The sequence below is a fragment of the Papaver somniferum genome, chromosome 1 (genome assembly GCF_003573695.1).
Source record: "Papaver somniferum cultivar HN1 chromosome 1, ASM357369v1, whole genome shotgun sequence".
In the NCBI taxonomy this organism is placed as follows: Eukaryota; Viridiplantae; Streptophyta; class Magnoliopsida; order Ranunculales; family Papaveraceae; genus Papaver; species Papaver somniferum.
Window position 1 is genome coordinate 42,519,954 of NC_039358.1, and position 71,460 is coordinate 42,591,413.

General features: G+C 36.2%; 6 protein-coding genes, 1 long non-coding RNA gene and 1 other non-coding gene across 10 annotated transcripts in view; 3 read left to right on the forward strand and 5 right to left on the reverse strand.

Annotated features, from left to right (window-relative positions):
* The first annotated feature begins 1,033 nt into the window (after positions 1 to 1,033).
* LOC113284269 (phosphatidylserine decarboxylase proenzyme 3-like) lies at positions 1,034 to 11,467 on the forward strand. Its single transcript, XM_026533693.1, has 21 exons — positions 1,034 to 1,506; positions 1,607 to 1,686; positions 3,042 to 3,066; positions 3,595 to 3,654; positions 3,878 to 3,946; positions 4,125 to 4,217; positions 4,340 to 4,390; positions 5,267 to 5,350; positions 5,500 to 5,591; positions 6,239 to 6,394; positions 6,497 to 6,581; positions 6,684 to 6,795; positions 7,573 to 7,673; positions 7,781 to 7,828; positions 8,272 to 8,418; positions 8,840 to 8,932; positions 9,036 to 9,110; positions 9,213 to 9,305; positions 9,940 to 10,026; positions 10,118 to 10,168; positions 11,120 to 11,467. Exons 1-21 carry the CDS (start codon positions 1,294 to 1,296, stop codon positions 11,234 to 11,236), a joined length of 1,932 nt encoding a protein of 643 aa, XP_026389478.1. The 5' UTR covers positions 1,034 to 1,293; the 3' UTR covers positions 11,237 to 11,467.
* Positions 11,422 to 13,822, reverse strand: LOC113284257 (SNARE-interacting protein KEULE-like). Of its 2 annotated transcripts, XM_026533680.1 has the most exons (2): positions 13,245 to 13,822; positions 11,422 to 13,097 (listed from the first exon to the last, which is right to left on the reverse strand). In XM_026533680.1, the coding sequence occupies exons 1-2, from the start codon at positions 13,585 to 13,587 to the stop codon at positions 11,629 to 11,631; spliced, it is 1,812 nt and encodes a 603-aa protein (XP_026389465.1). In that variant the 5' UTR covers positions 13,588 to 13,822; the 3' UTR covers positions 11,422 to 11,628. The 2 variants fall into 2 exon arrangements, with proteins under 2 accessions (XP_026389465.1, XP_026389458.1); XM_026533673.1 differs by having other exon boundaries at positions 11,422 to 13,822.
* A 4,252-nt stretch (positions 13,823 to 18,074) lies between these two features.
* On the reverse strand, positions 18,075 to 18,782 carry LOC113294791. Its single transcript, XM_026543190.1, has one exon. The coding sequence runs from the start codon at positions 18,780 to 18,782 to the stop codon at positions 18,075 to 18,077; it is 708 nt and encodes a 235-aa protein (XP_026398975.1).
* Positions 18,783 to 31,226: 12,444 nt separating this feature from the next.
* On the forward strand, positions 31,227 to 41,543 carry LOC113294913. The gene is made up of 10 exons (XM_026543309.1): positions 31,227 to 31,605; positions 35,002 to 36,955; positions 37,137 to 37,218; positions 37,339 to 37,436; positions 37,529 to 37,672; positions 37,864 to 37,958; positions 38,013 to 38,275; positions 38,380 to 38,510; positions 38,581 to 38,719; positions 39,028 to 41,543. The coding sequence occupies exons 1-10, from the start codon at positions 31,227 to 31,229 to the stop codon at positions 40,990 to 40,992; spliced, it is 5,250 nt and encodes a 1,749-aa protein (XP_026399094.1). The 3' UTR covers positions 40,993 to 41,543.
* Positions 41,544 to 45,837: 4,294 nt separating this feature from the next.
* On the reverse strand, positions 45,838 to 47,108 carry LOC113284287 (SNARE-interacting protein KEULE-like). Its single transcript, XM_026533721.1, has one exon. The coding sequence runs from the start codon at positions 46,905 to 46,907 to the stop codon at positions 46,470 to 46,472; it is 438 nt and encodes a 145-aa protein (XP_026389506.1). The 5' UTR covers positions 46,908 to 47,108; the 3' UTR covers positions 45,838 to 46,469.
* An 11-nt stretch (positions 47,109 to 47,119) lies between these two features.
* Positions 47,120 to 53,639, reverse strand: LOC113284276 (transcriptional corepressor SEUSS-like). Of its 2 annotated transcripts, none has more exons than XM_026533701.1 (10): positions 53,232 to 53,639; positions 51,412 to 52,803; positions 51,203 to 51,322; positions 50,798 to 50,846; positions 50,421 to 50,635; positions 50,266 to 50,334; positions 50,001 to 50,098; positions 49,619 to 49,712; positions 49,019 to 49,088; positions 47,120 to 48,410 (listed from the first exon to the last, which is right to left on the reverse strand). In XM_026533701.1, exons 2-10 carry the CDS (start codon positions 52,588 to 52,590, stop codon positions 47,401 to 47,403), a joined length of 2,904 nt encoding a protein of 967 aa, XP_026389486.1. In that variant the 5' UTR covers positions 52,591 to 52,803; positions 53,232 to 53,639; the 3' UTR covers positions 47,120 to 47,400. The 2 variants fall into 2 exon arrangements, with proteins under 2 accessions (XP_026389486.1, XP_026389496.1); XM_026533711.1 differs by having other exon boundaries at positions 51,412 to 52,808.
* Positions 53,640 to 58,992: 5,353 nt separating this feature from the next.
* Positions 58,993 to 59,065, reverse strand: TRNAR-UCU. Its single transcript has one exon. It is a non-coding gene; the product is annotated as a tRNA-Arg (tRNA).
* An 11,747-nt stretch (positions 59,066 to 70,812) lies between these two features.
* Positions 70,813 to 71,460, forward strand: part of LOC113284295 — a 2,942-nt gene continuing 2,294 nt past the window's right edge. Inside the window, exon 1 of the long non-coding RNA XR_003328071.1 lies at positions 70,813 to 71,460. This exon is cut by the window's right edge and continues 966 nt beyond it. This is a non-coding gene — a long non-coding RNA (uncharacterized LOC113284295).

Here is a 71,460-nt window from a genome sequence, read left to right on the forward strand (position 1 = left end):
ACCATCAAAGCACCATGGACCTTCTTCTAGCACATAATTGTAATTATCCCATTCATAAAATTTGAATATAAACATATTCCTAGCATGTCTTCTAATTTGGAAGTGACTATGTCCCCAAGCCATTGCAGCTTCTTGTTCCACTTTTTCAGTACCCATAGGAAGCTCTAAAATTTTTTGCCATTAAACTCATAGCCCATTTTTTGATTGTAGGACTAAGTTTAATGTGAGGATAGCTAATTACTCTCTGAGAATGATCATCTCCATCTAGATTGGTCTTTTTAATTCTATCAATTAAATCAGAAACCTCACCAACAGATTTCCTAGTTGACATAACTAAGAAATTGATAACAAGAAAAAAGATGAATTGTAAAGGATGAGATTGATCAAACCTTGAGAATAAAGTATTTAAAGAGGGGATGCATGAGTTTAGCTCGCAACATGTATCTCTACTCAGTAAAAAGAAGCCACCTTTCACATAGTAATTGAGAAATTTTATTGTCTGATCTATATGCAAACAAATTATGATACACTTCTCAAAATTTAGAGTACCAAAACTCCTTTGAATACAGTTCAGACAGAAACTTTCATCAATATCCGTGAGAGCTTATCCTTATCTTGAAAACAACCTTTGGGAAGAAGACAACCTTTAAAAAGCAACCTTTAAGCAGGAACCTTTAACAGAGCGAAGGATCAACATCCACCTAGCAATACCTGCTAGACATGACACCAAACATTGAAAGATTGATATGAAATTGTAAACATCGAAACAGTAATTAAGGCAGCGACAACTATCCCATGAAACTGATAGCCTTGAATAGTGAATCAGAACATGATAAAAGTAAATTAGAAGACTGAAATTAAATTATAGAAGAAACTGCAAAGATTTGGAGTTTGATTTTGAAAAAATTTGATGACTCGGAGGCGGATTCCTATTCCGAGTCTGTCGCGGATTTATTCGCCTCTCTAGAACTTTCTCTTGCACCCCATGAATGTAATCTAATTGCATTAACATTGATCAAGGACTTGAACAGTCTTGGTCAAACAGTAGCTGCAATTTCAGCTTCTATAAGAAAACAAACAAACAAGCCCTTAAGTCCTCCTTAGTGGGAAAATTTGGATTATTTCCAAGACGATCAAGTCAAAGACAGACAACCCAAACGAAAAGGGTTTGTGCTAAAACCATCTCATTCGTTCGTTCTTCTTTCTTTTCGTCTACCAACCGCTACTAATTACTACTTGATCAGAGATAATAGATTCCGTCCATTCATCAAACCAGAGAGATTCAGAGAGAAAATGGGTCATGGAAGCTCGAAATCAACAACATCCCTAGCTAAATCTTTATCAGAAACTAACATCGATGAAGATTCAAAACCTTCTCGGAGAGCAAGAATTCGGCAAAAATTTCATAATCTACGACATTACAGAAGTAGTAATTCCCGTTCTTCTAGTTCAAAACTCATCACTGCTGATGATTTCGCTGGTATTGCTCTCGTTGAACTCATCAATGTAAGTAAATCGCTTCTCAGCTTCTATTTTATCACTAAATTTATAAAGATTTCTTCTAATTTTCTGTCTCTAACTTTTTATTTATTTTATTTTGTTTTAGGCGGAAATGAAATTTAAGGATAAATGGTTTGCTTGCGTTTCTTTAGGTGAAAGGACATTTAGAACTGGTACTTCTGATCAGTTAAGTTCATACTTCTCTTTCTTTTAGGGTTTATTTTTTCTTCTGCTTGAGTTCTAAAGATCATTTTCAATTATTCAATATTGTTAGTTATATCAATTGTTCAATATTGTTAGTTATAACATGGATAGTCCTTATGATTTTGTGGTGATAACACTATTTAGGTCATTTTCCGGTGGTCATAACACTATTTAGGTCATTTCTCCTATGGTGCTTCTTGTCGCTTGTTAATTACGTTTATTGGGTGTAGAATAATTAGTACTGGATTAGCACAAGTACATGTTTATATTTGTTTTATCAAATCAAACTTTTATTATTTAAATTGGTCCTTTCTTGGTTCCCACATTATTGAATCACTACCCCACTAGTTGATTACAAAAGTTTTAAAGTTATAATCGTGATTTTTTTTTTTTAAAGTTATAATCATGATCTTGTAACTTTTGGTTTTGATTTGATGAATTACAGTGTGTAATTATTTTATTTTTTTGTTATTTACCATGAATTTCTCTTTGGTGAAAAAATGTCTGGTGTTCAAGTGGGATTGTGATTCAATATTGAAAAAGGCTTAGTAGCCGTTATTGCTTGAAAGCTGTTTTCATTCTATGTAATTGTGTATACTGTATACAACAAATTCGGATGCCAACTGAAACCAGGAAACAATTAGGCATGGTGACAAAGCTGATAGGGGAATTTACAGATTGGTTGATTCTACACAGATGCCATTTACTAATTTTGGGAATACTAGGGCTTGTCTCTTTATTCCAACACATTGTTTCTTCCTCTGCCTTGGTGCACCAGATGGAGGATGACTTGTAATTTCTTTTCAGTCACTTGCTTGTGAGTCCTCCGATTTTGCAGAAAGTTGAGTGCATGTCCGTATCGTCCATAGAGACTAGAGTTAAACTATACGGAGTTTGAATTTGACCCCTTTTTTGGGAGCTTCAGGAGTAGGTGCATTGTATTTTTCTGAGAGTATAGCGAAGTTGGTCTATTCAGATATAGAATTGAACCAAGTGTTTTTTGGTATCTAATGGCAGGGTTAATTACTATCTTTGATTGGGATTTGACCCTAGGTTACTGTTTTTTTCTTACCTCTAGTTATAGGCTTATAACTCAGTACTTTTAGTTCTCGTAGTTTTCATTCTCAGGCTCACATATTTGACCATTTGGTTTGATAAAAATATCTGTTATTAATGAATGTTACTAAATGTTTTAGAATTGGTGGAGCATCTACAGGATTACTACTTTCACATGTTTTCTGCTTGGACTTTTTGTACATCAGTATCTGTTTCCCTTTTCAACTTCCCTTTTAGGGACTTCACTGACACAATCCTTTCTGTGTGCTGACTGTTTGCAGCACTGACAAGCCTGTCTGGAAATCTGTAAGTACACCTGTAAATTGTATTATTGGCACATAAGATATGACTGCTTCTTGACCAAAGTTATCTTTGTGAAACTGGTAGTTTCATTAGCCATGCACTGAGGATATATTTTTTAAAATTTTGGTATGATAAAGTAAAGTAAAACAATGAGAATGGTCAACAGAGTGATGGCAGCAGATACTTTGTTTACAGAATGAGGATTTAAATTGGATTAGCACTTTGTCACAGATCTGAACTCAAAATTGTTCTAATGTTTTCTTTCGTCCCTGTCCTCATTGTATCCTTCTCTTCATATTTTTGAATAAAAACTTGCACTCCCAAGTCCCAACCAAAATTCTCAAGGAAAGAAATAAAGAAAAAGATAATGACAATTATTACTTCATCACCAATATGATTACTGCAATTATGCAAACACAAACACACATGTACTTCTAACTTCACGCGCATTCTTGCAATTTGACTCAGATAGTTGGAGTCTAGGAGATACTAGAAAATAAGTCCTAACTTTGAAATTATGTTACTCTGCAGGAGAAGAAACTTTTATTGGAAACAAGTGGGCCTCGTATTGCCCGCATATCTGTCTTTGAGGTGTGTAATGTATTCTTAAGATCTGTTTTCATTATTTCACGAGATGGCTCTGTTGGCATTGCATATGTGGTTTAACACGGGAACCATGACTAATGGACATGTAGACTTGCTTGAACTTTTGGTTTTCATTCTTTCTTACCAGCTGTTTGGTAAATCAGTTACGGTATCATGCTATTGTTCAATGGACGCTAAGCATATCACTTATCGTTACTTGTATTTGCAGACCAATAAATTATCAAAGAGCAATCTGATTGGATATTGTGAGCTCGATCTGTTCGAATGTCTCGCTCGGGTATGTTCTTTTTTGTCATTTGGAACAAATTTTCCATCTCATCTTATTCTTGCTGTTGATTTAATTTAGGGAGTGTCGTTTAATGTCTCGTACCCAATTATGCAAAAGGCACTCTATGCCGGGATTATTGGTTGTCATTGTTTTTTTAATTAATCTTTTGGTTTTTCTTTTTTTGCAGGATTCAACTTCTGAATCTGAGACACTAGACTTGTTAGACCCCTCATCGTCGAGCATAATTGTGGGTAGTGTTACTGTTTCGTGTACTGTTGAGGTCAGCTGTCAAATTTTCCCTTCAAGTTCGTATTTGTATAGATTAATTGATGGATTTGAGATACCGTAATTCCGACTTTTCTGACTCTGCCTATGCTACACATGGTGGTTTAATCTTGGCAGGACCCAATTGATACTGAAAAAAGTTTCGCGAAACGCATCTTGTCTATAGTGGTAAGGTTTTCTTCTCCTCCACCATTTTCTTTCCTCATTAATTTATCGAGATTCTGGAGTTAAGGTTTTGGAGTCTAGGATTATGTTTGTTAGTCCTCTTTATACCATATGCAAAGCTTAAATGGGACGGATACAAGAATAGTATAAAAGAGCGAATGCAAATAATGTAATTACAAGGTGTGATGCAGAGATGAAGTTATTTGGTAGTCCCCTTTATACCACATGCAAAGCTTAAATGAAACAAATGCAAGAACAGTATAAAGAGCGAACGGAAATAATGTAATTACAAGGTGTGATGCAGAGATGAAGTTATTTAGTTTGATAAACTTCATGCTAATGAATCTGTGGCTATTGAGTGGCGAAAAACCCAATGATTCATTAAGCATTTGTTTTTAAGACTATTCATACTCGAGAAAAGGGAAAGTTAGTTGTCAAATTTATCCTATACAATCTTAAGAGTTAAAGCCTGCAGTTGGATCCTGAAAGTAGATTGTCCCTGGTTTGTTATTCTGAATTTTAATTGAGCTGGTTGTAACACCAGGTCTTGCATCTTGCTGTATTTATTTATGTTGATGAAGAAGAAGTCAAGAATATGTGTTCTCAATTTTATTCATTACTTTGAAATTCTTGCTTGATCTGTTATCTTTTTGCTAGAGGAAAACTTATATACCTTTGAATCCTTTTTAGTATACATTCAACTTGCACGTCCGAAACTCTAGTAATTTGACTATCCAGAATCATCCTCTTCATTTTTCTTTGTTTTTGTCCTCCTTGTAAACCGCTGAGGATAGGATTATCCTTTAAATAGTTTGCCACTTCTGAATCCAATATCTGATCTGTATATATCTGGTATTTACTGTCGTCGCTTGACCGTAGGACTATAATCAAGACGGTATTCTTTCATTCTCTGAGTTTGTTGACTTGATCGACGCGTTTGGGAATAAAACGGCAGCTAGAAAGGTAGGAGTCTTGTCTCTCTTCCCCTTGATTGCATCTGTTCCATCACAAGGTCCATTTTGATTGAGTATGGTTTATTTTCAATTTTGTACCGCTTACAATTCTAGTGAAACTCTACTACCTCTTAGATATCAGTTTGCATTGATTATTAGAAAGAGGATCTCTTCAAAGCTGCTGACAAAAATGAGGATGGTGCAGTCAGTATAGATGAGTTGGCAGACCTTCTTGCTACTCAACAAGAGAAGTAATGATCTTACTTTGTAGAAAAGTTAATTAACTTCTACTTATAATCTGTTTATCTATCATCTTCAGCAGATTCTTAACATTTTAGGGTGTTCAATGGTGATAACTTTGGTATTTAGCAAGCATATTTTAGCAATACAGATGGTAGATTAGATGGATGCTTTTTTTCTATGTTGGTATTTTAAAGGAAGATTCAGTTAGCAGTTGACTTATTCTAGTTGCATATACTAGAAAGTGGTATTAAACTCGTACATGCTCAGTTCAAGAGTTCCATTCTTAAGATCACTGTTGTTATTTTGGTATGAAAAACTATTATTTTTTCTTTTATTGTCGCCTTACCAGTACGCAGTTAGTTTTGCTCAGAACAATCACCAGATAAAGTATTTTCAGGGCAAGCTCTGTACAACATGTCAAATATCGTCAATATCGAGCTTTTAAATGCACTTACCAAACATCTAGCAAGAGTGGGATTTTAAACTTGTACTTAGTATCGTCCAATATTGTAAAACAGAAAATGGTGTAATTTATTTATTCAGTATAGAAGAATCTAGCTTTAGGAACTTCATGCTTGCAGTAAATGTGTCTTTCCTGGATGTTATTAAGTGTTGACATTGGGCAGTTACTAATTGTTCATTTAACATGCTGCAGGGAGCCGTTGATCAGTAGTTGCCCTGTATGTGGTGACACTCTTGGCAAATCTGATAAACTAAATGATATGATTCATTTGACATTATGTTTTGACGAGGGGACTGGAAACCAGATTATGACTGGAGGGTTCCTCACTGAAAAACAAGCTACGTATGGGTGAGTTAATAAATAATATCCAACTCCGTAAATGTTGTTTCCAATTTTCGTTTTTGTCATCTCAAAGTGCGGTGAGTCTAAATACTTTCATTGTTATCCTAGCTGGCTTTTTAAAATGACTGAGTGGGCCCATGTTTCATCATATGATGTTGGTTTGAACTCAGGATCGAGTGCTTCAAGTATCCTGGTATGCACCCGTACAGCGTTTCACTTCTTCTCTGCTTTGCTTACCTTTGTATTCACTTTTAACTAAGATTTTTTTAAAACTTTAGTGGTTCCTTGCTTTCAGGTGTTTGATCGGATATCAAAGAGGTTGGTGGAAGAAGCAATTGATGGAAAAATTATTCTGTCTATGAGAGCCATTTACCAGTCGAAGATAGGACTCGGCCTTATAGATAAGGGTACGCATTATACTTCTTGGAATTAAAAACTGTGTTATTTATGTGGTGAATTATCATGTTTTCTCTTTCTTAAGTGTATATTTGATTTGATGAATTGTAAAGTTGAACTTGCTGCACATCCATACCCCAACCCATAACAGATAGTCTTTATGATCAGTGTTTGTGACGATTTTGCACCATGACCGTGCAAGGGAGCTGTGGTCACAGATCCGTTTCATTTAGGGTAACTACAAACATCCCTGGAAGCACGTAAGGTCACGACCTCAGGTAGGCCCCATGAAGCTCTTTGCACAGGCCCTTCAGCATGTAAGGATATCTTTGAAAATCAGGTTGAGCTGCGTGTGGAAAGAATAGGGTTTTCCATGACTTTGCAAGGAACTGTGGTCACAGATCAGGTTCATCAGGGTAACTACAAACACCCTTGTAAGCACCTAAGGTCACAGTAATTTTTCTATGTCAATCGTAACTCTCGACCTCTGGTAGGTCCCATGAAGCTCTTTGCTTAGGCATTATAGCATGTAGAATATTTTTGAATATCAGGTTGAGCTGGATGTGGAAAAAATAAGGTTTTGGATGTTGTCATAGGATTTCTAGAAAACAAGATAACAGATATAGGTAATATAGAAAGGACTCTTGGTCCAGTAAGATAACAGTATCCAAGAAATCTCTGAGCTTTACACCTCAGAATCTTGTGTTATTGTCATCATATAGCAAGAAATGACTGTAAACTCTAAATTATAAGTTGTAGTATTTAGCTTTTGGTTTTACTTGTTACAGGAGCAAAAGACCTGCTTAAAAATCTCTCTGAGAAGCAAGGCAGACGAATGAATACTGCTGATTCTGTTAAAGACATTCCACAATTCATCAAATTTTTCCAGGCATGATCATCATTCTCAGTTAGCAAGGGTTGTTTCTGTAGAATAATTTTTTTTGTAGCCAACTCTAATAATGTTATCATCTAAATAGTCGAGCAATGTGTTTACAGGATCAACTCAAGATGGATGATGTCAAGTATCCGTTAGAACATTTTAAGGTAATCTCTTAAATGACTTGGTCTGGAATGAAATAAATGAAACTGCGTATTAAGTCAAAATAGAGGTTCAAGCAAAAAATTTAGGACGGTAAGCATAAAATGCAGGAGATTAAAGGACACTTATTGAGATAGCAAGGAAACATATACACTTACAAAAGAAATCTTATAAAATGAAGGTGATTTAGGTTAATAATTCAAACAAATAATTTTATCGTGGATCAGGAGAATTTAGGGTATCACAAATATAAGTTTTTGATAAAACTACGTGATGATCTCCTGCCATTTATTCTTAATTTAACTGATCTAGTAATTTAGATGTTTCTTTTCATGACAGAGCGGACTCTCTTGGTATCAAAATAGAGAGTTTCTATCAACCGCAAGGATGCATGTACCTATTGCTAAAATTGATGTTCTTTCTCATAATTTATATGATTTTTTTACAGACATTTAATGAATTCTTCATAAGAGAATTGAAGCCTGATGCAAGACCAGTTGCATTCCCTGAACGAGACGATGTCGCCGTATGTGCTGCTGATTGCCGTCTAATGGCATTTGAATCAGTGGAAGATAGTACAAGATTTTGGATCAAGGTAAGTTTCTATGTTGTCCTTGTAGATGCTACAAAAATCTTACTATCTGCTTTGAAGATTCTTGACTTTTAGTTAGATAAGTTGTTTGGTTTTGAATAATATTTTGTGGTAAACCGACTTCTGCTGAAAAAACCACTTCCTTTCCCTGTTTTTCACGTGTTTCTGGTCTGCTGGACCTACAACTTATTTATGTATATATGTATGAGGGTTAGCATCATTCTTTGTTAATCATTTGCTTTTAGCAAATGTCAACTTCAACATGTATGTAAAGAAGCATGGATATAGATGTCAATTTTATTCTTGTTCTCCCAGGTTAAACACAGATGGTTGTTAAGATCTTTATTAGACACATTCTGATATTCATGTAAACTGTCAGTATTTAAAGCTTATGTTGTAATTTTTTTTCACTTGGTATATTCAGGGCCGTAAGTTTTCTATCGAGGGTCTTTTGGGAACAGAGGCAACCACCTCTTTTATCAATGGATCATTGGTGATATTTCGACTAGCGCCCCAGGTATTATTGTTATTGGAACTGTTTATGATTTGGGTAAATACCAGATGCATTTTTCTACCAGATGAGATTGTGTCTGAGCAACTGCCTCTCCAAATATTTGCAGGATTACCATCGCTTTCATTTTCCAGTCACTGGGAGAGTTGAAAGTTCTGTTCACATTCCTGGATGCTTGTATACGGTATGTCCCAATAGATTTGTTTTCCACTTGAGTTCATTGTTTTTCAAGTTTTGCTTACATTGAAGCTTGATTCTTATGATGTCTCTGTTTCACTGCTTTTAGGTAAACCCAATAGCTGTAAATAGCAACTACTGTAACGTTTTCACAGAGAACAAGAGGGTTGTGAGCATTATTTCAACTGAAGAATTTGGAAAGGTAAATGAGTTCTTCCACGGTATTGATTCTATATCTCTCATTTTTAGGTAAGAAATAAATAAATCAAATATGTGACTTGATGGGTCTAAACAGTCAAATATGTAGTTTATTTGTTTCATCCACATTAGTTACTGTTAACATAGGGTTACAAGAGAAGTGCTGCCCAAGGCTTGTATATTTTAATAATCTTAAGTGGCCAACAGCTGTGATTGCTTTTCGCAGTATATCAGTTAGTGAAGTCGGCCTAAACGGTATATGTTAACAAGAGAGAGCATCTTAGTGCTGAAAATATATTAATTCGATTACTGGCACTCAAAGGGTGTATGTAATTAGTGTATTGGCAGGATGGATACCTACTCCTAGTGGAATTTAACTTTGAACCAAACCAATAGATTTTGTATTTTTGATGCAAAACGACACAGTTTTTAGGGAATGAATGCCGTCCAACACAGCCTAAAACCGGAAAAGATGTAGGTGATATCTAGTCAAGTCGAAGTAATAAAAACACGAATCTTAAGACGGATAGGGCTACTCTTGCATTCTTAGTAAGAACTGCTTGTTAGCATCTGCTATGTGTTGGATTTCAATCTTTAGCCCGCCTCTAATGGAATAAACTAATTAAGTATTCTTTCAGGTTGCATTTGTTGCTATTGGGGCAACAATGGTGGGCAGCATCACCTTGTCCAAGGAGGAGGGTGACTTTGTAAAGAAAGGAGATGAGGTGACATGCTTGAACATACTGATTCCTTATTTGCTTGAAGTTACTGGATCCTGACTAGATATCTAACAGCTCCTTTGCTCTTTTGTTACAGTTCGGATATTTCTCATTTGGAGGAAGTACTGTTATCTGTGTCTTCGAAAAGGTTGGTATATTGATTTCTATGGTTTTTCTAAGATGGGAAAACTCCTTTAATAGGTGGCATTGTTTCATTTCATTCCCAAGTAACAAGAAGTAGTTCATTCTATTGGCAAATTTCCATGTCCATCATCCATCTTGAATTTGCATGTTCTTGACACTCCCTCGATGTAGTTCTTTAGAAGTAAAAGATACTGTTTTGATCTTTAGTATTTTACTCGTATTCTACATACTTTTCCATCACGCATATACGTCGCTCCTAGGTAAACACAGAGGTGTTTGTTTCAAGATTACTGTTTCACGGGTCATGACATGACAGACACCGAGTATATAAGATATCATAGTTCTAGTTGCCATTTTATATAATACCAGTCCGATGAGGTTACAAGCTCAAGGTATAAATCTTCAGTTGTATTTATGATCGAAACGTATCTCCTATGCTTGCTTTCCCAGCTGCATGTATGATCCGAGTGGATATAGGATTGGCCAAGAACAATGATGTAGTGAAATGAACAATTGAAATCTCTAAATGTGCAGTTTGTAAGGTTGCCTGTATCCTTGAACTGAATGTGTTATTAGCTAGTTCTCTGTTCAGGTGGATATGCATGGATTTTGCTGAAAGATATCTTTATTTCACTACATCATTGGCCAAGAACAATGATGTAGTGAAATGAACAATTGAAATCTCTAAATGTGCAGTTTGTAAGGTTGCCTGTATCCTTGAACTGAATGTGTTATTAGCTAGTTCTCTGTTCAGGTGGATATGCATGGATTTTGCTGAAAGATATCTTTATATGAAATTCTGTGCTTGAATTCAAATATGTTATGATAGTTCTTTGGAAGTCCATATTACTGTTATCTTTTTCCTGTTCTAGCAGCAGAATTGTCTTCCTCTTGTTTAAATTTTTTACTTAGAGTAAGATCCCATATTTGACATCAATACCTGACAATTCTGCAGGATGCAATAAAGATTGATGACGACCTCATTAAAAACAGTGCAAGATCACTTGAAACTTTAGTAACTGTTGGAATGACATTGGGTGTGGCAAGAAACAAGATGGAATCAGCTTGCTAGACAACATAATTCTCCTAACTTGGTATATAGAAAAATTATGAAGTGACCGACTGCATCTAATTACTGGGACTTTCCAGTCATGAAAAGATTGCACATACCCTTTTTAACCCAGAAGTTTGTAATTTTTTTTGTCTATATGCTGCACCGATTCCTGTCTGGAAGACGATGAGATGTAAAACAGGTGATTTTACAAATCTGGCGTGTTGAATGCAAAGTAGTTGTTTACAAATAGTGAGTGAGATGTTATTTTTTTGTTCTTGCAAATTGGGTTCAAAGTTGCCCAACACTCATTGCTACAGCATGGCAGTATCTCAAATAACTTACCAGGGCAACTACTAATACAATACAGAAAAGAGCAACTCAACAAACAGCATCAGTGGATGTCAAGATCGTCATAATTCTGTCATTAGCATCTTCAGTTTTGTTATAAATTGAGGAGGATCATCAAGACTAGATGAACCAAGAATAATCTCCCTCCTAAGCTTTTCAGTGAGCTTGTGGCAAACCCGTAGCTCCGCTCGAGTAGCTCCGCCAATGATAAATATGAAGATACGTTTGCCCATGCTTTTAAAATCACTTGATCCATAGCTTGATACTGAGTCACTTGTATAACCATTGCAATAAGTACGAGGACGTGCCCAAGAGGGTGCCCGCCTTGTTCTCACTGAATGAGCAGCTGAAAGACTTGATCTCACTGATGCGCATTCCTGGGTTCCATGGACTGATTGAGTTGGGTCATTCATGCAGGCATATTCATTCTTTGATAGTTCTCCTTTGTTAAGCTTTTCGATCAGCTCCTCAATCATGGGGTTGAATCGTGACAGTGCCCATGTTTCTTCCTCGCCTTTTCTTTCTTTTCGGATAGCATGCTTCTTCTTCTGACTGCCAAAATTGAGAGAGAAACCCCCTTTGGATTTCTTTCCAGTAGCCAAGGTATCGTCAAGCAACGGCATATTATGTACAGCAGCCATGTCATCTTCAGATAATCCTGCCAGCTGCATCAACTTCAGACCTTTCTCACCCTCAAATTTCTCAGGATAAGCGACTGAATATATCATCATTAAACGCAATTTGTTTTCACGGGTGGCATCCTGTTTCGTCCTCAGAAATTTTTTCACCTCGCTTGGCCCAGCATCTCCAAATACAAGATCCTGCTCCAGTTGCCCGAAATCTCTAAGTCCCATCTCTTTGATAATTCTGTTGATTTTCCCAGCAATCTCTACATGAAGGGAAAGCTTATCAATTTGCTGACTATATTGTGGAAAGACTTGAACCATCTTTTGTAATTCTCGTGTAGACAGTTGATCGCCAATTCCTGAACCATATTGTACTCGGGCAACTTTATTTTTTGCTATGAAAGCTGTCGTCTTCTCATGCAAACGTTCGCTAGCTTCTGCAATATGGGCATGGCGTAGCTCGAGCCAAACAGGATCATGATCCTCCAAAAGCACATCTTTCTTCTCAGGTTTATCACCTGTTTTGCTTGGCACCTCATAAACATACTTATTCCCATCCATATTCAGCAAGTCATGGCACATTGCATCATATGTCCACTCATGAATTACAGGCGAAATCAAGTCTACAGATCTATCCAGAATAAGCAACTCACATGTTTCAGTCTGGGGAAAATGTTTTAACCTCTCTTTATAATTTGTGAGCTGGTTCCACACTGCAGCAGCAAGCTTAGTCGGAACTAAATCACGCATTGCCGTCAACGTGAATGCATCAATCTTTGCAGCACGGTAGCGAACAAATGGAAACTCTCTCAACGAAGCAAACACCGTAGCAATGCGATTCGCCATCGCATTCACGCAAGCATTCACGTCTTCCCCGAAAAGTTCATCCAGTGCTCTCTCATTATCTGTAACAAAACCCTGACTGTCAATCGACAAGTACTCCAAATTCATCTCTTTCAACGCGCCAATGCGCTCAAGTACTCTCGTATGGCTCTTGATATGAGCACGCAATTCTTTTGGTAAAGATGAACTGAAGAACACAAATGCCTTACTGTACGAAGGGTGTTTTCCTGACATGTCTGACAAAAACTTGGCGACATTCTCTTCTGACGGCTGGATGAAGTAGATAGCATCACTGGTAGGGAATGGCTGTCTTCCCTTGTCAATGTCTTCTGCCAGTGTGACTCCTTGTTCGATGAGATCTGCCATTTTGCAAGAGGATGACATGATTTTTACTGTAAATTTATCCATAATAAGAATCGTGGAAGTTGATTTTGACTCATTAGCTTTAGTGGATTGAAGCATCTCAAACAACAACCGATCCCTAGTAATTTGCCTGAAATTTTTGTAGTTTCCGCCGTGAGAAGATGAGGAGTCTGAATCAGACATAGACATGATGATGATTTAAGGATCTTTGAGGAACCAGATGAGAAATTTTTGGCAAAATCTAGAGATTATTGAAAATATTGAAGTTCTAGAAATTGTGGAAGTGGACTCTTAGCGTTATTGAGAAAGAAGAGGAGAAATTGTCTAATTGTTTTGGCAGGAAAAGATATAACTTAGGAATTAAGTTTACAGTAGATTTAGGACTCATTCTTCTACTTGGGATGGATAAACTTAGTGTAGAAGTATTACCTAGAAATAACCTAATTCTAGATTGAGAATATGTTGGGCTTATAGAAGTCGTTTAGAAACTTACTTTTTGACTTAATTAACTCGAAAAGCCAAAAGTTTGTTTGGAAACATGAATCCATAATGACTTCAAAAAACAGAAAAGTTTAGTATGACACAAAGAAAGAGACAGAGAAAATAGAGAAAAGGAGAATTCTTATTAATGTGTGTTCGTTGAAAGGAGAATACAGTCTCTATTTATATAGGCAAGACACAAGGGCATCTAAGTAAAATAAACGTAAAACCCTACATATTCCCTATATTACAACCCGTGCAATACACGTTTATAACACTCCCCCTGATGACCATTGTGTCTAAGTCACAAAATATATCAGGAAAATCAAGAGAGAAAAAACCTGAAATGTGTGAGACTCAGAACAGTGTTGGACACGCATATGCTGCCTCATTAAAACCTTGACAAGTAAACCCAGTGGGACAAACCTTGACGAAGGAAAGAGTACAGCGCGTTTAAGTCCTAATAATTCTCCTGCTAATGGATACTTCAGCGAAATCTTGGCCTACAAATCTTTAAGTCGACGCATTCCAATCTTGTGAACTAATTTCTTGAATGTAGAAGTTTGTAATGCCTTAGTGAAGAGGTCTGCTAGATTGTGATTTGAACGTACTTGTTGGATATCAATCACACCATCATTCTGTAGATCATGTGAGAAAAAGAACTTCGGACTGATGTGCTTTATTCGATCACCTTTGATAAATCCTTCCTTTAATTGTGCAATGCAAGCAGTATTGTCTTCGTATAATATTGTTGGTGAATCTTTAGTTGAAGGAAGTCCACATGATTCTTGAATATGATGTATTACTGACCTTAACCAGACGCTCTCACGGCTTGCTTCATGGATTGCTATTAGTTCAAAATGATTTATAGATGTAGCTGAAATTGTTTGCTTCACTGACCGCCAAGATATAACTGTGTCTCCATAAGTAAACAAATACCCAGTTTGTGATCGTCCTTTGTGTGGATCTGAAAGATAACCTGCATCTGCGTACCCAATTAGTTTTGACTTAGATTCATAAGGGTAAAATAAACCTAAATCAATAGTGCCACTAAGATACCGTAATAAGTGCTTGATTCCATTCCAAAGTCTTCGAGTTGGAGCAGAAGTGTATCTAGCTAACAGATTAACTGAAAAAGCAATATCTGACCTTGTGCAATTTGCAAGATACATAAGAGCACCAATTGCACTTAGATATGGCACTTCAGGACCAAGAAGTTCTTCACCATCTTTTAGGTCGAAATGGGTCTTTATTCACGTCAAGTGATCTCACAACCATAGGGGAACTCAGTGGATGTGCTTTGTCCATATAAAACGTTTTAAGACTTTTTCTGTATAAGTAGACTGATGGACAAATATCCCATTTGAGACATTCTCAATTTGTAAACCACGACAATACTTAGTTTTACCAAGATCTTTCATTTCAAATTCTTTCTGCAAGTAAGCAGCGGTTTCAGTGAGTTCTTTTAAAGTTCCAACAAGATTTAGATCATCAATGTATACTGCAATAATAACAAAACCAGAATTGGGTTTCTTAATGAAAACACATGGACAGATAGCATTATTGGTATATCCCTCTTTCAATAAATATTCACTGAGGCGATTATACCACATTCTTCCAGATTGCTTTAGTCCATATAGAGCTTTTTGAAGTTTTATTGAGTATACACTACGATCTTTGGACTTGTCTACTTCCGGCATACGAAATCCCTCGGGAAGTTTCATATAAATGTCACTATCAAGTAACCCATAAAGATAAGCTGTAACTACATCCATAAGACGCATTTCAAGCTTTTCTGAAGCTGCCAAATTAATAAGAAACCGGAATGCGATGGCATCCATCACTGGAGAATAAGTTTCTTGATAATCAATACCTAGTCTTTGTGAAAAACCTTGCGCAACGAGTCGATCTTTATATCTCACAATTTCATTTTTCTCGTTACGTTTTCGTACGAATACCCATTTATATCCGACAACTTTTACATTTTCAGGAGTAACAACAACATGACCAAGGACTCCACGTTTTACTAATGAGTTGTACTCTGCTTGGATTGCAACCTCCCACTTAGGCCAATGTTTTCTACGAAGACATTCTTCGATAGATTGTGGTTCATGATCATCAATATTTTCAATGACATCCAAAGCAACTGTAAAAGAAAATTTACTATCAGGAATAATTGTATTCCTATCCCAGTTTTGTCTTGTAACAACATAGTTTATAGAGATCTCATTATTTTGAGGTACATGTGCCTCTTCAGGTGCAACTTGTGTATCAGTATTTGATTGATCAATCAATGTTTCAGAGAGAATGGCTTTTTCCGGAGTGCCAACTACTGATCTCTTTTTCCGCGGAACTAAATCTTTTGCACCAAGAGGTCTTCCACGCTTTAAGCGTATCTTGGACTGATTATTGTGATGTCCTTCTGGGATACTTACTCTCGCAGGAGTATTTGCAGCAGGTATATGTGATTTTGTTACCTTACCTGTATCAGTAAATGCATCAGGCATTTGGTTTGCAATATTTTGCAAATGTATGATTCTTTGAACCTCAAGTTCACATTGTTTTGTATGAGGATCAAAGTGGGTAAATGATGGTGTATTCCATGAAATTTCACGGCGTTCCTCAATTTTTGGCTTATCTCCCCCTAACGACGGGAAATTTGATTCATCAAATTAGAAATCAGCAAATCTTGCTTTAAAAAGATCTCATGTGTGAGGTTCTAAATACCGAATGATATATGGAGAGTTATAGCCAACATATATCCCGAGTCTACGTTGAGGACCCATTTTCGCTCTCCGTGGTGGAGCAATAGGAACATACACAGCACAACCAAAAGTTCGAAGATGAGATATATTTGGTTGATGCCCATATACGAGTTGTACATGTGAGTATTTTTGATAGATGGTTGGTCTTATACGTACCAGTGCTGCAGCATGTAATATTGCATGACCCCATGCTGAAAATGGCAAGTTGAATCTTAAGATTAATGGTCGGGCAATCAATTGTAAGCGCTTAATAAATGATTCCGCTAAGCCATTTTGAGTGTGCACATGAGCGATGGAGTGTTCAACATCAATGCCAATTGACATGCAATAATCATTAAATGTTTTAGAGGTAAATTCACCAGCATTATCAAGACGAATAGTTTTAATAGGAAAATCTGGAAACTGAGCTCGTAACTTAATAATTTGTGCAAGAAGTATTGCAAATGCAATAGTACGAGTCGAAAGTAAGCAAACATGTGACCATCGTGTTGAAGCATCAATAAGAACCATAAAATAACGAAATGGTCCACACGAAGGGTGAAGTCCACATATATCACCTTGAATTCGTTGTAGAAAATTAGGTGATTCGATGCCAACTTTCATCAATGATGGCCTAATAATCAATTTTCCTTGATAACAAGCGATGCATGGACAATCATTAAATGATAAGACTTTAAGTCTATTTAGAGGATGTCCATATGAGTTTTCAATAACTCGACGCATCATAGTTGATCCTCGATGACCCAAACGGTTATGCCAAAGTTTAAAAATACCGGGATCAGAAGTCTTAGAATGACTCACAAGATGCGATTCAATTAGGATAGTGTGATATAATCCAGAAGATAGAGATGGAAGCTTTTATAGGATTTGTTTCTTACCTGAGATAATGGTAGTAATGCATAGATACTCTTTGTTATCTTCGTTTGTTGTCTCAATATGATACCCATTAAGACGAATGTCTTTAAAACTCAACAAGTTGCGTTTGGATCTTGTTGAAAATAAGGCATTTTGGACATGGATTTTTGTACCATTATGGAGTATTATCGATGCTTTTCCATGTCCCTCAACAAGATTAGAAGTCCCTGAAATTGTAGTAACATTGGTCGTAGCTAACGTTAAATGAGAGAAAAACCTTTTGTTACGAAAAATTGTGTGCGTTGTTGCACTGTCAACAAGACATATATCTTCGTCACTTGTTTTCGGCTTTCCATTAGCAATATCCATATCCCTTTAGAAAAATAAAGACAATAATATAAGTGATGGAGAATAAATACTAAGAAAATAATTTCATTACTAACGAGAATTTCAATAACTAATACATTAAAATCAACTGCCTAAAAGAAAAATAATCTCTAAAAAATATGACAAAACATTGTCACTTATTCAAACTACTACTCAATCTAAAAAGAATTGATCATAAAACAAATAAACTCAGATATCATTGAAAATGGAATCCATGTCTTCAATCTCATTTCCATCATTCTTGAAGTCAGAAATATCAAGATGGGCAATATCCATTGGTATGTCATATTGGGAAAAATTGGTTTCAACCTTCTTTTCCTTTCCCTTAATAGACGCCTGATAAAGATCAACAAGGTGCTTTGGAGTACGACAAACATTTGCCCAGTGCCCTGGTGAACCACAACGGTGACAAACACTTTCATGGTGCTTTGAATGACTTTGCGAGCGTTTGCCTTTGTGTTTTGGAAACACGTTCTTCTTCCCCTTATGATAATGAGAATTATTACCAGCCTTCTTCTTAAAATTGGTCTTTTTAGGATCTAATGAACGTCCTTGTTCTTTACAACGGCTTTCAGGGGCATTTCCACGGCTTTCTGTAGCGTTCATCTCAGGAGCAATTGTTGAACCTGCTGGGTGACTTTGATGGTTCTTGAGTAGCAACTCATTATTCTGCTCAGCTACTAGAAGGCAAGAGATAAGCTCAGAATAGTTCTTAAACTGCCTTTCACGATATTGTTGTTGAAGCAAAATGTTTGAAGCATGAAAGGTGAAGTAAGTCTTCTCCAAAAGATCAACATCAGTAACTGTTTCACCGCATAGTTTCAAACGAGAGACAATTTGAAAAAGTGCTGAATTGTATGCACTTACACTCTTGAAATCTTGGAGGCGCAGATGCATCCACTCTAGAGATGGCAAACGGGCGGGTCGGGGTTGGCTTGTGACCAACCCGCGGGTTACGGGTTAAAACAAGCCTAAGCTTGCGGGTTGATATTCTTCACGGGTTGTCATTTCTTCAACCCGTGCCCGTAACGCGTAAAACCTGCGGGCTCACGGGTTAGCCCGTAAAATTAATATTAAAAATTAAAACTTAATTATAAGTATTAAGTTATGACATAATTTCCAAATTAATCAAAGGGACTTGAGCCCAAAATCAATTACATCCATCTGATTAAGCTATTTGTGCAATTAATGAATTCAAGTTCAGGAAAACAACCCATAGTTTATCATACAAATCGCAACAACTTGCTCCACACAGAACATCAAGGTTAGTAAAGATTATATGAAAAGGATGAAGTACTTTAAATTCCATTAGATATTATACCGTCAGAAACAACATATGGATCAAAATTCATACGAATCTCATTTAATGATTTAAAAAATCTTCATTGTCTTCTTTACCAAAAACCCATCCGCTGCTTTAATTTCTTCTTCTGAGAGACGATGTTGCCCCATCAATCAAAAATCAAAAAGTAATAGATTTAAGAATTGAACTGGAAAAGTAGCATAAAATTTACTAGATAAAACAACCACAGTTGAACAACATGGAATCAAAGAAAAGATTCATAATGATTCTTATAATAAAACTCTAACTCTAAATTCATCCTGAGTTTACAATAATTATCTTTTTTTTTTCTGTAAACCAATCTTCAAATAAGAATAATTATTTTCTTCTTCATCTCACGATCTTAAAACCCATCTTGAATTTGATAATCAATCCTCAACTCACAAAACTCTAATTTATCTTCTCTAAATTCGCCCTTTTGAGTCGGAATCAATTTCTCGACTCAACAACACTACCAACAACCATACTTCGATCTATATTTCCTCAATTTCATACTCAATCTTAACCACAGAGAAAACCCTAACTTTTTTCATTTTCAATTCACAGCTTCGTCATCATCTTCTTTTTATTTAATTAACTTCAGTAACACCATTATTAACACCAACAGAACCTTTCCCCTCAACTCTCGGTCTCAATCTCTCACTATCATCTCTAATTCTCCACCAGCCGAAGAACACAGAAGAAGAGAACGAGCAGAAGAAGAAAAGAGAATGATGTTTTAGGTTTAGCCTTTCCTTTTTATACCTTAAACATAAGGATATGATTAACCCTAGATAATCTGACAGTAAGGATTAAATATAACTTATTAATTAAGCACTGTGGACGGGTTTACGGGTTGTACCCGCGGATTTACGGTCCGGGACGGGTTAGCCCGTTTTCCTACAAGCCGACATTTCTCCAACCCTAACCCGGCTTTTTTAGACACCAGCCGAGCCGGGTGCGGGTTTTTTACGGGCCGGGCCGGGCAAACCCGCGGGTTTTGGCTTGTTTGCCCGCTCTAATCCACTCATACCTTGCACGAGGTAAAATCACTGTCTTCTGATGATCAAAACGATCTTTCAGTTCTGTCCAAAAAGTGTACGGGTCTTTCACCGTAAGATATTGGGACTTCAAAGCCTCGTCAAGGTGATGACGCAGAAAAATTAAGGCTTTGCTACGATCCTCAGGGGATTCTTTGTTGCTCTGAACAATAGTGTTTCCCAAAGACTTAGCACTAAGGTGCACTTCGACATCCAAAATCCATGACAAGTAGCTCTTTCCAGTAATGTCAAGGACCATAAAATCCAGCTTAGAGAGATTGGACATTGTCTGAGTAGGAAAAAAGATAATAATAAATAAAAAATATTAAACATGGCACAATAAATAATAAAATAAAATTATTAGTTAGACGGCATAGCCAGACATGACCAATAAATTTGTAAAGCACGTATATAAGAAAAAAATAATAATAAAAAAATAAATAAATTATTGGTTAGACGGCATAACCAGACATGACCAATAAATTATAGTACACGCCAATACAAGAAAACAATAGCTCTTTAGGTACTAAAAGCTGGGTGGCATACGTCCACATGTCCTTAATACTGGTATATTAGCCGAGCTGGGTTGTGAAAATATAAATTAGTTGTAGTATTTGCATGAAACCCGAGGAGTTATAAAAATGCTCTGCTAGTTAGTAGTTCCAAGACAAAACAATGGCTATAGCATAAAAAAAAATACAAAGTGATTTAAGGTCTGCTAAAAAAAATAAATTAACAATAATCTAATAATATGAAGGTTATTATTGGAGCGTCACACTCCAATAAAGGGGCTTCACTTGGATTCTTAATGTCCAAAAAAGTAGTTATGAGATATCCTAACACATATACAAAATGTCTAGCTTATCCTTTAACTAAAACAAAACTTAAAAACCGTAGAAGTGATTTTACGTCCAGGTTATGATTAATTCCAACCGTAAAATTTTATTTGCATGTAGTTTAACGTCCAGGTTTGGATTAGTTTCCAACCGTAAAAGCTCATTTTACGTCCAGGTTTCTTTTAATTCCAACCGAAAAATCCGATTTTACGTCCAGTTTTCTTTTAATTCCAACCATAGAAGTGATTTTACGTCCAGGTTTAGTTGAATTCCAACCGTAATTTTCAATTTTACGTCTAGGTTTAGTTGAATTCCAACCGTAATTTTCAATTTTATGTCTAGGTTTAGTTTACTAAATTTTCCTTTCGTCAACCTAGCCGTAAATTTCAAACCAAGCCAAAACCCGCGGGTTAGCCCGTCCCGTCCCGTGAAAACCCGCACCCGTCCCGGATCGTAACTAAACAAGACGGGCGCGGGTTGTATAATTAGTGGCTTGTGAAGAAACGGGTTAACCCGGCCCGTACCGTGAAACCCGCGGGTTAACCCGGCTCATTCCCCACCGCTACGTGTCACAGTAATGTAAGCCTGTTACGTACGTGTCACAATATCTTGTTTCCCTCATATAAAAAGTTAAAAACGAAGAAGGAAACCGTAACTCCCTAAGCCTAAGCCGCTGCCGCCTTCATTCTTCCTCTTCTTTTCTTCTTCCCTGCTGAGTCTTCTGAATTTGATGGCAGGTACGAATCACAGTCACAGAACAACAAATTGAAATCTAAAGATCAAAGTTTAAAGGCTAGCAGGTAACAACAACATACTTCAAAGTTTTACCCAAGATTTTTCTCTTCACTATTTCCAGATATCATTTTTTGTCTCTGAAATTTTCGTGTAACAGCAGAAGAAGATCGATCTCATGTATTTAAAGGTTCACTATAAAGGTTAACTTCAGATCTCGTGTTTGAATTTCGGATTTCATCTTCTTACAGTTACAATCAAAAGTAAGTTTTCTTTTCTTTTCTCGTAAATATCATCAAAATAAAACATGGGTTTTGGTAATCAATTGTTAATTTCTTAAATCTAACCCCTTTACTTTTTTTATTCTTCCAGTCTACCGAGAATACTCATACCAGCAGATGAAATACTAGCCTTTTTCCCCAATTTTAATTTTATTGTTGGTAATCTCTGCTGTAGTTTGCACATAGGATATTTAGATTCTTTAATTGGTAATTTTGGTTGTGTTTATCGATTTGTCCCCCACAATTTATCTGAATACTCTTGTCTCTCTGTCCTGCAACTTAATTACTGTTTAGTGATGAACAAAATCTCATCTGTAACCTTTCCATGGAACTCAGGGGGGACATCAAGCACCATCTTTGATTAAATCTACTGGGGAGAGAGTGAGTCCTTTTGCCTCCATGTGTTGTTATTGCTATCAGTTACTGCATCTTTTTCAGTTCAAGTTATTCTTCAATGTTGTGTTTAGCTGTATGATTTGGTTGGAATATTCGACTATATCAGTAGTGGAATTTGAGGTCTGAATTTCATTGACATTAGGTTTATATATGATGAACTATTAGGTACGAGACTGGTAGGTCAATTTGTTCTGTGATGTCTCTTTCTCTTAGAAATCAATGATACACCTGATGAAGATAGCTTTTACACAAACAACTCATACAAGTGACAAATTCTCAATAGATTGGTAGTCTATACTTTTTAGTCACCAACACAGCCAGCAACATAAATAGCACCACCACCATCAGAGCATTATGCTTAGAAGAAGAATTGTATAAATACTTACAACAGATTTAGAATTTCTGAAATATGGTTAGGTTTCAATAGACAGTTGATTTTTTCTTTTCTTTTCTTTACATTGCCAGTTTTTCACGTTTCTGATTCTCTGAATGACTCTTTGACTTGTTCTTTGTGGCTCCATCCATTTCAGGATGTCAAGTGTACAAGAACAAGAGTTACCAGAACCAGACCATTACAACGATGTTATGAGTGGTGACGGTCAAGATGATGATGATGATGTTGAGATGCTAGATTCTGTGAATGAGGATCCAACTGTTGGTTGTGCACCTGCACAAGTTGCACGTGGAAAGAAAAATAGACTTAGATCCGAAGTTTGGGAATTTTTTAAACTCGTTAAGTATAAGGATGGTACAACGAAGGGGGTGTGCAAGGCTTGTAATGTAGGATATAAATATGAAAGCCAAAGAGGTGGAACCTCAGCCATGAAAAGGCATAAGTGCATTAAACGTCAGTCTATGGACGTAGGGCAGATGATATTAGCTTCACAAAATAGCCAGCTGTCTACCCGTGTACGCAAGGTTGATCAAATGAAATTACGGGATTTGTTCTCAGCTTTACTCATTGCAAGAAATGTTCCATTTGCTTTGGTGGAGTGGAAAGAGTTTAGGGATATATGTGCTTATTTAAATGATGACTTTAAACCAATATCAAGGAATACTGGGAAAGCCAATGTGGTAAAGAAACATAAAGCACAAAAAGAAGTTATTCGCAACAGATTGAAACTTGCTCCAGGTATGATTCAAAATTTAAAATGATTTGTTTATACTTTTATGTATGAGTAATTGATTAATATGATGTGCTAGCTAATGTGTATGACTTACCCTTACAGGTAGGATATGTCTAACATCAGACATGTGGACTTCTGTAACAACTACTGGATATATAAGCTTAACTGCGCACTATCTTGATAAAGATTGGGTATTGCAAAAGAAGCTTCTGAATTTCTCTCCCTTTCCACCACCTCATACAGGTAAAGCACTTAATTTTATTTCTTTATTATCTTAAATATAATTTCATGTTAACTTATTCCCCTTTCTACTACCTCAAACAGGTGAACACCTTTCTTCTAAGTTATTTGCAATGATAGAAGATTGGGGAATTGAAGAAAAGGTATCCAACATCACCTTGGATAATGCTGCAAATAACGGAGCTTGTGCTGGAATTATGAAGAGTAGACTTGTTGCAAAGAAGATCTTGTTGAACGATGGAAAATACTTTCATGTGCGTTGTTGTGCTCATATCTTAGCTCTTATTGTAAAAGAAGGACTTACGAAGATTGATCCAGCCGTGCTTAAGATTCGAGCGTCAGTGAAGTCCCTTAAAAAGTCCCAAGTAAGAAAACAAAAGTTCTTGGACATTGTTGAAACTTTAGGAATGTCTGGTCTGAAAAAGGGTATTCGGCAAGACGTAAAGACAAGGTGGGATTCCACTTCTATTCTGTTATAAATTACAAAGTTGGAGAATTGTATAATTTGTATTAATATTTTTTTAGATACTCACTGAATGTTTGTTTTATGCAGGTGGAATTCAACTTATCTTATGTTAGACAGTTGTATCTTGTATAAGCCAGTTTTCTCTCATTTGAAGTTGGTGGATTCAGACTATGAAGACTGTTCAACTAATGAAGAATGGGAACAAATTGAAGTAGTCACAAAGTTTCTCAAGGTGTTTCATGAACTCACAAAGGTTTTTTCTGGTAGTAAGTATCCTACTTCCAATCTGTATTTTGAAAGAATTTGTCAAGTTCAGGTGTTACTAAAGAAAGAGAGCAGAAGTAATATTGAATTCATTAGGAACATGGTAAAACAGATGCAAGCAAAATTTGATAGTTACTGGAAGGAGTTGAGTCCTATATTGGCTATGGCAGTTGTGTTAGATCCTAGATCGAAAATGAATTTTGTGAAATTTACTTACTCCAAGTTGTATCCTGATGAGAGAGAATTAGAATGTCAAGTTAATAAAGTGCATAGTAATATAAAAGCACTTTTTAATGAGTATTACACCTTGTCAAGTTCAAGAGATTCCAACAGTTGTGCAGCTCAAAATTTGAGTGTTCAAAATGGTGGGAATTTTGCTGCCCAAGAAGGGAGTGATTTTTTTCAGGTAATTTCGACTTTTATGTTCAGTTTGATTCATTTGAGTTCTTCATGATTGGTATAAGTCTGCAAAACATGTTCTTTTTTTTTAATACAAGATGATAACTTTGAACCCAGATTTAATATGTCAATGTAAACTCTGAGCATGCCATATATCGTTTATTTGTCATTGTAATTACTTATGATAGAATGAGGAATGTACCCAAGAATTGGTTGTTAGATTGTTTAGGATTCTGTCATTCTGTGTCTTGATATCTAGTGTCTTGTCAACAGGAATATGTTGCAACACAGGAACGTGGTGGTAATGTATTAACTGACTTGTCAGAGTTAGATGAATATCTTGGCGAGACATACAGAGGTTGTCTAAATTCACTAGACATCCTGAACTATTGGAAGAACCATGAACAACAATATCCAGTACTTTCAAGAATGGCAGGGGATATTTTGTCAATTCCTATTTCAATCGTCGTATCGGAGTCTGCATTTAGCATTGGAGGAAGGGTGATTGATCGATTTCGCAGTTCCTTATTACCTGAAAATGCTGAGGCGTTAATAACAACTCGTGATTGGGAATATGTAATTGGTAAGTAAATCAATAATATTTTATTTAGTTGAGTGTCTAAATCTTATCTATAACATTGGTTGTTTTATTATGATCCATATAGGAAAAGAAGATATGGATGAGGACAATGTGATTGTTGAAGAAGATATATTAGGATTTGAACCTGACGCAGTGGAGGATGGGGCAGTGGAGGATGTGGAGGAAGTAAGTTCTTATGCGTCTAGTTAGTATGCGTACTTCTTCAATATAAAGCGGGGTAATTATGCAAATTCCATGTTTTTGACTTGAATCTTTTTTTTTGTTTGGTTTATTTTTTCTTGAAATTACACATTCATATTGAATAGTTGGAGCAACTCAAAGATAAACATGGAATATGAGAATGTTTTATCACTTACCAGTATCTCCAAATATTGCATAGAAAAGAGATTGGAGATGTTTTTTTGATAGTTAACACTTTTTTTGATTAACCATACAATATATATTTTGTGCAGGAAGTGGTTATTAATATTGTGATATTGTCGCACTTGGTGATACAAATTAGAAACAATGGTATCTACAGTCTCGGTCTCGGAAGTTTATTTTCATTATTTATCAATTATCATCATGAACTGATGAAGTACTGTGTAACTGTAACTAAAGTACTTAAGTACTAAAGTAAACTACTAATGACTAGTAAAGTAAGTCTAGTATGAATGTATGATACTATGATAGTATCTGTGTGACTGTGTCTGTGTTTCTTTAAGAAGACTAATTTGTTTAGTTTTGCAATTTTGAGTTTTTGAATTGATATACCAAATGAATTGAATGAATGTTAGATACTTAGGTTGTAGCTTGTAGGAAAGGAACTTTAGATGCCCTGAATGTGGAAGGAAATAGCCCAGAAATCGATTTCTGGCGAGTTGACTCAACAAAAACCAGGTAACCCGTGAGCACCCGTGAACCCGCGAGCTTTACCCGGTACGGGCACGGGTGGGATAAATGACCACCCGTGAAGAATTTCAACCCGCGAGCTCAGGCTTGTATTAACCCGTAACCCGCGGGTTGGTCACAAGTCAGACCCGTCCCGCCCGTTTGCCAGCTCTAATTGGTGGAGCGAATAATTGCTAATAACGTAGTATGACACAGAGAAAGAGACAGAGAAAATAGAAAGAAGGAGAATTCTTATTAATGTGTGTTCATTGAGAGGAGAATACAGCCTCTATTTATATTGGCAAGACACAAGGGCATCTAAGTAAAATAAACATAAAATCCTAGATATTCCCTATATTACAACCCGTGCAATACACGTTTATAACAAAGTTAGTTTTGTCTCTTCTAATTGACATTTCTTATTAGAGCTAGCACTATGGTGCTAGCTATCCCTTCCCTATCCCTCAAATGTAGGGAAGGGATGGTACTTGAAAGGCAGTCTTGCTATGGTGTCTTCTCATCCCTTCCCTACATGAGACGCGTACTCAGTACCCATATGAATAGTGTCATACGCGTACTCAGCACCCGTATAAGTTAACTCGTTGACTTGACCAAAAAACGAGTACTCAGTACGCGTTTCATAGGTTTAAGAACACAGAACTTGGTTCAGTCGACTATTTCTTCTTCTTCTCTTCCTTTCATCCTCTCAAAACCCCTTTTACCCCCTTTCGATTTTCATGTTGATTCATTGTGATTCGATTTCTTAGATTAAAAGGGTTTGATGGCTACTACAAGGTGAAACAAATCCATTCTTCAATTTTGAATTTCATCCAACAAATCATCTAAAGGTGAGTGATTCTAATGACTAAGGGTTTCAAATTATTTTGATTTTGATTTTAATTTTGATGAAATTCTTGACGACATTAGGTTGGTTGGGTATGTAGTATGCAATTCAATAACGTTATTGAAACATATGTTAGTGAAAAATCCATGATTATTTGTTGTGTCTCTTGATTTATATTGAATGAAATGAATTAAACTACTATCTCAATGTAAACTTATATTTATGTATGGTATACACAAATTGATAGTGTTTTTTTTGTGTGTGTTAAGGTGCATAATGAGTCTAATGCGTTCTTATATGAGAGCTAAATATGGAATCTATTTGGATTCCTCTAGTGATAGTGATGAAGAAGAGAAAGCTTTGCTAATGTTTGCACAATTATGTTTGGATGAACGATTGCGTATTATTAGAAAACCCATACCAAGGGAGGTACAAACACGTAGTGTAATAACGCGTGATCGAGTGTGGCATGATGCCAAAATGATGAATGATTATTTTACGCCTGGAACCGGTTATACCTCTAGACAATTCAAACAACGTCTAGGCATGAGTGAAGCCTTATTTGAGAAATTGTTAGGAAAATTGCTTGAAGTGGATCCGGAATGGGCTCAACGTCCGAATGCAACCGATACTATGGGGCATTCTCCGCATATGAAATTAGTTGCGGTGATGAAATGTTTATGCAAAAGTACGCCAGCTGATAGTGTTGATGATTACACTCGTATGGGTGCTACCACAATATACAAGTATCTAAAAAGATTTTGCCACACCATTTTCATGACTTTTGGAGCAATATATTTTCGTGAACCAACTCCTGAAGATGTTCAGAGGTTGCTAGCTGAGAATGCCGACCGAGGTTTTCCTGGAATGCTTGGTAGTGTTGATTGTATGCAATGGCCATGGAAGAATCGTCCGGTAGCTTGGCAAGGAACTTACCGGGGTAAAGATAAAGAGAGTAGTTTGGTATTAGAGGCGGTGACATCATATGGTTTGTGGTTTTGACATGCCTTTTTTGGAATGCCTGGATCAAACAACGATTTGAATGTGTTGGCACACTCACCCCTTTTTGATAACATGCTAATGGGTGTAGCACCTCCATGCAATTATGTCATCAACGGTCACCAATATAATATGGGTTACTTCTTAGCCGATGGTATCTATCCAAAGTTGACTACAATTGTACAAGCTTTTTCTCAGACATTGGACATTCCCGACTTTGTTAGGTTCAACAAGTATCAAATGGATAAAAGAAAGGATGTCGAGAGTGCTTTTGGAGTGCTTCAGGGTAAATTCAGAATTGTCGGATCTCTCTCTAGGTATTGGAACTAATCTGACTTGAATCTAATTATGAAATGTTGTCTTATCTTACACAACGTCATTATCGAGCATGAGCATCGGGATAGGGATAGGGCAGCGTTGTTCCTGTTCCACTTCCGGAACCTACTGTTAATGGTCATGTATTTATGTCATCTCTGAAAAACCTAGAACTGCATCTACAACTAATTAAGAAATGATCTTGTCAAGCACATTGCTGCGCATCCTGGTAGAGGAGGCGCGACAGGGGACTTGTCTAGTTTGGAGGGTTCAGATATGGAATTTGTGGCATTTCCATCGTCAGAAGGAGATTATGATGATACAGACTTAGACGAAGAAGTAGTCCCAGGTCAAACTGAGGATGGAGCATTTGATTATTATGGGGATTATAATGATCAAGTTCCAGATGACTTTGAACATGCAGTTGAACATGTCTATGGAGAAGGTCATGTGGGAGACGAATATGAACATGATGGAGATGAAGATGATGATCCTGGCGGTGAGGATTCGGAGGACGATGATGATGAGGATTCTAACGGTGACGATGAGGTTGCGTACGATGATGCGGGTATGTATGATAACGATGATGTTGAGGCATATGATGTATTTCAATGTTGTTGTGTTTTAAGATTTTAAATGTTACATGCATATGTAATACAAGACTTTAATTTTTCGTTGGGCTTCAGTTATGTATGCAAATGATTAAGGTTTATATTTGATGGCATATGGTTTAAATTATTTAAAAGTCTTTGTACAGTATATGGATATGTATACATATCCATGAAATCCGTCAAAATAGTAAACTTATCCGTGAAATCCCTTTGTATAGTGTTCAGATAGGTATACTCACCATGTATAAAGGATTCACATATTGTTTTTCATATATGAACACATTATTCTCTTCTCCATCTTCAAACTGTAAACACTTTTTTTTTTGTCTAAGTTATTATCTACAACGCTTTTCTTTCTTAATTATGGTCGGTTTAGCTCCGGAGGATGATGAATTAATAGTTACTTTATGGGTTGATGTTCATCTAGAGAATGAAGAAGAAGATGAACAACTAAAATAACACAAATCTTTTAGAGCAATTGCTACAAAGGTTGACTATACATAACGGGAATCCTAATGAAAGAACGGTTAAGTATCTGAAAAGAAGGTTAAATGTTATCACTTCAGACGTGAGAGTATATGTATCGACACAGAGATCCTTATATCTATGGAGGGAAGGAGTACCTTCGGAAATCGTAAGAAACTTACCGGTTACTTATCCAATAATTTTTTGTGTGTGTATTGAATTGTTGAATAATTGAATTGTGAATTGATTTGTTTTTGTAGGAGCATTCTTCTTTGGAGAGTTACTTGAAAAATAATGGGAAACCTTTTACATTTTTTAACTGCTATGTGATTCTGAAAAACGGTTTCTCAAAGTATAACCCTTCCCCCTTTGCAGATCATCCTCTGAATCATCAGGTGAAGAATAAATAATTTAAATAATGATAGGTTTTGTGGGTATATCTCTCTGTAAACCTTCACGAGACATAACTCGTCCAATAGGGTCGCCTATTGGTTTAAATTCTAGTTGCATATGCTTAATGTAATCGTTAATCATATGAATATGAAAATAACTGTTATTATATATTTTGGAAGCATATTACATCATGTTCATCGCATTTAAACTCCAACAAACACATACTAATTATAAAAAAGCACATTACATCAATTGATATTCAAACTCTTACTTGAACTAAAACATAACAACACTTATTCAGCCCATGCTACCGTTCCACACTCAAGGCATCTCCAGTAACGTTTTCCAAATGTTTTCTTTGCACTTGACCGGTGCATTCCATAAAGAAATAACAACCCTCAGTTTCACACGGAATCCCTTTGGTGCATTCAAACTCCACCTTTCCTCTTAGTTTCAAGTCCTGGCAGAGTTCTTCAACTTTTTCTTGTTTGATTGCATATTTCATTGCATCCTCCAAACATTGTGCTTCTCCCGGAAATTTAGCATACTCACATTCCAAATACCTTATCTTCTCTGGTATCGACTCTTTTACCTTCCTAGTGCCGGTGCAACCTCGTTTTGGACATTTTGTATATAGCCATGGGCACTGAAGAAGACTATGATTATCCATGAAACAATATGGACAAACCTCTTTTGCTTCCACAATACTGTTTGTTTTCCTTTTCTACTCGAACTTTTAGAATAATGATTGATGTTTATATTTGAAAATGAATTGAGATTTATGTTGGTTAGAAAAAATGTTCTATATTTATAGAAAGAAATATATAGCTGTTGGACACCAATTCTAAGTAATTGAGTCGTTGGACACCAATTTTAAGAAATAGAGCCGTTGGACACCAGTTCTAAAAAATAGATCCGTTGAACTCGGTTGTTGAGAAAAATAGTCGTTGGGCATGACTTATAAGGAACAGAGTTGTTGGGAACATTCTTATATAAGGAAGAAAACACATTCTTCTTTGCAGTATCAATCTACCCATTCTTCTTTGCATTATCAATGTTTCAGGCGAAATTCAAAGCTAAACATCTATTCAATGGCAAGTCGATCAAAAACTACCAACTCAGTCGAAGAGATTCTTAGAAGATGCAAGCGAACCACCCAATCAATTTCTGCAATGGAAAAGAGATTAGCAAAAGAGGAGATCAAGCTACTACGAAAGCAACAACGCCTTCATCACCTACCAAATTTATTAACGAGATGGATGAAGTGTTAAGAGAACGAAAATGGGAGACAGAAAAAACCAAAGATTCATTATCCGCTGCGATACAATACGAAGAAAAGCTCAAGGCAGAGAAACAGGGTAAAGAACAAATGCAGATGAGGGCTAGGCTAAAGGATGTTGAAGAAGAGACAGAATGGATTAGAAACTTTTACCTTCTGAAGGATGATTTTCCAGAAGATCCTAATGATCAAAATGTATTCTGGATTAATGTTGGTGGGGGTCCTTTCGTTAAACCGATAGGTAAACGACCACGATTTAATTATGAACCATCCCACATTTGTTCAAGTACATCTCATGTTATGAAATTATGCAAACAGTACAATGAGTTTCTCCGTAGTTAAAGAAGGGACAGGTCCGCTGCACAAGATGCATATAAAGCCTGGAGAGGAGAACCGTTTTATCATATCGAAGCGGCATTGATCGTTGAATATGACAACAAGGAAAATAATAACATGTAATTCAGAATGATTTGTTGTAGTTTATTTTTAAATTTTTTTATAAACATTAGTTTAATGAAGTTATTAATTTGAATTTGAATATCGATTGGTTACAACACATTGAAAATCTCCCCCCTTTTAATGGGGGCAACAAATTTGAAAGCTCAGTTTTATTAAGCTGTTGGATCTCCTTGATTGAAAATTCATCCGTCGGATCTGAAGGGATTTATTTTCGTGTGAACTAATCACCACAACCATCTGATATAATTCATCTTTATAACTCATCTGTTGGATCAAAAAGGATTTCGCATAAATATTCCAGTACTCAGGGGTTTATTTGAAATGATAAACAAGTAGAAGGACCTTAATTTAGAAACTACTCTAATTTCATCGGCATCGCCTTTTCTTCTCCAGTGTGATTCCCATTTTTCCGTTAGAATTCGATGACGTGCATCGCACGTACACTCTGCTTGTTTGATTAATTCAAACAACAATTTCAATAAATTTAGACAACACATTTAAAATTAAGTTAACAACAACACTAACTAGAAATTTAAGACAACACTTTTAATTTAAACATTTACTATAAATAAAAACCTAAAGTCAATAAAAGATAAAAACCATTAGAGATGGATTACATCTTCATCTTCAACGCTGATTATACCCTTGCCCTTCAAAATCTCCTTTTGCTTGCGTACATAATATTGTTTTTCATTGGGGGATAAACGACTAAGGTCCATACACATTATTGTATCGTCTTTATTTAAATGCATTTGTTGTTGATGCATTTGACGAGTCTGTTGTTGAAGCGTTTGCAAATTGATTTGATCTTCCATTTGATAACTCGGTGGTTGAGTATACCCCCAAAAGGTTGGTATTGGGATTCTTGTTCCATTCTCACTTTTTCCTTCCTTGATCGTGTTTCCTTAAGATACTCCAAAATACTACAACTTTGTTGATAGATCTTATCTTCTTCCATCTTAACCGAAGATGTTCCCTCATCATCTTCTCTATATATACCTTGCTCACGATCCTTCTTCTGTCTGGCTAGTTTTTTGGAATTCTTTGTTCCTTCCATTGGGAAGAACTTCAATACCATCTTCGACTGCGACAAAGTCACGATAATTATCCCACAATTCATTGTTTTGGCTCACAATTAGTTCATAATTATATCCAGGGACCTTTGCTATAAACAATTCATAACATGCATCATACTTGAATGGTTGATTATGTTGATCCTGAAATTGAAGGAGAGCATCTCTTGTCTGAAAAATTAAATAACAAACATTAGGTTTATTACTATTATCACCAACTATTCAGAAAAACTTTAAAAATTAACAAAATTTACCAAATCTTCGTGGTTCGCACCGCTTTTGGTTTGCCGATATAGAGGGTTAAGAATGAACACAAATTCTTTGACATCTTTTTTAATATTTCTCATCTTGGTTTTTAAAGCTTCTCAATCTCTTTGATTTGGATTGTCATTGCGTTGCTCAAAAATTTCAAGAATACGTTTCCAAAACAAAGCGGTTTTTTGCGCCGAACCCACAATTTCGTCCATACTCACATAAATAAAAGCAGTAGTAAGATCAACTTCTTCTTGTGTGACAAAATTAAGTACCATTTTGAAAGCTACTAAGATAAAAAAAAAAAGGGTGCTTTTATAAATCTTAATACCAAATATGTATAGTAAGATAAAGAGAAAGACGAAATCAATTGATATAAGAAGGAGAAAATAAGAAATCAATTGATTTGGTGTGGTTTGAGTATAGAATTAGAGTGGTATTTATAGGAATTTTGAAAAAATGACCGTTGGGATCTGACGGTGTAGAAAATAGAGTCGTTATTAATAATGGATGGTTAGGATCGGGTGTGAGAGAGGTGTAAAAGAGAAAAGGTCAAACAAATATAATTTCAGAAAAGCGTACTCAGTATCCGTGTAAAAATATACGCGTACTCAGTACTCGTATCAACGACTTTATGGGTACTTAGTACGCGTAAAGCGTGAAATAATACGGGTACTGAGTACCCGTGCAATTTCCCTTTCCTACAAGGTTGATCAGATCTGATCAACCTTGTAGGGAAAGAGGTGAGTATCCCTACACCAGTAGGGATTTGGGAGACCATAGTACTTGGGTTTTTGGTGTTTTGAGGGATGGAGAGGGATAGGGAAGGGATATCCCTCTCCATAGTGCTAGCTCTTAGGGCGTTTCATCCAAAAGTTGTTTTTCGACTTTTCAAAAGTTAGTTTGGCAATATTGTTTCAGTTGTCATGGGAAAGAAAGTCAGAAAACCAATACCACCACAGTACCAGATAATACATCTAGAAGCAGAAAACCAACTTTTTATGAAGCAAAATAGTTTTGCTTCTGACTTTTGCTTCTGATATCCAAACGCGATATAAGTGTGTCTTGGACATTTCTGTCTACCATCATTCTCTCAATTAATATCGTGAATCTAAGAATTTTTCTTATATCAATTGCTTCACCTACAAAACTATTCATTCACATCCACAAATTTCTTCAGCTTTGTGATTTTAATGAAGTTGTAGGAACTACAATCCATTTTTATTATATACTCCGTCCCGTTATTAATTGACCTAGTCATTTTTAGATTTTTGTCCCATTAATAATTGATTTTATATCATTTGATACTCATGTTTATATTTGTTATGTAGGTGTTTTAAAATGCTTTCCAATGATATAAAATTTGCGAATATATGTGGTATAGTTTGAGAGATAAATCATTTCTAAATTGTACTACTAGGTCAACTAATAGTGGGACGGAGGTAGTATATTTTAAATAACAAACAATTTGATTTACTGAATTATCTATTATCTGTAGTGTTAAAAACTCGCCAGGAAAATAAGAATAAGGATAGACTTCTTCTTCTAGTATCCAAACACCTTTTAAAGTTTGTTTAAATCCACATTCAGAATTTTTTATTCTATTTCTGAAAGTCGAAATGAAAATCGAAAAGTTAGAAATTAGTTTGGATATAGAATTTCAGAAAGATTTCAAGAAATAAAAATAAAATGAAATTGCAAAGTAAGATTGTTTTGCTTCTGACTTTTTGTTTCGGATGAGCGGATTTTGAATATTTTAACTGACTGACCTACAAACTTCTTGACAAACTACATTCTGTAACTAACCTTCGTACAGCAGTGTAGGTTAAGACTACGCTGTGGTGTATGTTAAGGTCGGCCAATAAGACTTGTTTCCCCCTCCTCCTCTACGCCAGATCCCCAAATACAGCGACACGGACGTATCAACTTCTATATCGTCCTCCTCGGTATGAGCCTAAGATTATTGCAGAAGCTTAATGTAAGATTAATCTCATATAATTATCATCATTTTAATCATCCATTTCTGCATCATGAGTTATTTGTAAGAAATTATTATAACAGTTCAGAACTCGAGAGTTTTGTCAAGGATGAATGCAGGTCAGGGAAGATAAAGAAACTTAATGATGGTTTGAAATTATTTGAGAAATTGATCTTGGAAAAGCCATTACCAAATACTGATACATTTAACCATGTATTGGGATCATTATCGAAGATCAAATGTTATTCAAATGTCATTAAGTTGTATAAGAAGATGAGTTTGGTTGGGGTAAGACCCAGTATTTACACATTAAGCATTTTGATTAATTGTTTCAGTCAATTAGGCCAAGTGAATCATGGGTTTTGTTTGCTTGGAGAGATTATAAAGAGAGGTCATCATCCTGATACAATCTTTTTCAATACACTGATCAAAGGACTGTGTATGAAGGATGAGATTGAAGCTGCCTTAAAAGTGTTTGGTGAAATGTCTCAAACGAGTACGGGACCTGATAGATATACATGTAATACTCTGGTACCTGGGCTTTGTAGGACTGGAAGAGTGGATCGTGCTATGGAGCTGAAAAACAGGATGGGGGAATGGAATTGCAGCCCTGATGTTGTTTCATATTGTGCCATCATAGATACACTTTGCAAAGGAGGTTTAATTGATGAAGCTTTGGTTATCTTCTCTGAAATGCTTAGAGATTCAAATATTGTGCCGAATGTAGTTGTATACAGTTCTCTGATTAATGGATTTTGCAAGTCAGGCCGGTTAAATGAGGCAAAGAAACTCTTAGATGAGATGGAAAAAAGAGATATCTATGCAAATGTTTACACCTATAGTTCTATAATTCATGGTCACTGCCTACACAATCAATGGGACGAAGCGAGAAGATATGTTGATGAAATGATGGACCGAGGGATTTTACCCGATACAGTAACTTTTAGTATATTAATAGATTCGCGTTGTAAAGATGGGATGATGGAAGATGCTTGGGTGTTATTTGAACTGATGGAGAAGTTAAATATAAAGCCTGATATGTTTACTTACACCTCAATGATCCACGGTCTGTTTTTGTCAGGTTGGTTGAAAGATGCGGTGAAACTGTTTGACTCGATGCTGAATAAGGGCCTTCAACCGGATATTATCACTTGCAATATGTTAATCAATGGGTATTGCAAGAATCGTAAGATAGATGAAGCTATGCAGCTAGTCAAGAAAATGAAACAAAAAGGATTGCAACCCACAACAGTTACTTCCAGTATACTATTAGAGGGACTGTTTCGGGTTGGAAGAGTTAAGGCTGCAATGAGTTTATTCAATGATATGCCATCTTTAGGTCAATCTCCTGATGAAGTTACATATGGTATAATGTTGGATGGATTCTGTAAGAACGGAAAAATTGAGGAAGCAATAGAATTGTTTGAATCTATGGAGCGTACAGGTGTCTCAGCTAATATTCACATGTACAGTATTCTTATTTACGGTTTTTGTCAGGCTGGTAAGTTGGAAGATGCAAGAAGACTGTTCAACGAAATTCCAAGAAAAGGATTAGTGCCTGATGTAATAACATATACCGTTATGATGGATGGCCTCTTTTGTAGCAAGATGTTATCTGAGGCTAGCAAATTGATCATCGAAATGGAGGAGAAGGGTTGTTTACCAGATGCTGTAACGTATAACACCATCATTAGGGGTTTTCTTATTGCAAAAGAGACTGACAAGGCATTGCAATTTCTTTGCAGGATGCGTGAAAGAGAATTTTTACCAAGAGATCCTGTTGTTTCCTTGTTGACAAATACTCTCTCCGCAGATGAGCTGAAAAAGTTGTAGTTTATATTTTTTTATTTTTTTTTGTGAAACCTCGTAATTGTTGAGGTAGCATGGAATCTAATTCTTAATCAATTATCAACATCGTTGGATGAATATATGGTATCTTTTGGGGTTCACTCATACGCCTCCCATTTCAGTTGAGTTCATTCAGGTAAACAATGTATGAAGTTTGCTCAGAATTCAGTCGAGCGGTCTTCAAGCTGCTGCGGTGATAAAAAATGTAGGTATGACAGAATGGCGACTAGAGAAGCTTGATATGGTACACAGATAAGCTGTCTCATTCACATTTTGTTTTTTTGAAGGTCACCAAAGTATATACAAGTATTTTAATTGAAGCAATAACTAATATCTGAGTAATCTGTAATCTGCTTTACCGCAGTGTTTTCACTCAGGTTTCTGGTGCACCATGTTATTTGTTCGATCTCAGTTAGGACTTGACATCATTACTATATCTGTCTTCAGTAGTTTTTGCATGCAGTTTGTTCAATACTGTAATCTCTTTTTGCATCCTTCATATGTTTGTTCTTACCTATGATTATTATAATCTTTTGTGCATTTTTTTTTGGCAGTCTTGCTGTCTTTATCTTATTCATATTTTTAACACTGAAGACAATAGTGCCTGCTTTAGTTGACAGCAAAGCAAGACCATGGACCTACTTAATCTGGAATTCGAAGTTTAAAGTTCCAGATCTTGGAATTCCACCTTCGATCCAGTGATGACAGTTCTAAATGAGTATCCAAACTCTCTGCTGGTACTAAATTTGTAAGTCTCACTCCCTTCTCCACAAGCAGCTGTAACATCTTCGTCAATTATCGAACGTTGATATGACGTTATGAATTCGACTATATAGAGACTATTACCTCTAAAGATGTTGAAACAGATAAAAGGAAACATTTATTGTAGGTTGAAACAGATAAAAGGAAACGTTTATTATAGGGTTGATCTTAGTTCCATATCATCATCAGTGTTCACATTCCATGGATGGAATTGGCTGGGAGGTATTTTCACTTTCCAAATCCTACTTCTTTTGATAATTTTGCGTGTCTTTGCAGAACACAGAAGTCCTGCTGCAACTGGTACTATGGTAGAGTTGTGGTTTCTAAACAAGAAAGCTGTTTTTGAGCAATGCCATCCTGATAGTAGAGCGCTAAAGCTGAAGAATTGGCAGTGGGTGCATGATTGTGGTGTGAGAATAAAAGGAGATATTTGGAACACTTCTTATGATATCCAGACTCTTCAATTCTTCAGTCTGGGTCAGGGATTTTTTAGGCAAATTAGGGCAGTGCTTTGCAGATGGTCTTTTACCAGATATTGGGTATTGTGTTATTTTTTGTGATGGTTCTAGAGGCAATTCAGGTCCAGCAGGTTTTGGTTTCATTGTGAGGACTCGTGTTGGGGTTGTGGTTAGAGCTGTGGCAGGTGGAATTGGGTCTGCTCATTGCAGAGGTGTTTGCAGTGATTATGGCGTTGGAATGGGCTCTAGATAATGGTGTCGAACTCATTCAACTCAAATCTGATTCTCAGGCATCAAGGCTTTTCAATCTGGACAGGTGGCTTGTTTTATCTTGGCAAGATGGTTGAATGTTTCTGGCAGTTTTGGTAATCTCAATTTTTGCCAAGTTTCCGTGAAGCAAACTTTCTAGCTGATAATCTTGGCAAGAAAGGTGCTAGTCTTACTAGGGGTCAGTTGGAAGAATTTGATGCCGTGCCTCCTTTTATGCACATATTGGAATGGCCTGATGATGACTATTTCAGATTTGTATAGGTTTTTTTTGTTGTTTTCCTATTCTTTAGTGTGTTTCTTTTTTCTTTTTTGCTCTGATTTTTGGTTGTGATCATCTTTTGATCCGTTTTTGTTATTTTTGTTTTCGTAATGATTTGTGTTTCATTTCTAATAAAATTTGATGATTTACCCAAAAAAAATTATCGGCACATAAAACTACCTAGCTACAATGAAGCGAGACTTTTAAGTGACTGGCCTACAACTTCTTGACAAATTACGTTCTGGAACTAACCTTCATACAGCAGTGTAGGTTAAGTCTCCGCTGTGGTGTAGGTTAAGGTCAGCTAATAAGACTTGTTGCCCCTGCTCCACTACTCCAAATCCCCAAGTACCGCAACACGGACATTTCTTTGTGCGATTTCAACTTCTTTATCGTCCTCCTCAGTATGAGCCTAAGATTACTGCAGCAGCAACAGCTTAACGTAAGAGTAATCTCAAATTATTATCATTTTGATCAACCATTTCTACATCATGAGCTATTTGTGAGAAATTATAAAAGTTCAAAACTCGAGAGTTTTGTCATGAATGAGTGCAAGTCAGGAAAGATCAAGAAACTTGATGATGGTTTAAGATATTTTGATCAGTTGATTTCAGAAAGACCGTTACCATCCAATTTATCATTTAACCATGTATTAACCTCATTATCAAAGATCAAATGTTATTCAGATGTCATGTTGTTGTATAAGAAGATGAGTTTGGTTGGGGTTGAACTCAGTGTTTATACATTCAACATTTGGGTTAATTGTTGCTGTCAATTAGGCCAAGTGAATCATGGGTTTTCTTTGCTTGGAGAAATTATAAAGAGAGGTTATCATCCTAATACGATTACTTTCAATACACTGATTAGAGGATTGTGTATTCAAGAAAATATTGATTTTGCATTCAAAGTGTTCGGTAAAATGTCTCAAACAGGTACTCAACCTGATGCCTATACATGTAACACTCTTATATCTGGGCTATGTAAAACTGGTAGAGTGGGTCTTGCTATTGAGCTGAAAAACAAGATGGGTAAATGGAATTGCAGCCCTAATGTTGTTTCATACTGTGCCATCATAAATACACTTTGCAAAGGAGGTTTGGTTGATGAAGCTTTGGTTCTCTTCTCCGAAATGCTTAGAGATTTGAGTATTGTGCCAAATGTGGTTGCTTACAATTCTTTGATTAACGGACTTTGCTATTCAGGCCGGTTAAATGAGGCGAAGAAACTCTTAGATGAGATGGCAAAAAGAAGAATTTATGCCGATGAATTCACCTATAATTCTATAATCCATGGTCACTGCCTACACAGTCAATGGAAAGAAGCAAGAAGATATTTTGATGAGATGATTGATCGAGAAATTTTACCTGATACGGTAACCTTTAATATTTTAATAGATTCACATTGTAAAGATGGAATGATAAAAGATGCTTGGGGGTTATTTAAACTGATGGACCAGTTAAACATTAAACCTGATCAGACTACGTATAATTCAATGATCAGTGGTCTGTGTTTAACACGTCAGTTGCAAGATGCGGTGGAACTGTTTGACTCCATGGTAGATAGAGGCCTTGAGCCAGATGTCATCAGTTGCAGCATATTAATTGATGGGTATTGCAGAAATCGTAAGCTGGATGAAGCTATGCAGCTATTCGAGAAAATGAAACAAAATGGACTGCAACCCACAACGATTACTTCCAATATACTATTACGGGGGCTATTCCGTGTTGGTAGAGTTAGGACTGCAATGAGTTTGTTTAATAATATGCCATCTTTCGGTCAGTCTCCTGATGAAGTTACATATGGTACAATGTTGGATGGACTCTGCAAGAACGGAAAAACTGAGGAAGCACTAGAATTGTTTGAAACCATAGAGGGTATAGGTATCTCAGCTAATATTCCCATGTACAATATTCTTATTTGCGGGTTTGGTCGGGCTGGCAAGTTAGAAGAGGCAAGAAAACTGTTTAATGAAATTCCAAGAAAAGGATTAGTGCCAGATGTAGTAACATATACCACAATGATGGATGGCCTCTTTTGTAGCAAGATGTTATCGGAGGCTAACAAATTAATCATCGAAATGGAAAAAACGAGTTGTTTACCTGATGTTAAAACATATAATACCATCATTAAGGGTTTTCTTGTCTCAAAAGAGACTGACAAGGCATTGCAATTTTTCCGCAAGATGCGTGAAAAAGAATTTGTACCGAGTGATTCTGTTGTTTCCTTGTTAACAAATACTCTCTCGGCAGATGAGCTAAAAAATCTGTAGTTGTTTTGTTGGGGGAGATAGACAAACTAACCGCACCACTTGTTGGGAAAATCCAACAAGAACTAACCCACAAGAAACTAGATCTTTGGATCGACGTAGAATGAAAGATAAACGATGAAAACACACATTAAAAGCAATAAGTAAAGCACACAAAACTTAACGTGGTTCGGCAATATGCCTACATCCACCAAAACGATTACGACTTCTTCGTTATTATGGAACCACTAAATAGAGATTTACACACTTAACGATTGATGAATCAATTAACAAACTACGATCCAACATTGTGTTGATCATAAACCCTAAAATAATTCTCTTGAACAAAACGCTCCAATATTACCGAATAACGTCTGAGCCAACAAGATAATACTTATCTCATATAACCGAGATGATCTCCTTCTAAACGATGTATCTTCCAACACCAACGATGATCTTCCACCATCAACGAACAAGACGATCTTCTTTTCACTAGAATTCCACACCAAGAGGCGCGATGGGATCCCTAAAGACTTTAGAGAACTACATTGTGTATTTATTCTCTAACTCTCTAGAAAACCAATGAATTCCATGTCTAAGAAACACCATATAAGCCTCCTTATATAGTATTCATAACTTGATTTCCAAGTATTAATCTCCTTGAAAAGGAACCCTTAACCAACTAGGAAACCTAATGTTATTTAGGTAACCCATCACATCACAATATGGAAATCAACCTAAACTAGGAAACCTTATGTTTCTCTACACAAAGGGTTTATAGTATGTTTCAGAACTTTCCGGAACCTTCTAAAACACCGACAATTATCTAACAATCTCCACCTTGTCGATGTTTCAACAAATCTCCACCTCGGTAAAGATTTTACTAATCTGAGCCGATCTTCAAACCACGACAATCGCCTCAGCATCTAAACGACAAGCAAATTGGATCAAGTACCAACTTAACCCCCAAACGACCGAAATCAACAAATCTCGTCCAAAATTATGCCTAAATGTCTTCTTAGCAGAACCAAACTCCTTCATCTCAAAACTCCAAACTCAATTGCTTCTTCAAACAATAAAACCGAACTTGCTCTTTGCCGACATATCCCCAGAAACGAATAACGAGACAATAAGTTACCAAACATGTCAAGCTTCACAAAATCACTACATTAGTGAACAAACAAAACAGAGGCTCCAAAAGCTGACATACCAAACTTCCAAACTAAACCAGCAACCTCAAACCAAATGGGCCGTGACAAATTAATGTCCTCCACCAAATCTCCAGGCAAGAATGCAGTTTCAACTTCGTCGACTAAGTCAAACCGCCACACTAAAACAAACAGGACTCCGATAGAAATGTGATTAATCCTGGAGGAAAAACTTCATAACAATCACACTCTGTCTTGTGGATATCCTTTAGTCAAACTTACCCCAAAAATGTGTACCAGTACATAATTGTTCCAAACAAGATCTGACAATCATCCTTCAAAAAAATGTAAAGACCCAAACACGCCCAGCCGTCTTCTTAACCTTAGGCAACTATACCAGCTCCCAAGAAAATATCCAAAACGCTTTTGTGCTCACTCATTGTCTTCTTAATCTTAAGCAATCGTAATAAGTTCTTAAGTAAGTATCTAAGACAATAGTGTTAACTTCTCACGCTAAGCTGAGAAGCAAAGGATGATAAAACTAAATTATTGTTGAATAGACTTCTCAAAAGAAATATGTGATCTCATCTTTTACCGCCTCTGTACTATTGAAACCGAAATCTCAATATTTATAGTAGATGAGCAAAGGGAACACACTGCTCCACCAAAACCAAAACCTCTCAAATCATCATCACTGCTATAACATAAATCTCTGCGCCGAGAGTTCAAAAAATGATCAAGAATTACAAACACAAGTTATGAAATGCCAAAGAAAGAACACCTTCTTCAACTCTAACACCAAAACTATTTCCTCTTACAAGAAATAAACTTGGAAACCAAAACTTGATCACTTTCCAGAAGTACTTCGCCAAATAACAATAGATGATAAAAGGTTCACGAGATAGCACACCGAATAATTATCCCCAAACTTGTCCAAGAAACCTGAACAATATGCACAGTGCTTTCTCCAAGTAGTATGCGATAAAATCGCTTTCTACACCAAATAGTAGAATTGTACCTAAACTTATAAAGCGCCCAAACGATACCTTGTTCCTCTCAAACGGGTCTTCACCTCCAAATTGGAACGTATAAACACTAAAAGACCAACCTATTTCTCAAAATGATCTTGCACTTCAAACCACTTCGATGATCCCCGATACACTGTCAAAATCCTCCGCCAAAACATCATCGAAACAAAGGTCACAATCCACTTAGCATCTCTCTCAGAAACAGTAAAAAAGATTCCCTAGACACCCAAATGGATGTCACTAAACGTATCATGTATACGAAACATAATGATACCCAAACATGTAGCCACGTCACTCTCCAAAGGTACACGCCCTTCGAAGCTACAACGTTCACAAAAACACAACTAAATAACCCTTTCTTCAGTCATGTGCTTAAGATACATATTCCATAGCTTGTGTTAACAAAATTGTTTTTCATTAAATAATAAGAAACCATAGCTCCACCATAAATCCCCGTATACGAAGTCCAAAACATACCACACGTCTCATCAAACGATCATCACACCTCAACTTACTTGTAATCAACGCGCAACAAGTACTCCAAACGAAATTAAACTCTTCGAAACTGAAATACGTTGATCCTTGACAACGGTCAACAATTCCCAAAACGAAATCTTCAAAAAGATCTCATCAAATCTTCACTGCCAATAAGATCTTCGAGTCTAACTTCCTCTTAACATCCTTCGACTTCTTAGGTCAAAAAATTAGCAACATGATCAAACTGATGACAACCGATATCAAACTTGCAACCTTCGTACCGAAATAATGATAAGAATTTGGCACACTAAAAAATTGTCGCCTTTACTTCAACCAACATAAAAAACGAAACTTGTATCTCGAAAACAACGCTCTTGCTTTCTCCAAATGTGATTTGCGAAGCAAACACACCCAAACGAAAACAACTTGGTCTTCCAAAATAGTCCACAAGAGCCTCATATGAAACGAAGTAAAAAACACAATCAACTAACCAAAATATGGTTACACAAATACTTACGTGGAGTTATGCGGAATGCATAGGGTTATATGCTTCAAGAAGTATAACGTCAAATCCTTCGATGTAGAGCACTACCAAAAACAAATGTGGAATATCAAAGTATCCCATTCTTCCGAAACACTTTAACTTGCTTCATACCCAAAATTGATAACATCAAACCCTTCAAATCCGAGTGCTTGATAACATCAACCTATGCATCTTCAAATATTTGAAAATTTCAAATCCTTCGTACTCGAATACTTGAAAACATCAAATCCTTTGAAACCAAAAAATTCGGATATCTGCAGAAAACCGAAACATCCCCACTTCTAAATTCGATCCTCTCCACGCTCACCGCACCACTTGTTGGGGAAATCCTTTGAGTTTGTTTAATAATATGCCATCTTTCGGTCAGTCTCCTGATGAAGTTACATATGGTACAATGTTGGATGGACTCTGCAAGAACGGAAAAACTGAGGAAGCACTAGAATTGTTTGAAACCATAGAGGGTATAGGTATCTCAGCTAATATTCCCATGTACAATATTCTTATTTGCGGGTTTGGTCGGGCTGGCAAGTTAGAAGAGGCAAGAAAACTGTTTAATGAAATTCCAAGAAAAGGATTAGTGCCAGATGTAGTAACATATACCACAATGATGGATGGCCTCTTTTGTAGCAAGATGTTATCGGAGGCTAACAAATTAATCATCGAAATGGAAAAAACGAGTTGTTTACCTGATGTTAAAACATATAATACCATCATTAAGGGTTTTCTTGTCTCAAAAGAGACTGACAAGGCATTGCAATTTTTCCGCAAGATGCGTGAAAAAGAATTTGTACCGAGTGATTCTGTTGTTTCCTTGTTAACAAATACTCTCTCGGCAGATGAGCTAAAAAATCTGTAGTTGTTTTGTTGGGGGAGATAGACAAACTAACCGCACCACTTGTTGGGAAAATCCAACAAGAACTAACCCACAAGAAACTAGATCTTTGGATCGACGTAGAATGAAAGATAAACGATGAAAACACACATTAAAAGCAATAAGTAAAGCACACAAAACTTAACGTGGTTCGGCAATATGCCTACATCCACCAAAACGATTACGACTTCTTCGTTATTATGGAACCACTAAATAGAGATTTACACACTTAACGATTGATGAATCAATTAACAAACTACGATCCAACATTGTGTTGATCATAAACCCTAAAATAATTCTCTTGAACAAAACGCTCCAATATTACCGAACAACGTCTGAGCCAACAAGATAATACTTATCTCATATAACCGAGATGATCTCCTTCTAAACGATGTATCTTCCAACACCAACGATGATCTTCCACCATCAACGAACAAGACGATCTTCTTTTCACTAGAATTCCACACCAAGAGGCGCGATGGGATCCCTAAAGACTTTAGAGAACTACATTGTGTATTTATTCTCTAACTCTCTAGAAAACCAATGAATTCCATGTCTAAGAAACACCATATAAGCCTCCTTATATAGTATTCATAACTTGATTTCCAAGTATTAATCTCCTTGAAAAGGAAACCTTAACCAACTAGGAAACCTAATGTTATTTAGGTAACCCATCACATCACAATATGGAAATCAACCTAAACTTTAGGAAACCTTATGTTTCTCTACACAAAGGGTTTTTAGTATGTTTCAGAACTTTCCGGAACCTTCTAAAACACCGACAATTATCTAACATGTTTGTGGAACCTCATAATTCTTGAGGTAGCATGAATCTGAAATGATTATCAATTTCCTTGATGAATTTCTGGTTTTTTTCGGGGTCATATGCTTCCCTTTCAGTTGAATTCATTCAGGTGGATAATGTTTGGAATTTTTCAGAAATCATTCAAGTGGTATTCCAACCTGCTGCAGCTTTTAGAAATGTAAGTAGAACAGAACGGGGCTTTCTTTCAGATGGCGGCTAGAGAAGCTTAATAAGGTACACAGATAGGCTGATTTATTTTCATTTTGTTCTATTAACGGTCGCCAATGTAGTTTTAGGTATTTGAATTGAAGCTATTAGTAATAATATCACACGAGTCTGTAATGTGCTTAACTGTAGTCGTTTCACTCAGGTTTCCGGTGCACCATTAAATTTCATTGGATCTCAGTTAGAACTTGACGTGTATATATTGCATCGTTTCTGCATCTTTATTCGGTAATTTATACCATTGAAACTGTTCTGGAACAAGTATCCGAACTTCTCTGTACATACTACATTTGTAAGTCTCAGTCCCTCTCACTTCCATCCCAGTTATAATAATTCGTAGCTCCTCTATAATGGGGTTAAATCGTGACAGTGCCCATGTTTCTTCCTCACCTTTTCTTTCTTTTCAGATAGCATGCTTCTTCTTCTGACTGCCAAAATTAAGAGAGAAATCCCCTTTGGATTTCCTTTCAGTAGCCAAGGTATCGTCAAGCAACCGCATATTGTTTACAGCATTCATGTCATCTTGAGATAATCCTGCCAGCTGCATTAACTTCAGACCTTTCTCACCCTCAAAATTCTCAGGATAAGCGACTGAATGTATCATCATTAAACCCAATTTGTTTTCACGAGTTGCATCCGAAGAAAATTTATCACATCTCTTGGCCCAGCGTCTCCAAATACAAGATCCTGCTCCGGCTTCCCAAAATCTCTTTGTCCTATCTCTTTGATAATTCTGCTCATCTTTCAGCAATCTCTGCATGAAGGAAAACTTATGTCCACTCTTTGGTTTTACCTTATGGACGTATTCATTCCAGTCTGTATTTAGCAAGTCATGGCACATGGCATCATATGTCCACTCATGGATTGTGGGGGAAATCAGGTCTACAGATCTGTCCAGAATAAGCAGCTCACATGTTTCTGTCTGGGGAAAATATCTTAAGCTGTCTTTATAACTTGTGAGCTGGTTCCACACAGCAATACTACTAGATCTTTCTGTTAGTTTACAAATAACATTAGTAGGTAATACAGAGCAATCTCTGTGAAATCATAAAATACAGGAAACACAATGAACGGCTCTTATAAAACAAAGAAGAAGGTAATCATAGAAACGATAAAAACTGTAAAAAGGAGAAAGAAAAATAAAAAAGATAAATGTAGGGAGGCTAAGCTATTACTCTTTGTTGGATTAGGACATATAAATGACAGTGGAGAGGCTTCAACACGAACCAAGTTTTCAGTATCGGTTTTGCTCTCCATAGATGAGGCCGCAATCTTTAAGGTACCTTCATAGAGCTCATGCACCTTCAGAATCATCGAGAGACAAATTTATTCTCTCAAGGGGATGATGCCCAATCAAATTGAAGATTACTGAAGTTGTTCAAAGATTCAAGACCACTTAGAAGCTGGTTTCCAATATTATCTTGTTGCTGAAGAGGGGGAACTGAAACTGTTCCTACTCTTCCGTTCGGCGCTGGGTTGCTACTTCTCATGGCTGTTCTATTTGCACCACCACCACCACCTATGTTGCCAAAACCCATGCCACCACCACCAATTAACGAGTTGTCGTTTGCCATCCCGTTCCCTAACATGCTGTTTCCAATATTGAGGGCTGCATTACTTATGTGAGACATCCCATTTATGGGTTTAATGTCATTTCCTAAAGAACCAACAATCCCTCCGTTTAATTGGGAAGACATCATCATTTCTTGTATGATTTGCTGAACAGAACTTTCTGTATCATTCGTATCAGCCTCATTAGACTGAGCTGGTTGCTGCATGGAAACATTTGCTGATGAATTTGCCGAAGAATTCATGAGTGCTGCTGCTGCAGTAGGCGCTGCTGTTGTTACTGCACCAGGAGAGTTCTGCTGAAGGGGGTTGTTGTTAGATGTGGATATTGTCGGTGATTGAAATGGTGAGGATGGGTTATTATTGTTAAGTTGAGCTTGGGCCTGAGGTATAGAAGTTGATGAGCCAGCAGAAGGAATCTGCATTGTGGTCCCACCACCATAGGGACTGCTCGGATTGGTCATCAGGGGGTTTGGTTCTTGCTTTGGCTTAACAGAGTTTTGATGCAGAAGCCCAACCAAGGTACTGGCGGGAGAGTTGGAAGTTGATGCAGAGTTGAGAGAACTGTTATTTACACCAACAACACCGTTGCTGCTAGAAGTAAGATGCAAGGAGTTATTATTAACTAGGATGGAAGTCTGATCAGTATTCGAATTCTGAGCCATGACTTGTTGCGGTTGCTGTTGATTTTGTTGCTGATCATCAGGTTGTTGACATTGACTTTGCTGCCCAGATGTAGCAGCGCTAGTCCTCCGTGGAAAGTTAATCAAGCTTTCTGCAAAAGGAACATAGGAGAATGATCTTAATGAAACGCCAAATCAAATGACTCCCTATTTTCACTATCTCTCAAACAGCTAATTGAATTAACAGTTAAAAAGATCATCATGAAAACATATTTAGATAGTTCTAATCAAATTTGCACCAGCAGCTGTAGGTTATCAGAGCATCATATACAAATTTTTGTTAATATGTACATGCACAGAAGTTGTGGACATACACAACCAGCAGTGTCACACACACCCTTCAAACAAGACACTTAAAGAACACGCCCTTAACGTGTGATAACTCCAGTTCTTACATCAATCACTGGGTCACTTAGTTGATCAAGACAGAATCAAAGAAATGCACCAGCCCATTTTTATATTCAAACCACCAGTTACTCGTAAATGTTAATTAGAGATTTTAAAACCTCTTTCTTTAAACTTTTTCACATACTGATAATGCCAATACTAGGAAGCGCTTTAACATATGCATATGTATGTATGCAAAAAGTGTAAGAAACAATCATTGAGGTATTTCAATTTTATGACCTATGTAGCTAAAATTACCGATACAAACCAAAACCAGAAACAAGAAAACACTGAGAAGAACTCATAAGCATACCCATAGGTCCAGTTCCTGTTTCCCGGCTATAATCGATCAAATCCTTCATACTATTAACCACTTCAGATATCTGCAATTTCAAGAAAAACCATATTACATCTCCCTATCTACTGACAATGCCAACAAGTGTCACACATACAGCTCAGGGAACCGACAGGCCTCTTTATGTCTGTACTGCCAAATCAAGAACCCAAGTTTGATGGGTTGATCTGATAAAAACGCTGGAATGCAGGGTTCAATCAAAGAACCCAAGTTTGAAGAGTGGAGTTACACAGCTCTAAATGAGCCATTACGAAGGCAAAACAATCTTCTAAATATTACGGCAAAATCTGTTGGCATACCTGGAAAGAGTGGAGTTCTCGGGTTTTAAACATCTAAATTTCCTCGAAGTATCAATTATTTTCAAGGACCCATTAAATTGGACAACCTTGACTTTATTAGGCCCTTCAAAGGGAGTTTTAGAGGATCATTTGATTGTTCCTGGTCATATTAAATTTGGTTTGGAGTCTCTTGTCTAACGAATTGATGTCTATAAATCATAAAAAACAAAACCGTAACAATAATAATTATTATAACAAAATAGCGAGGATGTCCCCACACCTGAAGACAGCGAACATAGCGTTTTGTGTATCCCAAATCGTTCACTAATGGCACCTCCAACGATTTAACCAGCTGCCGTGCTGATGCAGCAAACCTGCACCACAATAATTTATTTATTATCATCACCGGACAAACTATAGGTTGTGAACAGATATTCAAGTTTGGGTTTTTCGAAGAAACCCTTGAGCATGGAAGTGTTTATCATCTACAGTGCTTGCCCTAAGTTGAACCGTAACTGGCAAAATTTGATTTAAGAGAATATTGCCATGTATCTTTGGCAACTGAAAAAGTACCTAGGTTACATCTCTAAAAAAAACACGAAGATCTTGACCTTTCTTATCCTAAAACAGGGTAACTAATTCGAGGAGGAAGACTTACGTACATATTGCAGTTATTTTGTAAATCCTTGGCAGATAAGTCAGACGACCCATTCTGCGAAACAGCCTGAAATTTTTGAGCCACTGCACCTAGCTGGCCAACCTGCCATCATACAAACCCATCAATGATGATTAATCACTTAATTAATGGCACATGCCGATCAAAATGGGAAAAGCAATATTTGGAAACAGCAATTATTGAAGTTCCTCAAAAAATAAATAAGAAAAGTTCCTCAACAATTTAACCCTAGCATCACATTATGGCAGTACCTGGGATATCATAAGTCTTCTAGGGATGAGCTCTTCATGATTCCGAGCACAAAACTCCCAAGAACAGATCTAGCAAATACAAATAAGATGAGTTTATTTATATGATTGATAACAGTGCAGTTATGTTAACAAAATCTATTAAAACTAGGACCAACCTTTAGATCTTGAGAGAAAACAATGCGTAATTGACCATCTCGAACTACACGTAACTGCTCAAACACACTTTCTTGAATAGCTTTCGCATAATCAAGAACAATTTGACCAGATTGATTCAGATATTCACGAGGCATATCTACATAAAGAAGTTCTTCCAATGTACCACTATCATACTTAATTTTACAAAGCCTCGGTAAAACTTCGACAGTTGTTTCTGAAAGTACAATGAAAACCAGTCAGGAGGAAACCAAGCATAAGTTTCAAATGCAACACAGGGAGAAATTAAAAATCCAAATACATCTGCGGGAAAAATATACTACATATGACAGACCTATAAAATCTGATAGCAATAAAATTCTTGAAGCAAAATACGTACCAAAACCCCTTCCTGGCTTACGATGACATATCTCACAGTGCCACACATCCTGTAGAAGTTACATTGACGTCAGTAAATGCTAATTCCTCGAGTAAATAGGTGTGTGCCATACATTTTCCTCAGTTGCTCAAACAGACAGACACCACCAATATCTCATATGTTTAGCATGAGAGGTGCAAGGAAGTGAAATTCTGTTAAGAGACTGTAAACCTCATCGGTCATCACCTCACATCCAAACCGTAACTTTTTAAGATGAGCTAGAGGGGGAAAGTTCATCAGCAAGTAAACCTTATTTGGCTAAAAACCATATGACCTACTAATGTCACTTAATTTTGGTATAATTTAGAATAGGCCATAATAGAATGTTTCACGAAGCAAGTATGCGAAAGAATCTCTAGAGCATACCTGAGGAAAAACTCCAGTTGTTTGTCGGCCACTTCCATACATAGAGACGCACCACCTCTTCTTCGCATGAGGAGCGAAGTACTCGGCCACAAATTTCCTCCAGAATTCAATGTTGTTATCCTGTATGAACAATAGGTATGAGCAGTGAGCACAAAAACCGGGCTTTAGTGTGTGCAACAAAATTTATCCAAAGGATAAGAGTATCTTACGGCCGGCCTGCGTTGTTGGTCATACATGTAGTGTGTCAAACGACGAGCACACAACCCAGGTTCGTATGCTGGCTTTGCAGCAGTTCTCATAGGCAAATTTTGCTGTTGAAACTGTTGCTGCTGTAACTGTGGACGTTGTAGTGGAAGGGCTTTTGGGAGTTGCTGTTGTTGTTGCTGCTGCTGCTGTTGTTTTTGTATTTGCAAGATACGCTGTTGTTGTAAGATATTCATCTGGGCAGCAGCAGCAGCCTGAGAAGACTGCCTCGAAATTTGGAGTTGTTGTTGTTGTCGTTGTTGCTGTTGTTGTTGCTGTTGTTGCTGATGTTGCTGCTGTTGTTGCTGCTGCTGCTGCTGTTGTTGTTGCTGTTGTTGCTGTTGCTGCTGCTGATGTTGTTGCTGCTGCTGTTGTTGCTGCTGAAGAAACAATGACTGATCTGTATGTTGAGATTCCATTTTGACAGGATTCAAGCCTCTTATATTTTGAATCTGTTGTTGCTCCAGTTTCACATGACCTAGGTTGCGCATGGACTGTAACTGGTGCTGTTGTAACCCATTCCGGTCACTGCTCATCTGCGGCTCTATCTTCACAGCGCTCAGATTTCCTATCCCACTTTGATTTGATAGATAAGGTTGCTGTTTCCGACCATTAAGAATAGAGCCTTTTTGAAGTGATTGCTGACCATGCTGGAATCTCTGAGCTTCGAGCTGTTGAGACTGATTTTGATCTTGCATTAGCTGATTGATAGGACGCCCAGGAAATTGCGGCCCATTACCTTGACTTGAACAATTCGAGTTCATTCCATTTGACTGTGTGAACGGTGAAGGAGAAGCAGTATAACCCATGACATTGCCTACACTAGATAGTGGATCAGACTCCGCTCCCGTATCAAGACCTCCACCATGTTGGAAACTCGCTGAACCAGAAATTCCAGAACTTGACATTCCATTCCCAAAGGATTGATTGAGAAGCGAGGAAACATTTGACATGTTACCAAGAAAGTTCATGTTATTAATATTTGATTGAGCACGCGGTGGAACAAGAGAAGGAAATGCAGACTGTGAAGCCATTTGGTTCCCTTGAGTCCCCCCTAAAATGCTTGAGGATGACCTCAGAAGCGAAGATGAAACCGACTGGGATCCTCCACCAACAACAGGAGTTGGAGGCCCCGACGGCATCATGTTTATTTGAAGTAGGAAGATCTACAAATAATCTTAAATGACAAAAACTAACACATACAACGGCCACGCAGCACTTCTCACTGACCCAACCATACCAATCAACCCAGAAGGTGTAATCTCATATCCAAATTCTTGCAAAGACGCAAACACCTTCGCAGAATTCATACACCATTCAATTAAACAATCGCAGTCCAATCTTAGACCCACCACAGCCTTCTCTACATACAAATTAACAAAATCAAATATCCACTACCAAAATCTCAATTAAACTTTAGAAGTAGTCTAGAACAGAAAACACAGCTATTGAATCAAAGGCATGATACAGAAATATCAAAAAAAGGAACCAACTTTAGAATCCCATTTGAATCAAACCCAAGATTCCAACCTAAAAAAACACATTTTTCCCCAAAATTCTAATTAACCCATCAGAAAAAAATTCCTCTTATCAAATGCATTAAAAACCCACAACTCTAAAAACAAAAACTCATCAAATATCAAACTAAAACATCAATTAATCAACTCAACACACTCAAAAACCACACCTGATTTAACAGAATCAAAGCTCTATAACTCAAAAAGATGCAATCTTTATGACATTCAGAAGCTACAAATGAATAAACAAAAATAAAAGCACTACTTACCAAAAGCTCAAATTCATTTCTCCAAAGTAGATTTCAATGAAACAAAACTGAAACCCACAAAAAAATAAATAAAGGTATTCCCTTTCCAAACCCCCCCTTTACTCCTTAGATCTTGTATATCCCAATCTAGGGTTTTCTTTACTCACTGAGTAACTCACAATTCTTCACAACAACGATAACTAATCTAAAGAACTAGTCTTCAATAGATTCTTCTTCTTCTTCTTCTATTTTCTGTGTATGAATTTTGTTTTTTTATTTGTTTTCTTCTTTAAGGTGAAGAGAGAAGAAGAAGGGGACAAAGGAAGAGAAGAGAATTGTGGTCTTGCGGATGTCAAAACAACTTTCGATTGGATTTGATTATTTCTTCTTTCTTCTTCTGCTGGTTTTTGTTTTTTCATTCTCTTCCTCTTTCTAATAAAAGAATAAGTCAAAAACTTTTCAGCTTAGTTACACTCTTTATAAATCATAAAGTAGTCAATGAAAGATAATACTTTCGTAAATGACCATAATACCCTTGGTTAGAATTTAGATCTTCGGGTTCGTATGATCGTCAAAATCAACACATATTCAAGACAAAGTCTTAATAGAAACGACGACTACAAGATATTACAATGTGAATCCGAAATACCGGCATTGTAAAGGCATCTGCTAGTCGTCATTTTGACATAAACGAAAATAAAACATAATTACCAAGTCCTCTTGACGAAATGAGGATTCGTGGACAGTAAAGTATTTAAGAAAGTCTTATCTTAAGACGAAGAAACTCCGGTTATCTCTTAAATATGTATATGGTAACGAAGTAAAATGAAATTTGATTTTAGTATAAGATGTAAGTCATCTCTTAATGATAATTGAAAACAATTTTCTAAAATATCATCCTCTAATTAATCTGGAACATAGAATCAAAGATATTCAAAATTATAGATTCAATATCGTCTTAACCATATTATCGGGACAATCTTATAACAATAAGAACCAAACCTTAAGCCCCAAATAAACTGCGGTGAGCTAGAAATGAGACCGATGCCCAAATCACGAAAACCAAAAATAAAACGACAAACCATTACTAACAAACAGAAAGTGTTATTAGATTTTCATAACGTCTATTTCTTTTCTTTTTTGATATATCAAAATTTTAGAGCTGACAAGTTTCGAACTTATGTCATTGATATCATCACTCATTGATTTTACTATTGTACTACAATGGACCAGTGGTATCAGTTGGTGTTCATCTTCTAACACCTGATTAATGTGCATCAGATTTGACACTATTCAAGATAAAATCTTAAAAAAAGATTAGATACTTTAATTTGAAAGAATAAACTTAGCATCATAAACGGAATGTGCATTGTGTCATGTTGACATAGACGAATATGTAAACATATTTACAAAGGGATTCGGCGAGATGACAAATTCTTGATAGTAATCATGAGCACACAAGACAGTTAGAAAGAGTACTTGTATTGCATTATAGAGATGGCACATGGTCCAAACTATCTCTTGGCAAAACCATTTTGGAAGATAACTTGCTATGTTGGGAAAGAAAGGTTGCCCATTGGCATGTTTACCACGAGACTGCGATAATAAATGGTGATGTGGTAATAGAATTTTCTTTGTTGGATGGTATTGATAATCAATTTTGTTATGAGAAGTTCTAAAATCCATTAAGTGTATGGTTATTAGATTTACATGTTTGGTAGCCTTATCTTTTCGAAAACTCAATGAGGAGGGGTTTTTGGTACTACCAAAATACGGTGTGAATAATTAAAAAAACCAGTGTTTTAATGCATCAAGTTATAACTATGGGCCTATAGCTGTCTTTTCTTACACTATCATTGACTTCATTGGTACATTTTGAGATTTTTTATAAGTACAAGTTAATGATAGCATGTTTGGATCGAGAAGCAAAAACTGAAACAGAATCAGAAGTAAAAAGCAGATGCAAAATGTTTGTGCCTCGTAAGAAGTCATTCTGAAATTATGTATTCAAATGAATTTTTGACTTTCCTACTTTTAAAAATTAAGAAGTGACTTTTAGAAAGGCATCCAAATAATACGCCATGTACGTGGACGATTTAATCGAATAAATGAATAATTTGTCTACCTGAATGCGGATTTATTGAGAGTAAGTAACGGGTGAAAAATACAACATATCACCATCAACCAACAAATAGCTACGCACGTACAATTAATCATTTTTACTAGGCAAAGTTATATTTGACACTATTTTCATGATAAAAATGGTTTAGCATTCTTGATGTTACCAAACTACCCCCAGTTATTTAGGAAAAAAATTCTCTTTTGGAAGCATTTTTAGAAATTACTTAAACATATATCTAAAACATGTTTTCCACTTTGATGTTTAGCCTCTCCTAAAAACTGGATTATGCCCGATTTGGGTAGATTTTCAGTGTGAAGGCAATAAATTAAATAATGCTCTGATCACGAATTAACTTAGATGGCATAATTTGTTTTTAATAGTTTATCTACGTGTGGGTTAATCGAGTATTATTACTTGTTTAATTCTCTTGGCCACATTTCGAGTATGTTGCTGTTGCATGTCTGTCAACTTTCAAATATTTATTCATTGTCCAAAGTATATGCTGTTTGGTCTTAATATTATCAAATTAAAGAGTAATTTTTTTCATTAATCTTGAACTTTTTTTTTAATAGGAAAGAACATACAGTATGACTTAAACTAGATTTTAAACTACATATAAGGAGTATTTCACGAGATTTCCAAACTCGTGAGCGGAGACTCGATCTGCTGACCTCCTACTTGAGAGTCAGGCTCCTGGCCAACTGGACTAACCCCTGTTCATTAATCTTGAACAACCAGTAAAAATAAATAATAATCAGGCAACGAGCTAGTTGCTGAATTTGAATATTTAAGTCTGTCAATGACATTCATAATCTAGATCAGTGACGTTTATAGGCGTACCACTGACGTTTGCTGTTCTATTGTATGTGCAAGCAGAAAACAACTTTTCTGGACGAAACTTATCCATTCCAGATGGTGAGACGGGGTTTTACTAGTACTGCTGAAGAGGGTGAGAAGCCTTAAAACCGTGTACTGTTATTGCACCAAGCCGTAAAAACAATAGTGTACTATATATACATCTTACGTTGCACCTGCATTGACTTGATTGATACATCTTTAAATAATTCTACTTTTTGTATATGAGAATGGATAGGTACTTGGATAAGCTGTAAAATGAAAGCAGTTGAGATAAATTTGTAGCAAAATTTGAATAGAGATTTTTCTAGGAAAGAAGGTAGAAGAAATTATCCAGAGTTTAACCATAGACCGCTGGTAATTGCATTATGAGTTGGAATATATGTAATAAACCTTGAGAACTTATTGCATGATTAAGCTAGACACAGCTCATTCTAGCTAGACATTTATTTCCTCGCGAGATTGGGATATACCCAGATTAAAATGGACATGTGCCCTTACTAAGGGGAGGCCAATACAGGATGAAATTACTTTAGTACCTTGCACTAAATTAACCTAAAACTAGACCCTAAATTTAAAAACTAAAAAACGTTTAATCTTCTTCTAATCTATCTTCTCTAATCCCTCTCCTCTTCTCCTTTCTTCATCTAATTTCATCAACCAAAAATTTCAATTTTGATATTCTACCAAAAATTTATTTGAGGGAGCAAGCAGTTAAACAACTTAAATTTGATAACTGTCCCACTACTCCATAATGTTGGAAGCCAAGAGGTTTGCCAAAATGCAATATCTTTGTTTTTCTTTTGTTCACCTGGCACACTAGTATTGCAAAAGCTCGACTGAAGATGAAACTACTGAAACAAGTAACTCAACCTCGAAATGTTTGACTCAATTCTGTTAGCGACTTATCTGGCAATTAATTGTATTGATTCCCAGTTTAATAGGTTTCCTAGTTTACTAGTTCATTCTTTACTTAGTCTTACGTAGATATCTCCATATTTCCTTTTTATTCTGTGAATATCTTTATCTTTTGTAACTTATTTAGGAGAATCTTATGTAATCTGATTCTGTATAAATATCATTGAGAATAAAACTCCTAAGTTCACAGTTGTGAAACACAAGAACACTGTCTCTTAGTTTCTTCTAATTCTTTTGCTTTTAAGAGTAACGGTTATGGAATGTGCTTGATTATGCAGTATTCCAATGAGAGACTAGGTGAAAAAGTATTTTTCTGACTACGAAGAAATTATATTAACACACTAAGTGGCTTATGTGTAGCCGATTGGAGAAAAATCACACTTCTCTTTCTATAAAAACACCTAATTTAATCAAACTTTTTGAGTTTGAACGAGAGTTCTCACTCCATAGCCCATGCTGTGAGAAATAGACATTTACGCAACGTCTAACGCATGCCTCGGCAAGATTGCTAACAAGGTCGGGAAGATGACAATGGGAGTGGGATGGTCTTCATGCATTAATTGAATAACAATAATCTAATTGGTGTTATCTATACAACGGCTATTTGCTGCGAGGTTCAACAATGAACGATGACCATGCAGTGCATGATTACTTTAGAATAAAAAGAATGTCGTTATGCTTTTTCAAGGTATAGGTGTCACGTTTTCCTTAGTTTGGCTTTGAATAAAGTTGACAAATGACAATCTAAACACTCGGTAACCTACCAAACTCGTTATCTCCTTTAGTCCAAAATATCTGCTTACCTAGTGTGTCTTATAATAGTTTAAGCAGCGTACCACTGTTGTTCAGTTCTCACCATGTTAAACAGAATGTTGAAAAAAAAACAGAACCAAAAAAAAAAAACAAAAGAAAACACAAATCGAGCTAAATGGATCATGAATTTTTGAATCCGAACTCAATCTTCTCAGTAACTTGTGGAGAATATTGAGTTTTTACATCTACATAGGACAGAGCCAAGCAAGAGTAAGGGTTTATCACATTCTGGTTTGTGTTATTGGAGACTCATTCTGGCAACTGTTTCATGACGTTCTTTGGAAATTGTTGGTTTTAATAAGAACGTAACATATGTACTTAGTGTTGAGGTGAGAACTTTACTTCGGGTTCGTGTTACTGGTTCTTTTTATTACTCCTAGCATCCTCTTAAACTTGGTCATTTTAGTTCGTATTTAACCCATCAAAAAGAAGAATTACTTACCTATAATTCTAGCTCCTGGCATACCCAATGGTCCAAATTCTACAGCATATATACCCGATGGTCCAGTGTGCCAAATATGGGACTTGACATACAAAGCGTCCTTCAAAAAGTTTGCACTTATTGCAACGTAGTTCAACTACCATGCAGGCTACGTACTATGACCATCATTATATATATGTTAGTTGAAGCTGCATTCAACTACAGTATACTTGCTGTAGGCTACAACCAGGAAGCTATCTAACTTTCCAAGAGTTGCTATACTATATCTGTTCAGTAGCTAATCTTGAACAAAAGGTTCAATTACGTTCTGTGGTTTCTTGAGACTTCAGTTCATGTTTTAGTAAGTTCTGTTGTATGACTTAATTACTAATTTCTGTCTTCAACATCTCATAATCTAGTCTTTCTTTTCTTTAAATTGTTACTTTATGACTTACTACATAAACCATCGCTACTTGAAGTACTGTGGCATAGCCAATGCTTAATGAATTTAATCATATTGACCTTTTTGAAGGAAAAAAAAATTCAGACATATTTGAACTGCAAACTAGAGAGAAATGGCAAAGATGAATCAGGGCATTAAGCACATCTAGGCCCTTCTAGCAAAAAAAAAAAATTATCGGCTCAAGAAAATGCACACCCGGTGGGACTCGAACCCACAATCGCCTGATTAGAAGTCAGACGCCTTATCCATTAGGCCACGGGTGCTTGCTTGCCTCAGGAACGAAATTTAAGTTTATCGACGATGATTATCTGATTGCGGTCATCAGGCTGTAGTTGACTTTTTTCTTTTTTTTTTTTTTGAAAGGGAAAGGGGTTCAATGGAGCCCAATTTATTGAAAAGACCTCATGAACTGAGGTTTGAAAGGATACAACGAGGTGGGAAATTAGCATCCCACCACATATTTAGATTGTCATGCATAGCATGCTGACACAATGTATGTGCCGGATTGTTCTAAAATCACCGATCTTATACTCCAAGGAATGTTTGTTACCTCACCTAAAATCGTTGAAGTAACGTTACTTGCATCACCTTCGATAATAATCTTGTTACACATAAATCTCTTAGCCAGTTCCAAACCAAGTTTACAAGCAACTGATTCTGCCAATAAAGATGAAGTAGCTATAAACGTGCTTGAACCACAACCAAGAAATTTACCCAAGTGATCACGAGCAATTGCACCAGCCGCTGCATTGTTAGGAATAAAGGCAGCATCTACGTTAATCTTAACGTATTGGGGTTGAGGAGCAGACCAGTTCGCAATTTGCGATGTAACAGGGATAGATTCACTTTTTTTACGAATACCCATTAAACATAAATCCAAATCCTGCATAGCTTTTTGAATCACCAAATTTTCTGAGAAACTGGCTTGAGAGAAAATTATGTCATTCCTTAATTTCCAAAGATTCCATATAAGACATCATTTTTCATGAAAACACTTTCTGAATCTGATTCCATCCAGCTGGATATTATTTGTTGAATGCCAGTCACCTGAGCAGAAAAAGTATCTTGAAGATCGAACAATTCAAACACCAGTCTTGATCGCTAACAAGAAATAAGAAGATGTAAAGCAGTTTCATCCTCTTGCTGACAGAAAGTGCATTTAGTTTCAACACAGGTAATAAATCTTTTGATGTTACACTTAACTGCAATCCCATTGTGTATAACTTTCCAAAGAAAGATATGAATCTTAGGCAACAGATTAGAAAATGACCAGAACTTCTTCCACGAAAATTCACTTAAACCCGAAGAGAAAGGAGCATTGTTAATCAACAAATGGTAACAGGATTTTGTTGTGAACTTACCAGACGACGAACAAGACCAAACAAGAGAATCTTTTGAATCCACCTCTGCACTTAAGTAAATCGATGTTATATCCAGAACCGTCTCCGGAGGAAATAATTCATTAAGACGAGAACTATTCCAGTCTCTTGAATCAGGAGATATCAAATCTGCAACTCTCTGAATGTTATTGAGTAATGAAGGATATTTACAAATCAAATGATCTAAACTTTGGTGGAGCCATGAATCATCCCAAATTCGAACATTTGTACCATCAGAAATCTGCCAAAAAACTTTGTTTTCAAGAATACTACAAACTTCTAACATACTACTCCAAGTTGTTGTGCATTTTTGAGGCTTGTCAACAGTCCAGAAGGAGTTGTGTTGTAGATATTTAGCACTCAATAATTGTACCCACATTGCATCCTCATTCTCTAGGAACCTCCATACAAGTTTGCAGATTAGAGCAATGTTCATTAGCTCTAAATTTTTAATACCAAGACCTCGAAATTCTTTCCTTAATTATATCTTGCTCCAGTTGATAAAATGCAGCTTTCTTTCATCAGGCGAATGCCCCCACCAAAAGCTACGTTGAACTTTTTCCACCATTGTAGTTGACTAATCTAATTGGTGGATACTTGGAAAAGTGCAGTCATGCTTCGTGGAGGTGTCACATTTTCCCAGTTGACGAACGACTATTTAATTATTTAAACACTAAAAGTTGGGTATTTAGAATCGGACAACTAACTCCTTTCCACCATGTCAAGAAAATCTAGTTGGCATATCGGGTCGTATAGAAAATTAGTTGTGGTAACACCATTATGGAAAAATAAATAAGCCATAATTTGTCAATCGACAGATATCCACTACGGCGTTGGTGATATTATGGATATCACTGGTGTTGTAATTCTCATCCCTCGATGGACATATATCCCGTTCAACAGTTATTTTGTAACGACTATTTTCCCTATTTCATTCCTATATATACGCCTATGCACTTCATCAAATTTATTGCGCCTACATTCTACATATATTTTACGTATTTGTTTATCTGTATCCTCAATTTTAAGTTCATTATCATAATGACAAGACCCAATGAATCGAGGAATATAATTGTTTAACTTGTTTTTATTGGAAGTACTAGTGTTAGTATTGAACTGTGAAGACTTATGGTTATGGTTTGGCTTGTTTAAGTAATCCAGAACTTAAAAGAAGTATATTAAACTTTAAAACATGTGCGGTTTAATTTCCAACAAGAAATGCATAACGAAGGTTGCAACAACTTAATGATGAAGAAGCTGAAGACAAAGAACTAATCAACATACTGACACTCGTAAACTCGGGCCAAATACCTAGAGTGACAGAGCCAAAAGAAGTATTCTCAAGAATATATACTATTGAGGGAGTAAATTTTACCACCAGAAGCTGATGCACGATTATTTTATTCCCAATTATGTGTACTTTGATCAAGATTTTCAACTATGATTCCGCATTGGCCCGGCACCTGGTGAAAAAGATTATTGATGAGATTTGTCGAGTAGAAACTCAAGTTAAATATCAGTTTGATGCACTAAATATTAGAGGTCATAGTCCTAAACAAAAAGTTACTTCGGATCCAAGGATTCTAGGTTATGGCAAACCAGCGGATACGGACGATGATTACCTTTGTATGAGCAAAACAACATCATTCGCTTATTTTTCATTTTTTTGCAAAGTAATAATTAACCATTTTGGTCCAACGTATTTATGAAAACCAATCGAAGATGTTAGACAAGTATTAAGGGAGAATGAGGATAGGGGATTCCTAAGAATGCTAGGTATTCTTGACTATATGCATTGGGTATGGCAGGAATGCCTTACTTATTGGGTCGTTCACTATAAAGGTCATTACCCAAAACCAACCGCTATCCTTGAAGCTGCTGCTTCTTATGACTATTGGATATGACACGTGTTGTTTTTTTTGGTCTTCCGGATTCATAAAATGATGTTTTGCACAAGTCGCCTTTGTTTTTAAGATCTAAAGCATGAAATTTGTCCCCAAGCCCGTTTCACAATCAATGACCATCAATATAATCATAGGTATTATCTTGCGAATGGTATCTTCCAATACAGTCAATCTTGATTCAATGTTATGTCAGCCCCCTATCGGCGAATTGGGTCGTTCATACCGGAATTTTAACGAACGCCAAATGGTATTGAGGAAGGATGTGAAACGAGCTTTTGAAATTTTGATGAGGAAGTCCGCTATCATTTGTGGGCCATATCGTGGTCTAAGTCCTCGTGAAATGCACAAGACTATGCTCACCTGCATAATTATGCATAGCATGGTAATGCATGAAACCCGTCGTGATAAGGAGTGGACTAACTGCGAAGATGGATATTTGAGGCCTGAGATCAACCAGAAAAAGGCTTGCCTGCAAGAAATTATGGGAAAACGACTAATTATGTTCAGAACCGGAATCTGAGACTGAATCTTTGGGCATATTCAATTTAAACATATTCAATTTTTAATTCATGTATTAGTTTTATTTCATGTATTTGTATTTGTTAATTTGTTTGTAATTTTATTCAATATTAATTTTTATAAACATATTCTACTCTCACCATCAAATCTCAATCAATATGCCTAATCCTAACTCTACTCTAGATGTAATGATGTTAAATGTGGTGTCATAATTAAGTGAAACTTCTTAAATAGAACACAACAACATTTCAAATTAAGTAACTTTTCATTTCAAATAATATTAAGTTGAATTCAATTACATTTCAAATTAAAAATCAACTTTTCAAATTAAAATTAAAATTAACAGAGGGTTTGTCCACGCGTGAGTTGGAGGGAGTCTAATGTATTTTGAATCTTGGAGATTTTGAGGGGGTGTAAGAGAGTGTAGTGACTTTGAAAGAGTTTGGTGTTTTGAGTTTGGGGAGTTTGGGAGACTCTTCCAAAATCTCTACTCTTTTAAGAGATTTGTAGAGAGGCAAAAATACACTGAAAACTCCCCAAAACTCCCAAAACAACCAACTCCCTAGCATTCTAGGGTTTTACCACTAACAGGGAGTTCAAGAGTTTCTTTCAAACTCTCACACGACTAATGGGGTTTTCTCGGGAGTTTAGGAGACTCTTCTAAACTCTCCCACAAGTAACGGGAATTTGAGAGACTCCTTCAAACTCCCCCACGACTAACGGGTAAAAAACTTAACTACGCTTAACTCCCCCAACTCCTCCGAGGACTAACCCCCTGTAATGCATCATTTATTGTAGAGGTACTACTACATCGAAGTTATCATCAAAATCATCATCCTCATCATCATCACCAGTTGGGTTATTATTGAATCTAACTTGTTCTTCAGTCTGTGCTTGTAGCTTGTCAAATTCTAGTTGACACACATGTTTTTGTTGGGCATTCATAACTGGAGTTTCTCTTGAAGAATGTTATGCTTATCATAGTCATTGAAAAAAATTTCTTGAGAAAGTCGACCTTTTCTCGTCTTAATGTTTTGAAATTTCCTGTCAACCGCTATTTGCTTCTCTGGGGTATTTTGATGCTCCATAAATTTTGCATGTTAAAACCATCAGAACTCCCCCCTTCTTGAGATAATTTTCTAGCAGTCTCTGTTTCTTCTTGGAAGTTTTTTATTAACATCATCTTATTGAGAAATAAGTTGACATTTGGGTTTCTTGGGGTATTTGTTGAAGAATTTGATAGACCTGATGAAATTGTTGAAGAATTTGGTGTTGAGGGAGAAGAATTGTATGGTAATCTTTCATGTACTTGCTGATATGAGCTAACACGTATGAATTATATTTGTTCAACACCTTTATAATATGATAACAACTTTTGAATTGGATTTTTTTTCATGCTTGCGTTGCCAATCTGTACAACACTGTCTTTCCACATCAACATCCACAAAACCACTCTCACAACCTCTCTTGGATTGCACCATCGTAGCAACATAAGAGGCGATTTCCTTATTGATACGTAATGAAGTATTATGACAACCCATTTGCGTCACGATCATTTACGTTCATGGTTTGTTCTTGATATTTCCTAAATATGTTCTCCCGCATGGGGTTACCATGTTGTCATGCGCTATCGATACAATCTTGCGTAAAAAAACATAATTACGACAAATACATTCATCTTCAGCAAGAGTGAATTTTGGACCCCGAACTTTGTTATTTTTAACTTTGCCTTGAGATTGAGATTGAGATTGAGAATCCATATTACAAGAAAATAAGAAGTGTAGAGAAGGTGTGATTAGTTTATCTTCATTTATATTAGAGGAATAATGAGAGATTGAGAAAATCTAGAGAGATTTATAAATTATTGTGTGAGTTGAAATGAATTCGAAGTTGGGTATTTATAGAGGGGGTCATTGGATGAGGAACTTATGAGCGATGATCACACCAACGAGCTATACTAATACTAGCATTGTAATGACCACCGAGCGTTGTTCTGATCACCGAGTGATGGACTTTCTATCGCTCACTAGAAACTCTGTCGCTTATGCCTAAATGGTATATCTGACACTTTGGCATATACATTTTCCATACTAATAGTGGGTGCAGAAGTGGAAAATTATATGATTTGGCATGTGCATAGGAATATGCATAAGGTAATTTTTAAGCAAAACATAAGAACCAGTAATTAAGAAAGGCACAAGAAAACGACATCCAAGTGACATATTTTGAGTCATGTTAATAGGAGGGAAGGATTAACAGAAAGGAATGATAATTTTGAAGGAAATATTGACCTTTAAAAAATAGCTCAAATATTTATGATATCCCTGAAACTATACTGAAGAATTCTGGATCACTAAACCCTTGAGGCTTCTAATAAATCCTAATACTCATGGGAACAAAAAATAAAACTAAACACGTCGTGTTAGAGCACTTCTCGGTCGAACTCGCAAGCTTGTTTGTCAAGTTTAGTTGATCAAAACTATATACTTGATTTCTAGTCAACTTATAGTTGTGTCTCGGATTAGGATAGAATGTGTAGTTGAGCTTTAGACTTCATGGCATTCACCAATTGAAGAAGAAGATCTACTGAGGAGCTTGGAGGAACTTCATCAACAAAAGGTATGTGGAGACTAAAACTTATCACTCGGAAGTCTATTCTATTCTATCTTCTAATGAGACTAAGTCGTATAACTATATAGACTTTTACATTATACACATTTGATATTTCGATCCCAGTTTATCTCGCTTATCTATTTCTCGAAAAATGTGCTGGAAGCTTTTTGCTTCAGCTATGTTCATCGTATTCTTGACGAGTTTAGTTGGAAACTAAATATTAAGTCAAAAGATTATCATGTGAAAATTACCTTGAAGATATTATATGATTTGTGTGAGACAGTCATTTGATGTTAGCTCAGGAAGTTTCGTATTGGTCATTCGATCACTTGAAAAGTACTTGAACCTAATGGTATGTGTGAGATTACCATTGTCGTCTTCCAAGGATGTTTCAATGATTGAAATGAGAGTTTAGAACAATTACCCATATCTGGATACAATACGGTATGCATACCTAGTATGCGAACTGTATTGTGATGAATTCAGGTCCGGAATTCTTGTTTGCGTACCTAGTATGCGAACGGATTTACCTGAGAAGGTACGAAAATCTTGTTTGCGTACCTAGTGTGCGAACGGGTTTACCTGAGTTGGGTCCGAGACAGTTGTTCACGAACCGGGTTGCGAACGGCTTGACTAAGCCAAGGTCCGCAGCTGCTGTTCGCATACCTAGTTTGCGAACATAGTGGTTAAGTTCTAAAATTGGTAATGTATGATTCTCACACTCATGAAATAAAAAATTTATGTTTTAAGGAATGCAAATTAACTTTGCAAACTGTGGCTTAATGTTCATGAATTTATTCTCGTATAAGTACTTTGTACGATTACGAATCAAACCGATTTCGATTCAACCTGTTCATATATATTTTTATGAAATAGTGAACAATTGAACAACTTTATTTGAAACACAATTAGATTCATTTGATTATCTATCATGATTAATTGAATTTTGTTATTGATTTAGAAGTTTTATATGAATACGGCTAAGACAAAAGTGTTCATATGGTTAATTTCGGTTAACTGTTATTGAGCCAACTCAGTATACACGTTTAGGTACGGTAACCCATATCTAAATGTAAGTATATTTCATTTGTGTGTAACAAGCTAAGACCATCTAACAATAGAGATTGATTGCTTAATTTCTAAGCAGACTTAGCTTGAATCTTAAATCAGGAGTTCATCTAACGGTTGAATATTGAATGCTTTGTTAATAAGCTATCTTAGCTTTGATTGTAAGCAACACTGATTTGAAAGACTATATAAGGGAGAACTCTAGCAACTGGAAAACCTAATCCCGGTACTTTCATGTGTCCTATTTGCAAACTAGAGTCGATTCTCCTTTAACGTAGGTTTTCCAAAACCATTATTAGGTTAACGACTTGAAGACTTCATTTGGATCGTGAAGCCAGGTCCAACTATTTTCTCTGTAGTTGCGTATTCTGATCTTATGTATTGAGTTTTGTCTTCTCAAATATTTACTCGAGATTTATCTCCGATAGGTAAGATATAAAAATTAATACAACAGTTCTTCGTCTCAGAATCTTGTGATTCAGCAATAACTTCTTTTGTTAATCAGTTAGGTTATTTTGAGGTGACTAATATTTCTAGGCTGCTCTTCGGGAGTATAAAACCGGATTATTAGTTGGTTCATGTTCACTTACGGAACAAAAAACAGAATAAAGAATAGACATATTTGCGGGAGACAAATTTGTTTATAAGTCTTCGACTTTGGGTCGTAGCAACTCTTAGTTGCGGATGAGATTAGCTAAGGGAATCAAGTGCGCAGAATTCGGCGTGGTTCTAGAGGCGTAAGGAACGCGACTGTACCTTAATCGGTGTGAGACTTGGTTAGGGCTCAACTATATTCCAGTCCTAAGTTAACTTGTAGTAGGCTAGAGTCTGTAGCGGCTTAATAAAGTATGGTGTTCAAATCTGGACTATGTCCCGAGGTTTTTCTGCATTTGCGGTTTCCCCGTTAACAAAATTTCTGGTGTCTGTTGTTTCTTTTCCGCATTATATTTGTTTGTATAATTGAAATATCACAGGTTGTGCGTAGTTCAATCGGTTGATAAATCCGACCTTCTTTGTTGGATAGAACTTGATTGACACTTGGGCATTGGTCTTTGGTATCGTCCAAGTTATTTCTCATATCATTCAGGGTCGTAGATTTCTATCTGTTTGATTTGCTGATTGTATTGAGAAATAGTTAAAACTCTTTGATATAATTCTTAATTGAGTCTCACTTTTAAGTTGGTGCTCTCAGAATTAAATTAGAGTTTGGTCCATACAGATTGCCGATCGAATTATTGGGTGTGGTTGTTATACCCCCGCTTTTTCACGTCGTGAAGTGGACATCAAAACCATGAATGCTTTTATTTTGATTATAAAACTTATGGTAATTGAATTGAAATAATGATGTTGTCTTTTAATTATGGGAAAATTAATGTATGAAATTAAGTTGGGTAGTCATTTGGGTGACCTGACAGATTGATGAACCCTCCAAAATTATCATGGTGGTTCAAGAATCCAACTGTTGAACTCTTGGAATCATAACTAGTACAATATCAATTCCAAGTTAATACTTTTAATAATCGTTTGTATTCTATATATTTATTTAAGATAAATCTTTTCAACTTAATTGATTAATCAAATTCGACTTTAACACTCACCTAATTGTTATAGAATTCGTAAGGATACTTCAAACGTGCCATTTTAGCTTGAATGTTACCATCATGCATCTCTTATGAGTACCCACTGGGTGGTTAAAGATCATGAACTGAAAAAGTAGAAATTATGATAATATAAAATTTTAAAAAGGTTAGTCGATTGTTTTGATTTTTGATGACTGTTGAATTCATCAAACGAGGCAAATCTGGGGGGAAAGTCGTAGAAGATAGGCCAAAAAAATTTACCTTCATGGGAAAACTGATTCTAAATCTTCAGATAGCGAGGTAAACGAAGATGATACCATTGAGGGCAAGTCTGGAATTTTACAAATATTTATTTTCGTACATTAAGTTTAATTTTGACTTGACATTAGCCAAAATTTGAAATTTTCTTTCCCTCCTTAAATCCAATCTTTCCCTCTTATTAGCAGGATTCTATTTTTTAGGCATCTATGTATCATTGTTGAATTCGTATCTTGAAAGATAGATCGCAAGTTTCATACTAGTTAGAATTCAGATTTTCTTGATTTGGATATGACTAGATTGATCTTGGGTATTGATTGTGACATCGTCCAAGAACTCTTGCACACAATCAGGTTTATGGACTTTGTGTCTTGACATATTGATTATGGAATAGAAAGAGAAAAACCTTATATACATATTGTTCAAGGATCTTTAACTTAGATCTACTTGCAATTGCATTAAGTTTTATCCATACAGGTTTCCGGAAAAAAAAAAGTTGGTGGTGTACTTGGTGCCCCCTCCTTTTCAAGTTGTTTGAAGATATACCTAACAGAGATGTGTTGTGTCGTGGAATGCATAAAACGTGATCCTCTTTTCAGGTTCTATCAAATCATGTTTTTATATTAATTGCATTTTTAACGCATGAGACACATTTTCTTAGTTAAGTTAGGATCAATGCACATAGTAAATACATTTACATAATATAAATACTATAAAGTTAATAATAAAAATTATCTAAAAAAATAATAAAGAAATAAAAACAATCTAACACTACCTTTGGTAAATGTCCCTAGAAAAAATAAGTCAAACTTCGGCATGAATAAATAAAATTTGGCAAAGTATTTTGTTATGCCAAGTTACTCATTCCAACGGTAAATGGTATAACATATACATATCATGCAGTTGTAAAAAAGGAAGAAATCAAACAAAGATACTGAAATACCATACTAAAATACCTTTAATATATCCTTAAAGTTCACATTCAGAGTCCACATGGGATTGGATTTCTCTAATTAGAACTATTATGTACATAATAGAATACCCCAAAAGCTCGAAATTAAAACATTGCATAAAGTAAACAGGAATTCCCTGCGGACCCTGCCTAAAACATTGAGAAATTAACATTGGTCCTGCAAGTGAGTACCAGCTAGTTTGTGATTCAAAAGACTCGGAAATAGTTTCCATAACCCGCAACCAACATTCCTTGGCATCCTGTTTTTATTTGAATATACCATATCAAATAAATTAGAATATATAACAGCAGCACTGGTCAGTAATAAGAGACTCATAAAAATAGAAAACATGTTTCATGTTGCGACTCCTCTGATCCATATCGTTATAATCTTTATATTTTAAACGCAACAACTGCAATATAAATCCATAATGAGATGAAAATGTACACATAAAATAAAGAGAAGCACTCAGTTGCCAAAACTTCTCTAGGTTGACAGAAGATTTCGCGTGATCTAACTGATAAAATATTTCCGCAGTTGCAAGAGTCAAGAGATGTGACACCTCTTTCGATTTCTTAAAATTATCAAAGTTCCTAATGAGCTCTGATTTCATCTATGTAACCTCATTCGGGCATTGCATTATAGCACTCACGAAGTACGTCTTTCCCAAATTCTTCGTTCCAGTCTTTCTCAAAGTTCCTAATGAGCTCTGATTTCATCTATGTAACCGCATTCAGGCATTGCATTACACATGGGGTCTAACACTTAAGATTGTTGCTTCAAAAAAAATACACTTGAGGTTGAAAAAATAAATTATGTAAGAAAGTGTGACCAAATACCCGCTTAATTCTCATAATAAATTATGTAAGAAAGTGTGACCAAATACCCGCTTAATTCTCGTAACGTTACCATGAATCAACTAAATCCCAAATTGGGAAAATGTCCCGACATGGGGTGCAATGTTGGAAAACTGTCCCAACGGTAAAATTTGTTGGAAAAATGCCCCACTGTTAAAAAACACAGTTAAGTGCACATGTGTGAGTTCCCACGTGCGGGAAAAAGACAGATTTACCCACCTCCACTAGGATCCTGCCACTTATGCACATCATCCAGTGGACTAAGTTGGTAGTTAACGCATGCGAGATTCACGTGACATACTCATATTTACTAATACAGTATTATATTTTCATGTTATGACTTCCGTGTCCTTCCTCCCAGATTGCTCCACGCCGTTGGTGTCCTTTCATGTTGGTGTCCTTTCATCCGATCGTTGATTCTTAAGACTACCAGATTCCACCACGTCTCAACTCCATTCTAATGAACTAAACGTGATTCCAACAGTTACACAGACGGCAATCTTCCACGGATCTGTAAAGATCCTCGAGCTCGTCAACATTATTAGACTAGTCAAGAGACGTATCAGTCGATAATAACTCGATTAGTCTGACACGAACGTTAATTAATAGAAATTAATCTAACAACGATCTAGATACGAAACTAGTATCACTGAATAGGTCTCGAAAAGTTGTGCGAGATAGACTACTCGAACGTGTCATTCGGATAACGAAAGAGGAGTATCATCCATTTGTTTTCAAAGGGTAAAATAGTAATCTTGGATTTGATCCTTGTGGACGCACGTGTCAAAGCGAGTGGGTGACTCGTCAATTGAGTTGGCCTTATCTCCAGATCGAGAAGATATACACGATCTCTTTTCTTCTTTCTTCTTCTTTCTCATTCTTCTTCCTTTTCTTCTTGTTTTTCTTCTTCTCTCGTTCTTCTGCTTCTGTGAGTTTGGGAGAATTAAATCGTGAGGATGTATTAAAGAAGGGGGAGGAGTTGTTTCTGTTGATTATGAAGAAGAATTTTGAGATGTTGTTATAATCGAAGATAGGGTTTTCAGAAGGATGAAGTCGATTGAGTTTTCGTGGAATTAATTAGTGAATTGAGTTCATGATGGATGAAGATTGTTTGGGTTGAAGTTTAAGTAAAGTTTTGTAGTTGTATTGAAGTTATGAAGGTGACTCAGGAAAGAATCAAAGGATTAGGGTTTCTGCAAATTGAATTGAAATTCAATTTAGGGTTTCATGAGATTAAACTCAGAGAAGATGAACTTGATGTCCAAGAGGGATGCTTGAAGATGGGTATAGTGTTAATTAATAGTTGAGGTGATGAGTTGTTTAACCAGAGAATTAGGGTTATATAAGATGAACTCAAAAGAGTTATAGATGATGAAATTGAGGTTCAAGAAGTGTGATTAGAGATGGGTTTGTGATGAATTAAGGTTTAGAGTTGAAGAATAACTCGAACTGGATAGTTAGGGTTTGAGCAGTGGTTATGAAGATCAAGGTGAAATGGATAACTTGGCGTTCTTAAATTTTACTGAG

Bases quoted from the DNA above. Each gene is read 5' to 3' on its own strand.
- LOC113284269 (XM_026533693.1), top strand. From the start codon at position 1,294: ATGGGTCATGGAAGCTCGAAATCAACAACATCCCTAGCTAAATCTTTA. The intron at 3,947-4,124 runs GTATGTTCTTTT...CTTTTTTTGCAG, and splicing joins TGTTCGAATGTCTCGCTCGG to GATTCAACTTCTGAATCTGA. The intron at 8,419-8,839 runs GTAAGTTTCTAT...TGGTATATTCAG, and splicing joins GTACAAGATTTTGGATCAAG to GGCCGTAAGTTTTCTATCGA.
- LOC113284257 (XM_026533673.1), bottom strand. From the start codon at position 13,587: ATGTCTATGTCTGATTCAGACTCCTCATCTTCTCACGGCGGAAACTAC.
- LOC113294791 (XM_026543190.1), bottom strand. From the start codon at position 18,782: ATGCATCTGCGCCTCCAAGATTTCAAGAGTGTAAGTGCATACAATTCA.
- LOC113294913 (XM_026543309.1), top strand. From the start codon at position 31,227: ATGCAAGCGAACCACCCAATCAATTTCTGCAATGGAAAAGAGATTAGC. The intron at 37,673-37,863 runs GTGATGACAGTT...CATTTATTGTAG, and splicing joins GGAATTCCACCTTCGATCCA to GTTGAAACAGATAAAAGGAA. The intron at 37,959-38,012 runs GTATTTTCACTT...GTGTCTTTGCAG, and splicing joins TGGATGGAATTGGCTGGGAG to AACACAGAAGTCCTGCTGCA.
- LOC113284287 (XM_026533721.1), bottom strand. From the start codon at position 46,907: ATGTGCCATGACTTGCTAAATACAGACTGGAATGAATACGTCCATAAG.
- LOC113284276 (XM_026533701.1), bottom strand. From the start codon at position 52,590: ATGATGCCGTCGGGGCCTCCAACTCCTGTTGTTGGTGGAGGATCCCAG. The intron at 50,847-51,202 runs GTATGCTCTAGA...TAACTTCTACAG, and splicing joins CAACTGGAGTTTTTCCTCAG to GATGTGTGGCACTGTGAGAT. The intron at 48,411-49,018 runs GTATGCTTATGA...TTCCTTTTGCAG, and splicing joins AACAGGAACTGGACCTATGG to AAAGCTTGATTAACTTTCCA.